Genomic DNA, 71,546 nt, shown 5'->3' with positions numbered 1-71,546 from the left:
TAGGATAATGATGAAACCCACACGAACCTGTTCCGTCTGGAAATCCTCAGCCCTAAGACACATGTACAGCTCTGATTGGGCCCTGAAAATCTGAAAAAGTCCTTTCTCACCAGAAAACTTCTCTGGCAAAGCCACCGGGCACTTGCAGCGGGGGGGAATCGAAGGTGGAGGGGGTTGAACCACAGCCTGTATATTCTGCACGGCAGCCATCAGTTGAGCCATCTGATCACAGAGTATCTGGTTCTCTTGCACTAGAGCTTGCACCGCTGGGTCCCCGGCACCTTTCTACACCCTCCATTTGGCGCTGCTCTCTGCATCGGCGTCGCGCGTCCATCAAGTCTGCTTCCCACGCTCTGTCACTCCCAGGACTGCTATCTAAGCTAGGAATGCTGGTGGGAGGAATCTCCGTCAGCTGTTGGCTCTGGGAAAGAGGAGTGCACTCCTCTCCCAGGAGCGACTCCTCTTCAGAACTACTCTGGGATTCTATGGGCTCAGTGTCCACCCTGACAGCAACATAAAGACTGATAAATTCATGCTCACCTAAGTTTTCTGGGCACAGTTCACTTCACCATATGCAATGGACCCCCTTTCATTCCTATTTTTGGTATATATATTTTTGGACAGGTCTGGGTCCAAAAGCACCCCCGACCAACAAACATGATCCTTTAGGGGGAGTGCAATCCCCTCCAGAATAGGTTGAACATCACCTAGCCTTGCAAATGAACCACCCACTAACAGTACCTCCATCGTGTCTGGACTGAGTTTCAGTTTATTGGCCCTCAGCCAGTCTATTACTATGCCTAGGCACTGATTCAGAACAGCCACTGCCTCACCTGGGTTTGATAAGAAAGAGAGGTAGAGCTGGGTGCCATCTTCATAGTGATGGCACCTCAGCCCACACCTCTGGAAAACCTCCCCCAGTGCTTTCACATAGATGTTGAACAGCATTTTGAAAAACATAGAGCCCTGTGGAACCCCATGGCAAAATTGCCATGGCACAGAGCAATAATCTCCCAGCACCACCTTCTGGAATTGGCCATCCAAGTAGGAGTGGAACCACTGCAGTGCAGTTTCTCCAACTCCTAACCCAGGCAACCTATCCAGAAGGATACCAGAAGGTTGATGGTATTGAAAGCCACTGAGAGGTCCAGGAGAATCAACAGGGATGCACTCCCCGTGTCCCTCTCCCATCTGAGGTCATCTCAAACAACGACTAAGGCACACATATACATAAACCTACCTTCCTCTGGTTTGTGGTATGAATTCAGTCAACTTGCCTCTCTCCACAACCCTCTCTCTCTCTCTCTCTCTCTCTCTCTGTATCTCTCGCATACACACATATGTGCACACGGACACACACAAACACACACAGCCAACATATTTGCACAGGACACTCATGCCTTAAAGCAAATTTTGGGCTTGGCACCTATACAGGAGACCCAAACATTGCCATACAATGCCATACATGATGGGAGGCAGGGGGGTGGATCCCTCCACTATCCAACTTCCCGCTCTCTTTGCTACCTTCTGTGAAATTTGTGTTTTGTGATGGCCATGCTCACCAGAGCAGCCATTTTGTGAAGGAGCACTCCCCATCATGGATGCCATTTAGTGACAGCACCCACAGTTTGGAACATTTCAAATATGCCCTGAAAGAGTGAGAGGAGCACTGGCCTGGCATACTTCAGAGCAGGACTTCTGAGCCGGACTTCAAAGGTTCCGTATCATCATGCTAAACCTTTTCTATCCATAGTCACTATGTTATTTCAGTATAAATTATTGGATTTGGAAATCACATTCCTAAAGTGTTGTGTACAATAGCTAACAAACTGATAGAACTTCAGGCAGCAATCCTATGCCCACTCACCTGGGAGTAAGCCCCACTGAACTTAATGACCAAGCTTTATTGAACTCAATGGGACATACTTTGCATTAGACATGTATAGGATTGCCTGGGAAGAGATATTAAAAGGCATCAGGGTTTTTCCCACCTGGTTCAACAGCTTGGGCCAGCCAATAGCCTTCTGATCAATGGTGAACTTGATCTCTGAGGAGGCCTGTCTCTCTATACTCCCAACTTCCACTCTGGCAGTGGACTTGTTTGGAAAAATCACCCAGTTCACGATATAAAAGTCAGATGCCAGTTCCCCGTTCTCATCCAAATATGCTCCATCCACGGAACTATTGTAAAGCTGGAAGTGTCTCAGGAAAGGGTGAAGCTAGAATGACATGGGAAAAACATCCATTTGGTAAAGAGGAAATTCTGTTGAACATCTTGGCTCTCCACATGTGGACCTCTAATCTGCAGAGTTGATGAGGCTGATGAGGTCTGTTCAGGAATTATGCCTCAACATGGTATCTTAGCCTGTCTGCTGAGTTCCCAATTGCCTGGAGAGTTCTACTTACATTTACGTGGATGTGCTTACATGGGGGGGGGGGTCTCCATGAGCGATTTACTCTGAGGTGGCTGGGCTTGGATGTTGATAGGCATGTGTGATGTCCTGGCCATCCTGCAGCCACCCCCGAGTTTATCATGGAAAAAAACAGTTCTTCTGAGACTACTTTTAGTCTAATTGTTTTCCTTAATTTGGCTTAGCTGCTCTGCTGCTGTGGCATGCACCCCCATTCCACGTTTACCCTGGCATGATAGCCCTGCTCAAGGTTGCATATTTCACCTGGCCATGAATTCTCTGACCCCAGGCAAGGGGTGTTTCCCCAACGTTTTCCCCACCTTTGTCTTCCCCATGTTTCTGCCATTTCACTGCTGGCCATCAGAGTCCTGAGCTACCTCATTGCATTTACTTCACCTTCCTACCACTAAACTCTTGTGGCTGTCCCCCCAAAAGTATAGGTGTGCTCTGGGCAGCCTGTAACTTCTTCTTTTACAAAGTAAAGCATTAAAGTGAAATGGCACTTTTGTCTGCAATATCTACACCCTTTGTGTCACTATCTCACTCTTGCACTGTTGTGTGATAGTGAGATAGGGGGCATAGGAATAGCTGGAAAATGGGAGATAGAGTGATGGGGTATAGGTATTGCTGGACAAATGCATCGTAGTGACACAGTGACATTCAAAACATCTTTGTAGTTGAGGTTTGTTTCACTACTTCCTTTCAGGATGGGTGATTTCTTCCATCTCACTATGCTTATCTCACGCAATCGCTCTTTCATGGAATTGCACAATTGCGTGATAGAGCAATTGGGTGATAACAGCATTGCAAGATGGGGGTGTAGGTGCTGCTGGACAAAGGCGAGCTAGTGACAAAGTGAGATGATGCTTTTAGAGGGGAAGGGGAAAAAAGTAATTGGTGGAATTGGGCATAGCTTGAGGAAACAGGTGCCTCCTCAGAAGGAACTTCCACTGTGGTCAATGAGCCTTTTTCCATAAATATTCATGCTTTGTGTCTTTACTTTTTGCTTTGTTGAAAGGAAGTAATTAATAGGTGGGGGAAAGAGAGAGAAAGAGACTGATTTTTGGCAAGACCATTTCATGGAAGGAGACCTCCCAGGATTTTATAGAGTAGCAAAGGATCTGCAACTGTGTTTCCTTAATGTTTACTTTGTTGGTATAAGGCAGTAAGTAGTGCTAAGCTTCCATCCATCGAATTATAGGAGTATCACTGGAAGGAGAAAGGCGAGTCTGGACGGTGAGGGGGGAGAGACTCTCTTAGGGGTTGCGCAGCCCCTGCCAGTCTGATGACGTTTACTCCCATCCCCCCACCCCGCCCAGAAGTATGTTCTGTGAAGCGACTTATACTAGTGCAGTGCACTCGCTCGTGGAGCCCTGCCTGGACCGAAGTGCACAAAAGCTGACCCATGAAAAAATCTGAATAATCCTCCATTCGCTTCTCCTTCTGTTCTCGTGGATAAACCCCCCTGGTTGTGATCTCTCAGTGACAAATAGACAATCTTTACCTCCATACCCAGATTGCCATCTTCCCATTATGCAACACTGAAAACGGTGGGCGATCATCTGATACAGCCAGGGGCGATGGGTCTTTAAGGGCAGGAGAGGCAGAGCCCACCCAGGAGTCATGAAAAATGAAAAAAAGAGGAGAAAGGGAAGACCCTTTCATACAGCCCTGCTAAATCGCCTGCCGTTATTTGAAAAACAAATCTTTGAGAGGAGCTTCCTTTTGCAGTGACTCTCAGCGGTGGCCGTGGCAAGTGCAGCTGTGCCTGCCCCATGCTGAGAGCCTCCTTTCCCAGTGAGGCAGCTTCCTTTCGTCAACTGAGGATGCTCACCCACTTAGAATCATAGAATCATAGAATAGTAGGGTTGGAAGGGGCCTACAAGGCCATCGAGTCCAACCCCCTGCTCAATGCAGGAATGCAAGTCAGAGCATCCCTGACAAATGGCTGTCCAGCCTCATCTTGAATGCCTCCAGTGTGGGAGAGCCCACTACCTCCCCAGGTCATTGGTTCCATTGTCGTATTGCTCTAACAGTCAGGACATTTCTCCTGATGTTCAGCTGGAAGCTGGCTTCCTGTAACTTGTGCCCATTATTCCGTTTCCTGCACTCTGGCATGATTGAGAAGACATCCTGGCCTTCCTCTCTGTGACACCCTTTCAAGTACTTGAAGAGCACTATCATATCTCCCCTTAGTCTTCTCTTCTCAAGGCTAAACAGGCCCAGTTCTTTCAGCCTCTCTTCATAGGGCTTTGTTTCCAGTCCCCTGATCATCTCTGTTGCCCTCCTCTGAACCCTCTCCAGTTTGTCTGCATCCTTCTTAAAGTGTGGTGCCCAGAAATGGACACAGTACTTCAGATGAGGCCTAACCAGTGCTGAGTAGAGGGGAACTAGTACTTCCCGGGATTTGGAAGCTATGCTTCTATTAATGCAGCCCAAAATACCATTTGCCTTTTTTGCAGCCACTTCACCACTCATCTTCAGCTTGTGATCGACAAGAATTCCAAGATCCTTCTCGCTTGTATTGTCGTTGAGCCAAGTATCCCCCATCTTGTAACTGTGCATTTAGTTTATTTTTCCTAGGTGCAGAACTTCACATTTATCCCTATTAAATGTCATTCTGTTGTTTTCTGCCCAGTGCTCCAGTCTATGAAGACCACTTTGAATTTTGTTTCTGTCTTCCAAAGTATTAGCTATCCCGCCCAATTTTGTGTCATCTGCAAATTTGATCAGCATTCCCTGCACCTCCTCCTCCAAGTCATTAATAAAAATGTGGAAGAGCACTGGGCCCAGGACTGAGCCCTGCGGTACCCCACTCATTACCTCTCCCCAGTTTGAGAAGGTCCCATTGATAAGCACTCTTTGAGTCCGATTCTGTAGCCAACTGTGGATCCACCAGATCGTTGTTTCATCTAGCCCACTTTGAGCTAGTTTGCTCATCAGGATATCATGGGGCACTTTGTTGAAAGCTTTGCTGAAGTCGAGGTATATTATGTCTACTCCATTCCCACGGTCCACAAGGGAGGTTACTTGATCAAAAAATAAGATCAGATTCGTCTGGCAGGATTTGTTCTTAACAAATCCATGTTGGCTTTGAGTAATCATTGCATTGTTTTCAAGGTCCTTCCAGATGGATTGCTTTATCATCTACTCCAGAATTTTCCCAGGGATTGATGTCAGACTGACTGGTCTGTAGTTCCCAGGTTCCTCCTTTTTACCCTTTTTGAAGATAGGGACAACATTAGCCCTCCTCCAGTCAACTGTCACTTCACCCGTCCTCCATGATTTCTCAAAGGGAATGGACAGCGGTTCTGAGAGTTCTTCTGCCAGTTCCTTTATTACTGTAGCATGAAGTTCATCTGGTCCTGGAGATCTGAACTCATTCAAAGTAATTAGGCATTCCTGGACCATAGGCCTATCGATCTCAAGCTGCAATCCTGCCCCTTCAGCCTGTACTTCGCCATTGCCAGGGGGGTCATAGACCCTCTCTTGGGAGAAGACTGAGCCAAAGTAGCAATTGAGCACCTCTGCCTTTTCTTTGTCATCTGTTCTCATTTTGCCATCCTTATTTAATAGCTGGACAACCATTTCTTTCCTGTGTCTTTTACTATGCACCTAGCTGAAGAAAGCCTTTTTGTTGCTTTTAGCATCCCTCAATAACCTCAGCTCGTTCTCAGCTTTGGCCTTCCTCACGCCATCCCCGCAGTTCTGTGCTACCCGCCTGTAGTCTTCCCTTTTTGCTTGGCCTTCTTTCCACTTCTTATATGTGTCGTTTTTGGTTTTCAGGTCATCTCTAAGCTTTTTGTGAAGCCACATTGGCTTCTTCTGTTGTCTTCCACCTTTTCCTCTTGTTGGAATTGTTTGTAATTGTGCCTTGAGAATTTCCTTTTTTAAAAACTCCCACCCATCTTGGACTCCTTTTCTCATTAGAATCGCTTGCCATGGGACCTTACTGATCATTGTTCTGAGTTTATTGAAATCAGCTTTCCTAAAATCCAGCGTACGCGTTTGACTACACTCGGCTTTTGTTTCTCTTAGAACCAAGAATTCAAGTACATCATGGTTGCTTTCCCCAAGACTTCCTGTAAATGCTACTTTATCCACTAAGTCATCTCTGTTGGTTAGGATCAAGTCAAGGATGGCTGATCCTCTAGTTCCTTCCTCTAAAGTTATCTGCCACACAAGTCAGGAATTTCCTGGAGGGGCCATGTTTTGCAGAACTTGTCTCCCAACAAATATCAGGGAAATTGAAGTCCCCCATTACTACTACATAATGCTTCCTTGAAACGTTGGCTATTTGTTTTTCAAAAGTTTCATCCTCGTCTTCTCCTTGATTGGGTGGCCGGTAGTAGACTCTGACCACCAGGTTCCTTTTATTCTTTGTTCCATTAATTTTGATCCAGTTGCTCTCGATGGGGCTACCAAACTCATCCTCCTGTATTTCTGTGCAGAGATATGTATTTTTCACATACAGTTAGGGATGGGGGAGAATTTCTCCCCGAAACTTTGGGGGGCCGAGCGCCAACGCATTTGGTCCTCCGAAGGTTGTTCGGGGAGAACTTCTCCACCCCCCCACCCCCCCCGGGATGGGACTTACCTTTCACGAATGTCCCTCCCGGCGGCGGGTCCTGGCGGCAGTTCGGCAGGTCTTCGTCAGGGACGGGGGCGGCAGCCGGTCTTTTGACCGGCTGCCGCCGCCACCATCACAAGTAAAGTAAAAAAAAACAAACGCCCCTGTGATAGGCTACGTAACGATGGGGGCCGCCATTAGCCGTACGCGCCTTTTTTTTTTTTAAAGTCACCTGTGATAGGCTACGTGACGATTAACGTAGCCTATCATGGCTAGATTTGCAAAGTCAGCCGTGATAAGCTACGTGAATGGTCACGTAGCCTATCACGGGTGACTTTAAAAAAAAAAAAAGCACGTACAGCTAATGGCGGCCCCCATAGGGAGCCACCATTCGCGTTCCTTATTTGGTCGCTGTAGTCTACGTAAAGATTTACGTAGACTACGGTGAAAATAAGGACAATGCAAATAGCATTGCCCTTATTTTCGCCGTAGTGTACGTAAATCTTTACGTAGACTACAGGGACCAAATAAGGAACGCGAATGGCGGTTCCCTATGGGGGCCACCATTTGTGTACACGTTTGTTTTTTTTTCAAAGTCACTCTTGATAGGCTACATGACAATTAACGTAGCCTATCATGGCTGACTTTGCAGATCTAGCCGTGATAGGCTACGTTAATCGTCACGTAGCCTATCACAGGTGACTTTAAAAAAAAAAAAAGGCGCGTACGGCTAATGGCGGCCCCCATAGGGAGCCGCCATTCGTATTCCTTATTTGGTCCCTGTAGTCTACGTAAAGATTTACGTAGACTACGGCGAAAATAAGGGCAACGCTACGTAATAATCGTTACGTGGCCTATCACAGGGGCGTTTTTTTCTTTTTTTTTCTTTTGAAGTTCACGGCCGGGGAGACGGGGCACTTCTCCCCGGCCTGAATTTCGGCCGGGCGAGGCGGGAAGCCTCCCCCCCAGCCTGAATTTCAGCCAGGCGAGGAGGGAAGCCTCCCCCCCCCCGGCCTGAACTTCGGGTGGAGCAGCGAAGTGCCTCTCCCCCACCGCGAAGAGAGCTGCGAGACAAGGTAAGTGACTTTCGTGCACCCCTACATACAGTGCAACCCCACCTCCCTTTCTCTTCCTCCTGTTCTTTTTGAACAAGTTATATCCTTCAACTGCTGTGTTCCAGTCATGAGAGTCATCCCACCACTTGCAGAGCCTTGAAATGTTCTAAGGCTGCCCAGCTTCTCTGGCTGAACCCACTGTCTTGAGGCATAATAATAACAACAACAACAACAACAACAATAATAATACTATAATACTATCAAATTTGCTCAGTGCCCTCAATTTGCCCTGTTACCATATACTCTGGTGAAGTTGGTGGTGTGTTTGTAAGAGGGAGGGGGTAGAGGTTAATGAGATACGTTGCAATTCTATAGGTCAACTAAGAAGTAAATCTCACTGAATTCAGTGGGACTTGCTCCCATGTAAGTATGCACAGGATTGATGGCTTAAGGAAAGGGGACAAATGTGTCTCTCTGTGTAAAGGCCTTGTTGTGTGAGGATGGGGTGGGGCATATGAAAGCAAGAGGTTTTACAGATTTCAAATGTTTCATGTGAGTTGCAAAAGTTGGTGTTGGACTTCAGGCTCCCTCTCCAGGCCTGTATAAAATAAATACACAAGCAGGGAGCAGGATGCTTCCCCTCTCTACAACTATTGCATGTAAATAACTGCACACAGTAATGCAATTCACAGAGGTCAATTTTCCATGCAAGGAGGCTGATGATGAACATAGTGTAAGACAATCATGTTTTTCTAGTATAAAATTACTTCATGTTATTACATTTATGCTTTGACATTCCTCCCCATTTTTACCCTCAAAATACTGTGAGGTAGGTTAGGCTGAGTGGTAGTGACAGGCCCAGATCAGCCCTTGGGAAATGGGCGTTATTTGCTGGTCCTCCTCAGGCAGCAAAATGTCCTGGGCCAGCAGTGGCTGTGTGTGTGTGTGTGTGTGTGTGTCTTGTTTGGCTGTTGCATCTGAATGATGCAGAGAGTCAGTTTATGTTTCTTTCTTATGTGCGTGTACGAGAGACGGCATCCATGTCTGTTTATGTGTTCTGTCCCTGTGTGCTGTTTGTTGCCAAAGGAAAAGCTTGTGTTCATATTTGAGTTTTCTACCATGGAAGAGATAGAAGTCTTTTGCTTCCACAAAAACATGGAAGGTGATTCCCACAAAAATGTGTAGTGAAAAATATTTATGCATTACTGTTGTACACTTTTGACTCTCTCGCGCTTTCTCTCTCTCTCTCTCCTCCCCCCTCCTGAATGTTGTGTGTGAGTTCAGTATTGGGCCAGAGGCTTCCTGCAGACGACAACCCTGAGGCTCATTTAAAAGCCCTTCCTGACACAGCACAGATGTTAGAAGTAAAAGCAGTACTGCCAGAGCACATATGCAGCGAAATAACACCTTTGATGACTCAAGGGAAATGCAGCTGTAATTTTTAACAACATTTTGTCACCTAGGGACAATGACAGTGTCAAGACACTTCCTGCATCATCTTAAAAACAGTGAAAATTGAATGCTTACTTGAAAGTTCAAATATTCGGATAGGTGCATGGAACGTGGCCATTTTTAGATTTATCTCCAAACTTTGATGTGAGCTTGCTTTCCCTCATTCAAAGTTTTAACATTATTTTCAGTTTTGCTTTTCACTGGAGTATTTGGCTTCCTTTTCCAATGTGGTTTAGGGATGATGGAATCAGCAGCACACCCTTCTCCCTTATTTAGTTCAATCAGTTGTTTATTGTTTCACTCTGAGGCAATAACTACCAGGGCATAAAAAGAACTCACAGAAAAAAATAATCTGCAAAACCTATTTAGATGCGAGATATTGCAATAAAGTGAACTGTTTGGTGTCAAAGTGAACGTACAAATGACAATGGCCTGATCTAAGAGCAAGCCAGAGGCTGGCTATGTCGAAGTATTTTGCATGTACAGTCTTAAAGTTTGTGCCCCTCTGTTCTTCCTTTTTGTGGTATAGGTTGCCAGCCGTTGGGGGTACAAACAGTGTCCCACCTCCTGTGAACCATTGGCACTACCTATGCTGACCTGTCCCCCCACCCCCATCGGCTAATCGGATTAGCCACCAGCCTCCACTGGAAATGGACATGAAGCACTAAGCCAGTCCCAACAGGGCAACCTCTGCATGAATGTTGAAGTGACCCAACACAAATACTTTAAGGGACTGCAACACTACATCGACACCACCCGGCTAGCCCAGGCTGGCAGATCATTCAGTAGCAGGTGGTGTGGTACAGCCATGGAATCCCCGTTTGCTCCTGGATGCCTTTCAAACTGAAAACTCAAAAAGGGAGGGGGTTTTGACTGAGGCACCCGATAAACCACAGCATGTCCACTGCCACATCCCTGCCCCCAGTTGGGTTCAAATCCCCACTATGGTACAGGACCATTGTGGGTTTCTTTGAAGAAAGTTGAGGGATACATGTAGGTGAAGGAATAGGAATACCTGCCACGAATGGAGCCTTTGAAGTGCCAGCTTCTCTCCACCCACCATCCTTCTCATATTCAATGGAGATGAGTTGGCAGCATGTAAGGTCTGTGCCACAGCCTGGATGGAAGTGTAAATACTGTAGGAGTCTTGAGACAGGATCATTTCAATCACATCCTGGGGCAATTTCTCCCAGTTCTCCTTTTCTGTACAACTTTTCCAGGCTTTCACAGACAACGGATTCCTTGAATATGAACAATGAAATACTGTCTCCCCAAACTGCTTCATAGCATTGAGAAATGAGTAAACATTGTCATATTGCATCCTTCTGTGTTTCTTGATTGAGAAGGACAAGGTAACTTGGTTGTGCTGGAGATGGACCGTGTCATACAACATCCTTATGCTAATGTCCTGCAGAGCCGTTGCAATCAAAACTTTCCCCACAGTTGATTTTGTGACCTGTTGAACTCTACCAATGATCATTATGAGAAATAGGATGATCCGAGAGTCCACTGGAAAAACAACTACATTGACCCGAGTGTCCATAAAATGTGCAACAATGTCGAACACCCTTGTCCCCCAAACCGCCACTGGAATGCTTCCTGAGAAGGCAATGCAAATTCCATTTTTTAGGAGCACAGGTGGAAAGCTTCTCATGAACCTTTCTCCATTGTCATTTTCTGGAGCCAGGAGACTGATCCAAGTCCATCTGAAATGCAGAAGCAGTTGGACAATCCCCACGTAAGGAGGTTCTGGTTTGGGGACCATCCGGTAAAAACAGGGGAACTCATGTATCTCCCTGGGAACTTGACTGACAAACCCATAACTGACCTAGGAAAGAGAGAAAGAGATGGGTGTACTCAAAAAAATAATACACGTTTTCTCACTTCAGTCTACTGGAGAAAAGTGACATTTTTTTCCGATACATAAGGATATATTCACTTTTCCCATTTCAGCAAGCTGAAAAACAGGTGGAAAGCAGAACAAGGTTTCAGGTGAATATAGGAGAATTTCAGCAAGTTTGAAAACTGCTGGCTCTCCCATCCCTATTCCCTTCCCATATCACAGAAGGTAAACTGATCCAGCTCAAAGCACACTAACTTGGCAAAGGAACATACAAGGCACAGATGGAGTCCGAGTACCAATCACATATTTTCCCCCAGAAAGCAAGCAAAGAAAATTGGCGATGCTTAGAGAAACACATACAGAGGGAAAACACCAACCTCCACGCCCTCCACTGCAGTATAGCCAAACAACACACACATATGCTGCTAGGATTTGGATCTGAGCTATGATTACTGGACAAAGAAGGAGATCTTGGGGCTGTGCGGTAAACAGTTCGATGAAAATGTTGACCCAGTGTGTGTCTTCTGTGAAAAAGGAATATTCTCTGCTGGCCATCATTACATATAAAACTTAATTGTAAATAAAACACTTAATATATTCCTACAAGCCTCAAAAGGGTTATTGTAGAATTGGAAGAAGTTCAGAAAAGGGCAACGAACATTTCTGGAGTAACTCCACTGTGAGGAACGATTATAACATCTGGGACAGTTTTGCTTAAAATAAAAGGTGTTTATGGGGAGCAACGTGAAAGATGTACAAAATTATGCATGATGTGGAAGAAATGGATAGGGAGAAAAACTGTCCCATATCACTGGAAATTCATGGCAGATAACCTATCAATGGCCACTAATCATGTGGCTATCTATGACCTCCTCTACTGAGGCAGGATGCCTATGTATACATGTTGCTTGGGAATATGAGCGGCAGGGTGTTCTTGTGCTCACATCCTTCTTGCAGGGTCCCCACAGGCAGTTGGTTGGGCTGGACAAGAAAGGCCTTTGCTGGACTAGATAGGCTTTTGGCCAGGTTCAGCAGGGCTCTTATGTTCCTATCATAGGTGGATATCATTGGGATGCCCTCAAAATGTCAAGGCTACTCTTGCACAAAGCCCAAACAGGTTCGATCCCCTTTGAAGCAGCCACTCTCCTGGCACATCTCATCCACATCTGCCAAGTAATAAACAAGTTCCTGGCAGTTCTCATTAGAAAGAAAGGAAGACCAAAAGTCACATGCAGACACACACACACAGAGCATGGAAAATCCTGGATGAAGTTTTCTGGAACTTGAAGGATACAAACATCCCCAATGGGGCAATTATGCCTACACATATCATCCATGTGAGTCAATGGGAGCAGGAAGCCTCAGATTTCCAAACCATGACTCAGGTTTGACAATGACTCAAAGCAGACTGGCTGGCGCCAAATCAGTCTGAGCAGAATGGGGCTGGTTTCCAAGCACTGAATCTGTGTCAGTGCACACTTACACTGGGGGTCAGTGCACACCTCTACTCTGCAGCAGTTCCCCATCTTTCCCCAGCAAGGGTTGTCAGTGATGCCTTGTTCTAGGAAGGGCTGGGGGGGGGGGATTTTCAACTGGGTCCATTCACTGGGGGAAAATTACATAAAAAAGAAATGTGGATTCTTGTCCACAAACCTATATGTCATAATAAATATGTAATTGTTTCAGATGCGCAAGACTCTTTATCCTTATTATAGAATGGAAGAGATTCAAAGGTAATTTAATTATGAGGAATATTTTATATATATTCTGGAGAGTCTGTTGGATGCAGGTTGAGAGAAGGCTCTCTCTCTGGATATGGAGTGTACACCCATTCCATGTTTGTTTTTACTTTTACAAAGAAAAAAAATGTTGGATCTAGCCTTAAGTAACCCGACTTACATCCCATTGAAATCAATGTGAAATTTAGCCCTGATTTAAGTCCCATTGATTGCAGTGGCATTTCAGTATGACTGACTTATGGTGCTTCCACAAGATGATTTTTATCGGAGGAGCAACTGCTGATGTCTTCATTTTGTAACCCTCCCATGTTTCACCAACTCCTGTTGTTGTGGCTGTTTTCATACCATATAGATGTACATTAAGTAAACAAACAAACAAACACCAGTCCATATAGCTGCAGAGTGACTTTGGAGTGCTAGTATTGGGAGTCCTCCACAGAAAAGCACCCCTAATCTAGATTCAAACCATTATCAAACACTGAAAACTCACTGCACCCTTTGTACTGTTTCAAACTCCCCTGTGCAGAGGTGACAGGAGGACCAAAGTAATAAGGGAAGTAAAACCTCTCTCAAACCATGTTCAGTTCTTTTGGAAGTACTGCCTGTCTCCAGCCTTACTTGGTGATGCCCAGCCCAATGCCACCTTCTGGGTTTCTCTGGCCAAGTGGAAGCAGACTCAGCCTACATCCCTCACCACCATTCATATATACCTGTGGGATCTTGTAGATGTCCAACATGGCTGAAATCTTGGTGGAGATTTCAGAGTCGGCCCCTTCAAGGACTGCCAGGAGGACACTCTGTCTTCCACAGCTGAAGTTTGGAACACTTTGCCCCCCAATAGACTGCAGATCTACCATGGCCTCATAAGTCATTTTTGCATTGAAATAGTTCTCATAGACATTGTAGCCCAGGGTGACATTGGGCAAGAGCCTCGGATTCTGGTTGATCTCACGAATGGCAAACAAGAAGGACAGGATGGACCAGTACCTCATTTCTTTTGCACTGTAACAAATACAGATGTCATCAGATTTTCATTCTCTAGTCCATGAAAGCGTATGACATTCTTGCATCATTTATTAACAGGGCCTTTCTAGGCAATAGAATTCCCTGCACTTTACTCTAAGAACTACACTCTCATTGACATAAATGGGAATTTTCTACCCAATTCAGAGGGCTGTATCCACACCGGGGGGGGGGATTTCTGTGAGGAGCATGACAGTGAGGGAAAGGTATACACTCCCACTCCCTCCCCCTTTGAAGTCATGTACCTAATAGTCATGCACCTAGTAGAGATTCACTGTGTCCCCTCTGCTAAAAAGGAAAATCTGGAGAATAGGAATTCAGAGTTGGGCACATCATCACTTACGAGGGAAATGGTGTAGAGGGAGGCTCTGAGAACACAAATGGATCAAATGCAGTGTTCGCAGTAGATGTGATCCCTCCGATCAGGTACTGTCCTGGCCTGTAAAAATTAAATGGCCTGTTTTCTTCATTTATCCCACTCAATGGGCATTTTGTCTTCAGCATCCTGCATGGAACATGGAGCAAGAGAAGAAGCAATAGCAGCAGCAGCATGCTGGGAAGTTCAGCTACAGTCCCCTTCTGCTTCCCCTGTGTCTGCACACAGAGACACAAAACCCTGGGACTGGTCTGAGGAACAACGAATGAGGAGCCAGCCTCTCTCCCCGCTTCAGTGCCTTGACTAATGAAGCTGTGGAGTGGCCTCGGCAAGGAAGGGGCCATAGGGGGCCTAGCTACAGATTGCCAAAAAAGAGGACAAAAACAGTTGCATATGCAATTTTATATGCCTAGGTGCAGATGCAGAAATAATAACTAATGTTTAAATGGAAATATAAGACATCTCACCACAGTGGAGAGACTGCCTAGGTGACCTGTGGACTTGCTCAGTTTGCTGTCAAGGTTCTATTGCTAGGGATCTTCAAGGCCCCTGTGTCTTCTTCATCCTTATGGTTCTTTATTTCTAAACCAGACATGGTGGAGAAAGCCAACATAAGAGGGAACACCTTCAAATGCAGGACTGTCCTCTGCTAGCTCTCCAAAATGGAAGATTGTCCTCTGTAATGTAGGACACTTGGCCACCCTAGATGGGGATGCTCATGCTATGAAACCTCACACTGGCCTAGAGCCTGCCTTCCCTGCATCTCTCCCCAGGCTCTGAGAGGCTCAGAAGCTATTTATGCACCAGTGTTTCAAGTTCAGATATGAAGAGTCACCAACGATTGCTCTTGATCCAAGGTTCCTTGCATCATTTTCAAAAGTGATCTTTGGACATCAAAATCCCTCAAGCTTTGGTGAGAAGTGGAATAAATAACCATGATTTGTATAATTATAAGAGAGCAGAAATCACTCCTGCAAAATTGTTGACTCTCTCTGGCTCCTTGGGCAGGTGCCCATCTGGAGAAAACGTGTTTGCACCATTCACTGGTGCAATTCTATTTCATGATTCAGCGAGGCAGCCACTCAACACACTTTGACTGGCATTAGCTAGTTAACTTCACATTTTATTTCATTTTTTTAAAGCAACTGACCATTTCTGAAGTTGTGTCTGCTTGGTTCATGAATCAATATACTTCAATATTTATACTGGACATTGCAGTGGATGTCATTGTTTGGCCCACCTTGGGGTGGTTTTACTCAGCCCTGGACCACTTGGTAGGTGCCATCCTGGTGTTCAAGGAGTTTAAAGAGATTACTGGGGAAAACGGCTTATCCTTCTCCATGAATACAACCCTTAACTCTGGCTTCCCATATATCCAGGAAACAGGATACAGGAGTTCCAAAGACAAGGGTCATGTCAAAATTCAACTGACCTTCAGGGAAACAAAACAAAACAAATTCTTTATGTATTTAGTGTTACAATATGTCAAAAAAATTAGTGAATGGATGAATTCATGTATTAATTAATTCATTCATGTATTTAAACTATTTCTTGGCCCCCTTTCAGGGTAGATTCCCCCCAGTGGCTAACAACAATAAAATACATGAAAACAATTAAAATATTAAAGGTGAAAAAATACAAAAACCATAAAACAACAGTAAAAGTCAACAATAAAAACAACAACAATGTATTATGGTCACAGATCATCAAAATCAATATGAAACCTATAAAACACAATTAAAACTAGTACAATGACAAAATACAATGTTCCTTCTTTCAAGAAAATAACATTTTTCCTCCTCTGCATTGAAATCATGGGAAACCCTTGCAACGACACAAGAAGTCGCATCCCTTCAACAAGCTGATACCAAAGTGGCAGAGCTGCTTCCTGGAAGGCTGTTAATCATGGGGAAATCAGCTCTTCTCTGCATTCCCTATAGATGTTACAATGTAAGAAAATGTGTTCAACTGATTCTGTTCCTCCAGCACCAGAGAAACATATTTGTTCACTAATCAGGATCTTACTAAATCATCCACTTAATAGTGCCGATGGCAGCCTAGTAAAACTGGCAAGAGCAAATGCACTTCTGTACTTTGGGACGGTTGATGTGTACAGATGTGGAGCTGCAGTGATCCCGTAATTTTTAGAATCATTATATTTAGTATAAAGTGATGGAGAACAAGCTTCATTTGCAGCAGTTCTCAGATGCTGTAGATCTACGTCGATTAGCCTTTGAACAACAAGAAATTGGGCCTTCTCAAGCCCATCATTGCCCTGGACTTCCACAGAGAAGCCTAGCCTATGTACTTCCTTCTCAGTTGCTCTCATCCAGCAGGCAACAGAGGAATCTGAAAGCAGTAAGGAGAGATGGTTGTCAGGAACTGCTAGGAAGAATAAACTTAACCACCATTTGGAGGCATCAATCCATACCTTGCATTCAACTGATTGGATACCCACTTCCAGATAGACTGCTGGGTTCCCCACACCAGAAGGAAGGCCCAATAGCTTCCTAATGAATATAGGCTGGACTCTTTCCCTTTGGGAATAGAATCCCGACATCCAAACAGGAATGCCATGAGTGAGCTGGCCAGTGTCTTAGCTTTGTAAATTTGTATTGCAGAGGGGATGAATTGACCACCTTGCAGAAAGAAAAATCTTGAGATCAGCTGCTGGCTAAGGTTTGCTGAATCAATCACCTGCCTATGTTGCTCAGACCAGAATCTGGTGCTCTGCATATGTATGCCTTGGTATTTTATGTGGGAGACTTGCTTGATGCTGTTACCATTTGAAGGAAGCCCATTTATATTGTTTACAGGCTTTTGAGAACACTAAAACTTTAGACTTGCTGTAATTGATGGTCAGGCTGTTCTCGGAGCAATAAATCACAAATGCAGACAAAAAGCGACTTAACCCAGTTCTGGAAAGTGACAGCAGTACAGCATCATCAGCATGGAAAATTAGAGGTATCTTAGTATTGGATAGCTTGAGAGCATGGGAGTCAAAATTGCAAAGATAAGAGGCCAAATACAAATAAATTGATAAATAAATAATAAATCAATAACGGCAGTGAAAAGCTGCCCACCAGGAACTGAGGGATGTTTCTCTGCCAAGTGAGCTAACACACAACAATGGTCTAAAGTTGAATGGCCAGCTTTACACTCAATCTGGTCCTCACCTATTATACTATTCAATTATCGAAACACCTGCCAGTTTAAAAGACCAGATGATAAGACTATCTCACGTTGGTCCAAACTCCACAAAGCCAGGAAACCGGAAGCTAAGGCTGATGCCTGAGCAGTACAGTTGCTTCATAAGGCAATGCAGGACCAGGACAACACGGAGCATCTTTGCTGGTCCCAGGCACTCCACCCTCCCCATGTGGATTTGGGACTGAAAGACCCAGGAAAAGTGTGGGTGCTTGGAGGGTAAGGTGTAAGCAAGCACAATTTGTGACAATGTACAACATCATGAGTGATCACGGGGCACGTCGGATAAGGCATCAGCCTTAGCTTCCAATTTCCTGGCTTTATGGAGTTTGGACCAACGTGAGATAGCCTTATCATCTGGTCTTTTAAACCAGCAGGTTTTTTGATGATTGAATTTCCTTGGTTTTTGAAAAAAAAGTCTCCCCAAGGTACACATACACACACACACACCACTCTGTCTGTCTGTCTGTCTGTCTGTCTGTCTGTCTGTCTGTCTGTCTTCCTCTCTCTGTGTCTTTGCAATGTTAAGAAGAACCATGCTGGATAAGACCAAGGGTCTAGCATTCTATACACACAGTGGCCAACCAGCTGACTGCCCACAAAGAATTCACAAGCAGGACATGAGTGCAACAGCTAGGGATGTTAGAGAATTCTGCCATGGATCTCAGGGGGGCTGAATTCCAGTGAATTTGGCCAGCCAGAATCTGTGGTGGAACGGAGCCCCCCGCCCCATCACCCCATGAAAGCCCCTCGAAACGGAGCCTACCTGGCTGCGGCTGTGGTTCCGGCAGCGGTTGCAGCTCCGGCCACTGCCAGGCTGCTGCAGCCGCAAATGGCAGCCATCATAGCAGCCGCCATTTCAGTCCCTAGGCCGGCCCGTGATAGGCTATGTATATATTTACATAGTCTATCACGGCTAAAGCAGGGATGCAAATGGCATCTCCTTCGCCATTTGCGTCCCTGCTTTATCCGTGATAGGCTACATAAATATTTACATAGGCTGTTACGGGCTTGCGTAGGGATGCAAATGGCATTCCCTATGCAGGACGCCATTTGCGTCCGCACCAGTCCAGCAGCCGCTGGAGGTCCCTTTGCGGGCTGTCCTGGCCGGCGGCTCCACGGCCTGGCCGTGGAGTGGAGCCGGTTGGGCAGGATTCCGAGGGAAAGAACGGATCGCCTCGCCCCACCTGCGGATCCCGGCGGAGCCAGCTAAGCGGAGTTTCGTACACCACTAGCAACAGCACCCTCCTGCCCATGTTCCCCAGGAACTGGTGTACCTAGGCATGCTGCTTCTGATACTGGACACAGCTATAGCCATTGTTACTAGCAGCCCTTGATACCCTCCTCCTCCATGAACCTGTCCAATGCCCCTTAAAGTCATCCAAATTAATGGCCATCACTACATCTTGTGGCAGCAAATTCCATGGTTTAAGTACACACTAGGGATGGGGGAGAAATCCTCCATGGACCCCAGTGAGGCCGGAGTCAAAACAACCCAGCCCGGTTGAACCGTAAAGGCCTTTGGTTAAGCTAAATGCAGCCATTTATGTAGGAGTGCACGAAAGCCACTTACCTGGTCTCGCAGCTTGCTTCGCGGTGGGGGGGAGGCGCTTCGCTGCCCCCCCGAAGTTCAGGCCGGGGGGGGAGGCTTCCCACCTCGCCCGGCCGAAGTTCAGGACAGGGGGAAGGCTTCCCGCCTCGCCCGGCCGAAATTCAGGACGGGGAGGAGGCGCCTCGCCTCGCCCGGCCGCGAAATAAAAAGTTAAAAAAAAAAAGCCCCCGTGATAGGCTACATAACGATTAACGTAGCCTATCACGGCTAGATCTGCAAAGTCAGCCATGATAGGCTACGTTTATCGTCACGTAGCCTATCACGGGTGACTTAAAAAAAAAAAAGCGCGTACGCAAATGGCGGCCCCCATAGAGAGCCGCCATTCGCGTTCCTTATTTGGTCGCTGTAGTCTACGGAAATCTTTACGTAGACTACGGAGAAAATAAGGGCAATGCAAATAGCGTTGCCCTTATTTTTGCCGTTGTCTACGTAATCTTTACGTAGACTACAGCGACCAAATAAGGAACGTGAATGGCAGCTCCCTATGGGGGCCGCCATTAGCTGTACGCGCTTTTTTTTTTAAAGTCACCCGTGATAGGCTACGTGACGATTAACGTAGCCTATCTTGGCTGACTTTGCAAATCTAGCCATGATAGGCTACGTTAATCGTCACGTAGCCTATCACGGGGGCGTTTTTTTTTTTTTTTTTACTTTTATTGGAATGGCGGCGGCGGCAGCCAGTCGAAAGACCGGCTGCCGCCTCTGCCCCTGTCGAAGTCCTGACAAACCGCCACCGGGACCCGCCGCCGGGAGGGACATTCGGGAAAGGTAAGTCCCGTCCCGGGGGGGGTGTGCGGGGGCAGGGGGGGTGAGGAGAATTTCTCCCCGAAACTACTTCAGGGGGCCGCACACGTTGGCACTCGGCCCCCCGAAGTTTTGGGGAGAAATTCTACCCCATCCCTACATTTATGGCTGTATTTAGCTTAAACTAAAACCTTTAGGGCTGCAAATGGCATAGTGGATGCCATTTGCATCCGCAGTCAATCCTCCCTGCCAGTGATAAGGCAATCAATGGCAGTCATATTGCTCGTGCTCCGGAGCCAGCCGGCTAGGATTCTGGGAGGGAGGGACGGATCGCCTCCCCACCCCCGCTGACAACCCCCCCCAGACCCAGAGATAAGCATCCCGCACATCCCTACTACACACTGTGTGAAGATGTCCTTCTTTTTACCTGTCCTGAACCTCCCACCAATCAGCTTCACGAGTTGACCCCAGGTTATCTTTACACGAGATGTGTAATCACCAAATATCCAACCCCTATAGCATGACATCACAGGACAAGGACAAATCTGTCACACTTATAGCCATACTCTACATCAGCCTTCCCCACAATGGGGCCATCCCAGATGTGCTGGACCAATCCCAGCATCAATCAACCGTCTGTTAGAACAGCACACAAAGGAAGACCATCATTGCCATGCTGGACAAAGTAGGTGTACTTCTGTCACAAGCAGTCTTTTGGTTTCAGAATTAGATGCTCCTTTTTATTCAGGTCCGGCCTCAATACAATAATTTAGCGCTTGGGGAGAAAGATGCAACCCAGCAATCCCAAACTGGAGGCCAAGATGGAGGAAACCTGCATAGCCACCATGTATTTCCCTTTGGTGCTCAGGTAGGTCGGCACAAATGACACCCAAACACTGCAAAAGACCAACATACTGAAGGTGATCAACTGGGCTTCATTGAATGCCCCAGGCAGCTTCCTGGCTAAGAAAGCCGCCATGAAGCAGATGGCAGCCAGGAAGCCCATGTAGCCAAGAGCACTATAAAGCATGATGGCAGATGCTTCATTGCATTGCAGGATGATCTGACCAGTCTGGGAATGCATGTTGGAGTCTGGGAATGGAGGATAGATCCCCAGCCAGAGGATACAGATGCCCATCTAGGGATGTACGAAAGACACTTACCATTTTGTGGATCTGCTTCGAGATGGGGCGCTCCATCCCTCCCCCTGGAGTCCTCCAACTCCAACCATGGAACTAATGTAAAGCTGGAAATGTCTCAGGAAAGGGTGAAGCTAGAATGTCATGGGAAAAACATCCATTTGGTAAAGAGGAAATTCTGTTGTACGTACATCTTGGCTCTCCACATGGGGACCTCTAATCTGCAGCAAGTCTTCCAGGACGATGAGCCCTGCTCAAGCATTGTGCCTCAACATGGTATCTTAGCCTGTCTGCAGAATTCCCAGTTGCCTGGAGAGTTCTACTCATGTTCAAGCGAATGTGCATACATGGTGCTTCCAGGCCTTGCAGCTCAAGGCAAAGTGGGGCAGTTCTGGTAAGTCTCTAAATCCAGCCAGGTTGTGATCTCTCCATGGCAAATACACAGTCTTTGCTTCCATACCCAGATCATCATCATCCCATTATACATAACCAAAAACCAGAGGGAGATCATCTGACACAGCCAGAGGCAGTGGGTCTTTCAGGGCGGGAGGGTCAGATACCACCCAGGAGTCATGTCATATGAAAAAAATAGAGCATAAAATGGAGATTGTTCTTCCAACCCCACCAAATCGCCTGCCTTTATTTGAAAAAGAAGCTTTGCTGAGGCACTTCCCTGTGCAGCAGTCTTTGGTGGCGGCCACGGCGGCGGCAGCAGCAGCTCTGGGCTGAGCGCATCCTTTCCCAGTGGGAGCATCCTTTCTAGGGGAGGACGGAAGTCCCTTACCTGTCCTCGAAGGACGTTGGCGGTGGGGGGGAGGCGCTTCGCTGGTCCCCCAGCGAAGTTCAGGCCGGGGGGGGAGGCTTCCCGCCTCGGCCCGGCTGAAATTCAGGCCGGGGGGGAGACTTCCCGCCTCGCCCTGGCCGAAATTCAGGCCGGGGAGGAGGCTTCCCTCCTCGCCCGGCCGCGAACGCGGAAGTTAAAAAAAAAAAAAAAAAGCGCCCCCTGATAGGCTACGTGACGATTCATGTAGCCTATCACGGCTAGATCTGCAAAGTCAGCCATGATAGGCTACGTCAATCATCACGTAGCCTATCACGGGTGACTTTAAAAAAAAAAAAAGAGCGCGTACGCTAATGGCGGCCCCCATAGGGAGCCGCCATTCGCGTTCCTTATTTAGTCGCCGTAGTCTACGTAAATGTTTACGTAGACTATGGCGAAAATAAGGGCAACGCAAATAGTGTTGCCCTTATTTTCACCGTAGTCTACGTAAACATTTACGTAGACTACAGCGACCAAATAAGGAATGGGAATGGCGGCTCCCTATGGGGGCCGCCATTATCCGTACACACTTTTTTTTTTTTTTAAAGTCACCCGTGATAGGCTACGTGATGATTGAGTAGCCTATCACGGCTGACTTTGCAAATCTAGCCGTGATAGGCTACGTTAATCGTCATGTAGCCTATCAGGGGGCGTTTTTTTTTTCTTTTATTGCAATGGCGGCGGCGGAAGCCGGTCAAAAGACCAGCTGCCGCTCCCGCCCCGCTCGAACACCCGCCGAACCGCTGGCCGGACCCGCCGCCGGGAGGGACATTCGGCGAAGGTAAGTCCCGTCCCGGGGGGGGTGCAGGGGGTGGGGGGTGCGGAGGATTTCTCCCAGAAACTTGTTCGGGGGGCCGAACACGTTGGCGCTCGGACCCCCGAAGTTTCGGGGAGAAATTCTCCGCCAACCCTATTCCTTTCCTCAACTGTGAATGCTCACGCAGGCGCAGAGCCCTGAAATGTTCTGAGGCTGCCCAGTTTCCTGGGCTGAGGCTGCTACCTTTAGGCACATGTATAATAATAATAATAATAATAATAATAATATTAATATTAGTAGTAATAGTAATAATACCCATACCACCACTACCACTACTACTAGTACTATCAAATTTGCTCACTGCAAGCACTGAGCGTGTACCACCTGGTTGGAGAAGACCCCTTCTGTCCGTCCGCAAGGGAGGGGATCTATTGGCCAATGGGGTTGTCTCCATTCAAGGCAGTCCTGGCCTGGTCACTGGCTGAGCAAAGCCAGCCAATAGCTATGCTTAAAAAGAGGTGCAAAAGGCAAGAAATGAGTGAGTGAGTGAGTGAGTGAGCGAGCGAGCGATCGAGCGAGCAAGTGTATGTGTGCGCTCATGCTTGCTTTCTTGCTTGCTCTTTCTCTGTGTACCAAGAGGAGCCAGCTCAGTGAAATCCTGGCATGTAAATAGGGTATGGTGGAGGTGGTGGAATATATAATTCATCCTCCTCATCATCATCATTGCTGTCTTAAATCTGGACTCAGCCACAAATTGCTTTCTGTCTGGTGCTCTGGAGAAATAGGTGTGTGTGTGGGGGGGGGGGGTTGTAAGAGAGAGGGAGTAGAGGTTAACAGGGGTTGTGGAGCAATCCTATAAGTCTACTAAGAAGTAAGTCTCTCTAAATTCAATGGGAGTTACTCCCATGTAAGTCTGCATACGTTTGAATCCTTAAGGAAAGAGGATAGATGTGTCTCTCTATGTGAATGCCTTGCTATGTGAGTAGGGCATATGAAAAGCAAGAGGTTTTCCCGATTTTGAATGGGTGATATGAGTTGTAAAAGTTGGTGTCCGACTTCAGGCTCCCTCCCCAGGGTCTGAGTAAGGTAAGTACTCAAGGGGAGTGCAGGATGCGTCTGCTCTGTAGTGCACATGCATGCTAATATGCGCGCGCAGTGGTGCGATTCACAGATGGCTATTTTACATAGCTTACAGGAGATGTATATGAACATGGTGTAAGACAATTACGTTTTCCTAGTTGGAATTATTTTCTTCATTGTATTACAATGGTTACGCTGAGATATCGCGATTGGCCCAGATCAGCCAGAGATCAATGGGCAGCATTTGCTAGTCCACCTCAGGAAGCAAAATCTCCTGGGCCAGCAAGTCTGTGAATCCTGTTCGGCTGTTGCATCCGAATGAGGCAGAGTCAGTTTATATCTCTTTCTTGAGTGTGTGTGTGTGTGTGTGTGTGTGTGTACGAGAGAGGGCATGGCTGTATGTTTCTGTGTTCTGTAGATGTGTGCTGCATCTTGTCAAAGGAAAAGCTTGTGTTTGTACCTCAGTTTTCAGTTTCTGCCATGGAAGAGATCGAAGTCCTTTGATGCTTCCAGGAAAGCATGGAAGATGATTTCCACAAAAATATGTAGTGAAAAAAGGTTTTGCATTAATATTGTACACTGTCAACCCTCTCTCTCCCTCTGTGTGTGCGTATGTGCGTATGTGACATGTGAGTTCAGTATTGCTGCAGCGTACAAGGCTCACTGGAGATGGCCACCCGTTTCCTCCACGTCATGCAGAATGCAAGCCTGGGTCCCATCCTGGCTTTCAGCTGGCCGAGGCTGTGCAGCCCTGAGAATATTGTTATTTGAAGTGGCAGCATCATGATTTTGTATGATTGTGGGTTGTTTCTGGAAGAAGAGAATGTGGATCCAAAGAGTGCTTTTCTGTGGCTGTGATTTCCCCAGCCCTTATTTTGCATGTACAATCGTACTTTGTATGTACAGTTCTTCCTTTCCGTGGTATGGGTTGCTGGCTGTTGGGGATACAAAGAATGTTCCACCTCCTGTAAACGGTTGGTTCCACCTCTGCTGGCCTAACACCCCCCCCCCCGCCTGCCCCATCATGATATTAGCCACTGGCCTCCTAGTGATACAGCCAGGAAGGTCTAAGCCAGTTGCAACAGAGCAGCCTGTGCATGAATATTGAACTGAGTCAACACAGTGACCTTAAGAGGCCCCGACATCCCACCTGAGACCACCCCGGCAAGCCCATGTTGGCAGATTGTTGAGTAGTGGGCTACGTGGTACAGGCACAGAATCCCCGTTTGTTCCTCAACACCTTTTCAAAATGAAAACTCAAAAATAAAAGGATTCCTGACAGAGGCACCCGACAGACCACAGTATGTCTGCTGCCACATCCCTGCCCCCAATTGGGTTCAAATCCCCACTGTGGTTTTACTAACAAGCGTGCTAGCTTAACCTAAAGTACAGGGCTGTTGTGAGGACAAAAACTGGGTCAGAGTTCCTCGGGGGAAAGTGGAGGGAAAAATGGAGGCAAAGGCAACGTTTGTGAGTGAAAAAGGAATACCTGCCATGAATGTATCCTTTGAAGTGCTGACTTCTGTCCACCCACCAACCTCATTCTGTTCAGTCGAGATGAGTATGCAGCATGGAAGGTCCATGCCACAGCCTGGATGAAACTGCAAATGCTGTCGGAGTCTTGAGACAGGATCTTTTCAATCACATCTTGGGGCAATTTCTCCCAGTTCTCCTTTTCTGTACATCTTTTCCAGGCTTTCACAGACAACATCTTCCCTACATATGAACAATGAAATACTGTCTCCGAAAAGTGATTGGCAGCAATGAAAAATGAGCCCACGTTGTCATATTGTGTCCTTATGTTTTTGTAGATTAAGAAGGACACAGCAACATGGGTGTGCTGGAGATCAACCATTTTGGACAAAAAGCTCACACTGAGATCCTGCAGAGCTGTTGCAATCAAAACTTTCCCCACAGTTGATTTTCTGATCTATTCAACTCTATGAGTGATTTATACTTGAGTGATTATGATCTGAGAATCCACTGGAAAAACAACTACATTGACATGAGTGTCCATAAAATATGAAATTATGTTGACCTTCCTTTTATTCCTATCCAGCACTGGGATGCTTCCTGCGGAGGAAATGCAAATTCCTTTTTTCATGAGCACGGGTGGATCCTTACTCCGTTGTCATTGTCTGGAGCGATGAGACCGACCCAAGTCCATCTGAAATGCAGGAGCAGTTGGACAATCCCAAGGTAAGGAGGTTCTGGTTTGGGGACCATCCGGAAAAAACAAAGGGAACTCATGTCTATCCCTGGGAACTTGACTGACAAACCTGTCACTGACCTAGGAACAGGGGAAAGAAATGGGTGGCCGGTTCCCAAAAATAAGATGTGTTTTCACACTTCAGTATAACGAAGTAAGGTGACTTTTTTTTGGCAAATACACACAGATATATTCAATTTTCTCATTTCAGCTACCTGAAAAACAGGTTGAATACAGAACAAGGTTTCAAGTGGATTCTGCCGAATTTCAGCAAGCTCAAGGACGGCTTGTTCTATCATCTCTTCCAGTTCCACAGAAGGCAAACTGATCAGGCTCAGTGAAAACCAACTTGCCAGACCACTGAGGCACCTGCTGCAATACCTTCTCCCATCTTCTGGAAAGGAGGAGTTCAAGGCAGCCAAAGTTAGCATCACTGTCATGTGGCTGGGCTGGCAGCTATTTTATGTATGTATGTATGTATTTCATTTCTATACCACCCAATAGCTGAAGCTCTCTGGGCAGTTCACAAAAATTAAAACCAAAGAGCACACAGTAAAACAATATAAAACATAACAAAGTTAAAACCACTATATAGCAATACAACCAAAATAAAACCAGAGTAAAACCCAGCTGGGCCTACTGCCACCTGCCTGTGTGTGGCAACGTACAACTGTGTCTATATATCAGTGGACAGTGTGCCTTGCTGCCCCTGTGCCAGCCTCATGCAGGGAGTGGAGGGTTTGAGGAACGCAGAGATTACTCTGCCTGCGTGGCTCTCCAGCACTGCTGCCCCTCCCTTCAAACAGGAGACCTGGAACTCAGAGCCACCTCTGAAATGCCCCACGGTGCCCTACAGAGGGTTGCCAGATCTCTACTTGTGGCCTGTTATTTCCGGGCCTGGCCCATTGTCTCCAGGCTGGAAGCAGGTGTGTGGGGGGGTTTTCTCCAGGCCAGAGCTTGGCGCCAGCTGCAGATTTTTCTCCCTGCCCTTCTTTTCTTTTTTACATGTTCTCTTGGTGGTCGGCACTCTGGCACCCCGCTGCCCCAGCTTTGGTGCCGCTAACTGCTCCTCCAGGAGGGAGGGGGGATCCAGAGGGGGTGTAAAGTGTAGCCCCAAGGCCTCTTCTCTCTGCTTGGACTGAGATGAGTCCCCAGGGTGCTAAAGCCCTGTTAGCCTTCCACTCCTCACCCTTCCCCTGGTGCTCTTTCACTGGATGGAGGGAGAGGCCAGTGCTGGGCCGAAAATTTCTCCTACATTTTTGTCAACTGCTCTCTTTCAATTTGATCGAAGAGAAATTGCTTTGGAAAGGAAATTCAATGGTGAAGAAATTTTGGTGAAATTCTCATGAGTTGGGGCTGGATTTCTTGGGATTATCTTAGTAAGTAGTGAGCACACGAGCCCTATTTTTCATTGTACGATCATCTCCCTGGCAGCTGGCAGCCTCTGCAGCTTCCCACACTTCAATTAAAGCCCAGTGGAAGATATCGTGAGGGAATTTCTGCCATGGGGCTTTTTCCAGTCAAGACATGCTGGCCATCTAGGAGGCCAGATGTGATTAGACAAGCTCAAAAATAAATTGCAAAATATCCAGAATGAAGTAGAACAATGGAAGCCTCTTTCACGGTGTGAGAAAACTTCTGGGAAATTGGAGCACAGATTTTGGGAGAGCAAATGTCCACCTCATCCCTGGAGCAAGACTTGAGCCCATTAATCTGTGTCCTGCATTCTGGGATGATTGAGAAGATATCTTGGCCTTCCTCTCTGTGATAGGGATGTACAAATCCCCTACCTGCCAGTTGGGGGGGGGGTTCACAGGGCGCGGGAGGCGATCCTCACCCGCTGGCTCCTCTCTGCAGCAATTCCCCAGAGCCGCCGGCCAGCTCCGAAGCACCAGCAATACGGCCGCCATGCCATATCGCAGGCCGAAGGGCACTTGACTAGAGATGGACGAAAGTCCCTTACCTCGTCCCGCAGCTTTTTTCAGGGTGGGGGGGAGGCGCTTTGGTTCTCCCCAAAAAATTCTTGGCGGGTGGGGAGGCGCCCCACCCCTCCCTGCCGAAATTCAGGCCGGGGGGGAGGCGCCCCATCTCTCCACGCCGAAGTTCTGGCCAGGGGGAAGCGCCCCGTCTCCCCGGCCGCAAAATAAAAAAATAAAGTGTAAAAAAAAAAAATGATAGGCTACGTAAAGATTTACGTAGCCTATCATGGCTAGATTTTCAAAGTCAGCCGTGATAGGCTATGTAAAGATTTACGTAGCCTATCACGGCTGACTTTGGGGGGAAAAAAAGCGAATATGCAAATAGCGGCGCCCATGGGCGCCGCCATTTGCATACACCCTTTTTTTTTTTTTCAAAGTCAGCCGTGATAGGCTACGTAAAGATTTATGTAGCCAATCACAGCTGACTTTGAAAATCTAGCCGTGATAGGCTATGGAAATCGTTACGTAGCCTATCACGTGGTTTTTTGTTTTGTTTTTTGTTTTATACTTTACGGGGAAATGGCGACGGTGGCAGCCGGTCAGAAGACTGGCTGCTGCCGCCGCTGAAACGCCCGCCGAAACGCCGCTGGGACCCGACGCCGAAAGGGACATTCGATAGAGGTAAGTCCCATCCCGGGGGGGGTGGGGGGAGGGCGGAGAATTTCACCACCAATTTCAGGGGGGCGAATGCGTTGGCATTCGGCCTCCCAGAGATTCGTGGAGAAATTCTCCGCCATCCCTACGACTTGACTGACTGCGGACACAAATGGCATCCAGGACAAGGTCAGTCAAGTCCCCTTCAGCCAGTCATACGGCATGGCGGCTGTATTGCTGGCAATCCGGAGCCGGAGGAGGCAGAGATAAGTCTGCGGGGAGGCAGAGATAAGTCTTCTGTTCTGCCACGGACTCCGGGGGGGGGGGCGATTCTTTAGAATCCGGCCTAACTGGAGTCCATGGCAGAACTCTCCACCATCCCTACCCTGTGAACCTTGACAGAAGGACCTCTCACTGCCCTCCTCCCATCTGTCTCAGGTAGCTGATGCAAGATGGGAAGGAGAGACAAGAAGGATGACTTCTCTCCTGAGATCCCAGCTCCCCAGCTCAGAAATGCCATGTGAGTAAGACATTTTGCCTTGAAGGGAATGCTCCTTACTAATTCTTAAAGACAATAAACTGTGTTCTGGTTGCAACTGCTATGTATTTTGTGTTTGTTCCATGCTCTTCTATCATAAAATGTAAATCAGGTAGAAACTGCTTGAGACTTTGAAGTAAAAGATGAAAAGCTATGCCTGATCTCTGAGTCCTGAATTTCTAAAACCTATGTCTGAATACCAGGAATACAAAAAACATAGGGTCCTAGGCGACACGTTTTACCTGGAATATGCATGGGATGGTTAACTGCTGATCTGTCATCAAGGAACACCGAATTCTGATGGCAGGATGTCACAGGACAAGGACAAATCTGTCACACTAATATAAACACTCTAAATCAGCCTTTCCCACAATGGTACAGTACCAGATGCTCTGGACAAATCCTAGCATCACCTACTGAACCATTTCTAAGAACATCACACAACAGAAGTTCACACCCAAGTAAAGAAAAGTATCACTGTACTGTACCGACGGAGTGTACTTCAATCATACACAGTCTTTTGTTTCATCATTAGATGCTCTTTCTTATTTAGATCTGGCCTCAGTACAATAACGTAGCATTTGGGGATGAAGATGCAACCCAGTAATCCCAAACTGGAGGCCAAGATGGAGAAGACCTGCACAGCCACCATGTATTTCCCCTTGGTGCTCAGGTAGGTGGGCACAAAGGACACCCAAACGCTGCAAAACACCAGCATGCTGAAGGTGATCAACTTGGCTTCATTGAATGCCCCGGGCAGCTTCCTGGCAAGAAAAGCCACCATGAAACAGATAGCAGCCAAAAAGCCCATGTAGCCAAGACTGATATAAAACATGATAACAGACCCTTCATTACATTGCAGGATGATCTGCCCAGTCTGGGAATGCATATCAGAATCTGGGAATGGGGGAGAGATTCCCAGCCAGAGAATGCAGATGCCCACTTGAACACTGCAGCAAAAAATCACAATGGAGTCTGCCACATTTTTCCCCAGCCATTTCCTCATTTTGTTTCCTGGCTTGGTGGCTAGAAATGCCATCACCACCATGATAGTTTTGGCCAACAAAGAAGAGACGGCGACTGAGAAGATGATGCTGAAGGTGGTTTGTCGGAGAAGACAGGTCACCTTCTGGGGCTGACCAATGAATAGGAAGGAGGACAAGAAGGAGAGCAGGAGGGAGATGAGGAGCATGTAGGTGAGGTCACGGTTGTTGGCTTTGACCACTGGAGTTTCTCGATATTGAATGAAGATTCCTAAAAGTAGACCAGTGGTCAGGGACAATACAAGGGAAGTGACAGCTAGGATAATCCCCAAAGTTCCTTTGTAGGAGAGGAAGTTGATAAGTTTAGGAACACATTGATCTCGGTCTTCATTTGGATGCTGATCATCTGGACACTTGTTGCAATGGTCTGCATCTGAAAAAAAGAGAGCAGCTGCAGCTTCACTAATCCAGCCTGATCCAAAGGCTCATGCCCTGAAAAACTCTTTGACCACAATTCCTAGCATTCCTGACCATTGGCCATGCTTGCTGGGGCTTCTGGAAATTGAAGTGCCAAACATCTGGAGATCTACTTTCTGCCCACCCCTGCTCAAAATCATATGTTCGTGGGTGAAAGTATAGATGCCAGAAGAGGAAGATGATACAAGGATGGGGGGGAGACCATTAACTAACCACAGGAATTAGGTATGAGAAGCAGCCAGATTTCAGAATTCAATGCCACAATATGGTGGCCTGTAGCTTTCAAGAAGGTTTAGATACATTCATGGAGATTTCGTCTATCTGTATCTTGCAATCATGATGGCTATATGTTTCTTCCCTATCCCTTTTTCTTTGCATGTCCTGTGTTTTTCAATTGCAAGCCTGTGATTCATTCACTGTAAGCTTCTCAGGCAGGGGTGTGTGTGTGTGTGTGTGCGCACGTGCCCATGTGTGCATGCTGATGAGCAGTATAAAATAATTTCAATAAATAATAAATAAAAATATACTTCGTACAGGTACACAGGCAGTCTGCCTCCGCATACCAGCTGCTGATAGTAACAAAAGGAGATGATTGTAGCCTTCATGTCTCTCAGGAGTGCCCCTGTTGCCTACTGAATCCTCCAAGAGCCGGAATCAACACTCAATCAAAAGGGCTGCTTTCCAAGGCTTTTATTCCATTCATCGTAATGAAGCATAGAGATGCTAATTGCCTGAGACTCAGAGGAACTACAAAAGATCAGCCAACTAGGGGTTTCTAAGTGTTAGGACATCAGTTGATGTACGTTTGGGAAAAACACGGCAACACTCTGAACTTAAGGAGTGGGAGGGGAAGATCTCCCCCTCTCCCGTGGGGCCTCGGGGCACAGCTGTTGACATCAAGCGAATCGGGCTGAGTGCCTAAGCTCGGCTCCTGAAATCTCTCACTTCTGCCTGTGCCTGCACCTCACATCCAAAAGCTTAAGTTGTCCCTCCCTTTCAATGCCTGGGTCACTGTCACTCCCAGGAATGTGAGCGGGGGGGGCTCCCCCTCCAGCTGCACCTCTGAAATCTGAGAGAGTTCCTGTCCCATGAATTTTATCTCCTCCTCAGAGAGCTGCCTTGGGACTCTATGATCTCAGATAGAACCCTGACAGTGTCCTTCTTATGAGGTTCAGGGAACAGGAGGCTGGACTAGATGGTCCATTAATGTCAACCAGCAGGGATCTCCTCATGTTCAGTGGCCAGGAAAATGTTTTGCATGGAGAAGATGTCAAGTTCCTTCCATTGCATCACCACCCCAAAAGGATCACAGAAAGAAGGGCCTTGGAATACCCTTGCCTGAGATGTTGGATTCTTTCCCAGTCCAAGTCACCCTGAGGGTGAGTGGCTCTAGTGTCCAGCAACTGGGTCAGCTGCCTGCTCTGGAAGGGGTTACTCTTACAGTAAAGGAGCAGGTGTGTAGTCAGAAGGTGCACATTGAACCAGCACTATCACTGGAGGTACAGTTGTACTAGGTGTGCTTAAAAGCAGCCCTGGCAGTTAAGCCAATTATGGTCACTCTTGGAGAGAGATAGCTTGACCACACTGTTCTATACTTTGGAAACCACAAAACTAGATCCCTGCAATGTGCTTTATGTGCACTTAACGTTTGTTTGGAGGCAGCAGCTGCAAAAACAAAATCTGCCAGTGCTGAACTGGAAATGTTCACCATTTCACTCCTCAAATGGAATTCCCATACAACCCTATCCTGAGCTCTTATGACACCACTCAGTTGCTGTGCTTATCAGGATATACTGTGGGGAACAAACTGTCCATAACATTGTCCGTAAATATTACCATTGATGTGTAAGCAGGCAGTAGATGGAAGACTGACAGTGTCACAGTTAGGGATGGGCGGATTCCCTACCTGCTGCTATGGGAGGGATTCCACCTGGGCAGGGGAGGCAATCCATCCCTTCCCCCAGAATACTCTTTGGCTGGCTCTGCTCAGCGGGGATCCGCAGAGCTGGCTGTCAGCTCCATATCATCAGCGATACGGCCGGCTGCCATTGCCATGCCATATCGCTAGGTTAAGGGCTGACTCCAGATGCAAATGGCGTCCACTGTGCCATTTGCAGCCATAAAGCTCTTAGATTAACCTAAATGCAGCTTTAAATACCTTTGGTGAATTGGTATTATCAGTTTCCCCCACCGCGGGAAATACCACAGATGTAAATGGCATAGTGGATGCCATTTGCATCCGTAAATCCATTTATGGCTGCATTTAGCTTAATATAAGAGCTTAACGGCTGCAAATGGTGTAGTGGACACTATTTGCATCCGGCCGGCAGTTACGCAGAGTCGCCCTGGGGAGGATCATGGTCTGGAGGATTCCTGAGGGAGGCAGAGGTGAGTGGTGCCATTTGAATCCGGCCTCATTGGGGTCCATGGAGGATTTCTCCTAGGGATGCACGAATCCCTTACCTTGTTCTGTTCCGGGGATCCGTGGTGGGGAGGGAGGCGATCCGTCCCTCCCCCCAGAATCCTCCCCAACCAGCTCTGCTCTGCGGCAAGACCGTGGAGCCACTGGCCAGGGCCGGCTCCTTCCTGACTTCCAGCCGCTGACGGGCTGCTCCAGCCACCGTTTGCATCCTTGCATTAGGACGTGATAGGCTACGTAAGTATTTACGTAGCCTATCATGGCAAAAGGCAGGGACACAAATGGCGGCCGCTACAAAGGCCGCCATTTGGGGCTGCAGCAGCCCGGCAATGGCCAGAAGACGAGCTGCAGCTGCTGCCGCAAAGCAATCGTCGCCACATTCGCCGCCGCATCTGCCGCCACATAGGTCTGTCCCGGGGAGATTTTGGGGGGTGGTGGTGGGGGGAAGGCCGTTCCAAAGGATTCCAAAGAATCTGGCCTCACTGCAGTCCATGGCGGATTGTGCCAACATCCCTAATTTCTCCACCTAGTCACAATAGCACACTAGAGGACCACGGATAGCTGCTTTCCCCCCTGTACTCCATTACTTCAGGTTATTTCTTTCAAGTCCATTTGTGAAATTAGTTAGTGAACATTAATATTTAACTATACACAAAACTAGAAAGGAACTGGTGCCTCAAACAACTCATCCTAAAAGGTATCAGTGTGTCTGTGTCCCACTGAGAGAGAGCAGCTCTTTGCTCCAGATTCTCTTACCATCCTGAGTGGAGATGGTCCCTTCTGCACATGGGGCACAGGCATAGCAGCAGATGGGCTCTCCTTCCTGAATCACCTTGGCAAATCCAGGCCGACAACTTTCAGCGCATCTAGAAAAAGGCACGGTCTATCCATGAAGATAAGAAACATCCAGGAAAAGGAGTTAGATTGGAAGTGATATTTAAATTGGTGGAAATTAGTTATAGAGTTGGAAACAGCATAACAAGGAAATGTAATTCCTTAGTTAAACATTTACTAGAATTAAGATGAGGCTTAAGGAGGTTGAATAGGTGATGATATTTAGAAAACTGAATATCATCCTTCCACCTGAGGAGGGAAAAAAAGAGAGGAGAGAGATCCTGGGGAGGAATTTGTTTCAGTGATTAGGAATGTACGAAAGTCACTTACCCTTTGCGGATTATGTAGATGGTGGTGGTGGGGAGGCGTTCCATCCCTCCCCCCGGAATCCTCGACGGGGGGGAGGCGCTCCGTTCCTCCCCCCCACAATCCTCCACGGCTGGCTGAGCTCCATGGCAGCTCCGCAGAGCAGCCGGCCAGGCCCAGCCAGGCCAGAGCCATCCGCAGCTGGATTTCCGGCCGCGGAGGACTCTGGGGGAAAAAAAAACAAAAAAAATGCGCACGCAAATGGCGACAGCTACGGCCGCCACCATTTGCGTTCCTTATTTTTGCCGTCTTAGTCTACGTAAATATTTACGTAGACTAAGATGGCGAAAATAAGTGGAACGCAAATAGCATAGCGGATGCAATTTGCATTCCTCTTATTTTCGCCGTCTTAGTCTACGTAAATATTTACATAGACTAAGACAGCCCAAAATAAGGAATGCAAATGGCGGCGATTTGCATACACCTTTTTTTCTTAATTTACTCAGACGTTTTAGGCTACGTAAAAACTTGCGTAGTCTATCATGTCTCTGTAAAAAAAACAAAAAACAAACAAACTGCAAATGGCAGCGGCGGCAGCCAGTCAGAAGACCAGCCGCTGCAGCCGCCACCGCCAAAGCCGCTGCCGGAGCCGCTGCCGCCCGGAAGATCCGCCCCAGGTAAGTCTCATCCCAGAGGGGATCCGCGGAGGGCTGGGGGGGCAGGCCGTTTCACCACAGATTTTGGGGGGCCGAATGCACTGGCATTCGGCCTCACCAAGATCCGTGGCGGAATTCTCTGCCATCCCTATCAGTGGTAAAGCCCATATCTACCATGCAGAAGGCCTCATACTCAATACCTCACATCTCCAGTCAAATGGATCAGGTAGCAGGTGATGTAAAAAATCTCTTCCTAAAGTCTGAGAACATCACGGCCAGTCAGAACAAACAATAATAGGATGGATTGACCAATAGTATGGCAGCTTGTTATGGTCCCGTAGAAAACCGAATGCTGAGAAGGAGCCAGAGCCAGTTTGGTTTCAGTCAGTTGAGGCTGGTGCCTCCCACAAACATTGGGGAGATGTGGGGAGCAGAGGCCACACAGAAGAGCCTTTTTTGCAATGCAACAACAAATTGTGACAGCACCCAAATTCCTCTGCTTTTAATGACAATATAGTGCCTTGTCGGTGGCAACATAAAGACTGATAAATTCATTCTCACCTAAATTTTCTGGGCAGCGTTCACTTCGCCACATGCAATGGACCCCCTTTCATTCCTATTTTTGGTATATATATTTTTGGACAGGTCTAGGTCCAAAAGCAACCCCGACCAATAAACATGATCATTTAGGGGGAGTGCAATCCCCTCCAGAATAGGTTGGACATCACCTAGCCTTGCAAACGAACCACCCACTAACAGTACCTCCATCTTGTCTGGACTGAGTTTCAGTTTATTGGCCCTCATCCAGTCCATTACTATGCCCAGGCACTCGTTCAGAACAGCCACTGCCTCACCTGGGTTTGATGAGAAAGAGAGGTAGAGCTGGGTGCCATCTGCATAGTAATGGCACCTCAGCCCACACCTCTGGAAAACCTCCCCCAGTGCTTTCACGTAGATGTTGAACAGCATTTTGAAAAACATTGAGCTCTGTGGAGCCCCATGGCAAAATTGCCATGGCACAGAGCAATAATCCCCCAGCACCACCTTCTGGAATTGGCCATCCAAGTAGGAGTGGAACCACTGCAGTGCAGTTCCTCCAACTCCGAACCCAGGCAACCTATCCAGAAGGATACCATGGTTGATGTTATTGAAAGCCGCTGAGAGGTCCCGGAGAATCAACAGGTTCGCACTCCCCGTGTCCCTCTCCCATCTGAGGTCATCACAATCAACGACTAAGGCACACATATACATAAACCTACCTTCCTCTAGTTTGTGGTATGAATTCAGTCAACTTGCCTCTCTCCACAACCCCACCCCTCTCTCTCTCTCTCTCTCTCTCTCTCACTTTCTCTCTGTATCTCTCGCATACACACATATGTGCACACGGACACACACAAACACACACAGCCAACATATTTGCACAGGACACTCATGCCTTAAAGCAAATTTTGGGCTTGGCACCTATACAGGAGACCCAAACATTGCCATACAATGCCAAACATGATGGGAGGCAGGGGGATGGATCCCTCCACTATCCAACTTCCCGCTCTCTTTGCTACCTTCTGTGAAATTTGTGTTTTGTGATGGCCATGCTCACCAGAGCAGCCATTTTGTGAAGGGGCACTCCCCATCATGGATACCATTTAGTGACAGCACCCACATTTTGGAACATTTCAAATATGCCCTGAAAGAGTGAAAGGAGCACTGGCCTGGCATACTTCTCAGCAGGACTTCGGAGTTCCCGTATAATCATGCTAAACCTTTTCTATCCATAGTCACTATGTGATTTCAGTATAAATTACTGGATTTGGGAATCACATTCCTAAAATGTTGTGTACAATAGCTAACAAACTGATAGAACTTCAGGCTGCAATCCCGTGCCCACTTACCTGGGAGTAAGCCCCACTGAACTTAATGACCAAGCCTTATTGAACTCAATGGGACATACTTTGCATTAGATATGTATAGGATTGCCTGGGAAGAGATATTAGAAGGCATAGAGTTTTTCCCACCTGGTTCAACAGCTTGGGCCAGCCAATGGCCTTCTGATCAATGGTGAACTTGATCTCTGAGGAGGCCTGTCTCTCTATACTCCCAACTTCCACTCTGGCAGTGGACTTGTTTGGAAAAATCACCCAGTTCACGATATAAAAGTCAGATGCCAGTTCCCCGTTCTCATCCAAATATGCTCCATCCACGGAACTATTGTAAAGCTGGAAATGTCTCAGGAAAGGGTGAAGCTAGAATGACATGGGAAAAACACCCATTTGGTAAAGAGGAAATTCTGTTGAACATCTTGGCTCTCCACATGTGGACTTCTAATCTGCAGAGCTGATGAGGCTGATGAGGCCTGTTCAGGAATTATGCCTCAACATGGTATCTTAGCCTGTCTGCTGAGTTCCCAATTGCCTGGAGAGTTCTACTTACAGTTACGTGGATGTGCTTACATGGGGGGGGGGGTCTCCACGAGCGATTTACTCTGAGGTGGCTGTGCTTGGATGTTGATAGGCATGTGTGATGTCCTGGCCATCCTGCAGCCACCCTGGAGCTTATCGTGGAAAAAACAGTTCTTCTGAGACTACTTTTAGTCCAATGGTTCTCCTTAATTTGGCTTGGCTGCTCTGCTGTTGTGGCGTGCACCCCCATTCCACGTTTACCCTGGCATGATAGCCCTGCCCAAGGGTGCATCTTTCACCTGGCCATGAATTCTCTGACCCCAGGCAAGGGGTGTTTCCCCAATGTTTTCCCCACCTGTGATAGTGAGATAGAGAGCATAGGAATAGCTGGAAAGCGGGAGATAGTGTGATGGGGTATAGGTATTGCTGGACAAATGCATCATAGTGACACAGTGACATTCAAAACATCTTTGTAGTTGAGGTTTGTTTCACTACTTCCTTTCAGGATGGGTGATTTCTTCCATCTCACTATGCTTCTCTCACGCAATCGCTCTTTCATGGAATTGCACAATTGCGTGATAGAGCAATTGGGTGATAACAGCATCACGAGAAGGGGGTGTAGGTGGTGCTGGACAAAGACGAGCTAGTGACAATGTGAGATGATGCTTTTAGAGGGGAAGGGGAAAAAATTAATTGGTGGAATTGGGCATAGCTTGAGGAAACAGGTGTCTCCTCAGAAGGAACTTCCACTGTGGTCAATGAGCCTTTTTTCCATAAATATCCATGTTTTGTGTCTTTGTTGAAAGGCAGTAATTAATAGGTGGGGGAAAGAGAGAGAAAGAGACTGATTTTTGGCAAGACCATTTCATGGAAGGAGACCTCCCAGGATTTTATACAGTAGCAAAGGATCTGCAGCTGTGTTTCTTTAATGTTTACTTTGTTGGTGTAAGGCAGTAATTGTTGGTGGTAGGCTTCGACTGATCACATTACAGGAGTATCAGAGGAAGGAGAAAGGAGAGCCTGGATGGTGCGGGGGGGGGGGAGAGACTCTTTTATGGGTTGCACAGCCCCGCCAGTCTGATGACGTTTACTCCCATCCCCCCACCCCACCTGGAAGTATGTTCTGTGAAGCAACGTGTACTGGTGCGGTGCCCTCGCTCGTGGAGCCCTACATGGACCAAAGTGCACAAAAGCAGACCCTTGAAAATATCTGAATAATCCTCCATTCGCTTCTCCTTCTGTTCTCATCGAGAAACCCCCCCTGGTTGTGATCTCTCAGTGACAAATAGACAATCTTTACCTCCATACCCAGATCACCTTCATCCCATTATGCAACACTGAAAACCGGTGGGCGATCATCTGATACAGCCAGGGGCGATGGGTCTTTAAGGGCAGGAGAGGCAGAGCCCACCCAGGAGTCATGAAAAATGAAAAAAGGAGGAGAAAGGGAAGACCCTTTCTTACAGCCCTGCCAAATCGCCTGCCATTATTTAAAAAGCAACTATTTACCGAGGGACTTCCTTTTGCAGTGACCCTCCGCAGTGGCCATTGCAACCACAGCTGTGCCTGGCCCACGCTGAGAGCCTCCTCCTTCCCTAGAGCAGCAGCTTTCCTTTTTTCAACTGAGGATGCTCATGCACTTGCAGAGCCTTGAAACATTCTAAGGCTGCCCAGCTTCTCTGGCTGAGCCGGCTTATTAATAATAATAATAATAATAATAATAATAATAATAATACTATCAAATCTGATCAGTGCAAGCATGTAGCCTGTACTTTCCAATTGGAGAAGACCCATTCCGTCCTCAAGAAGGGGTCTTTTGGCTGATGGGGTTCTCTCCCATCAGTGCAGAACTGGCTTGGTCATTGGCTTAATTGTCATTTAGCTAACAAAGAGGGGCAGGGAGGAGAGAGGTGAGTGAGTGCACACACGTGCACGTGATGTGCACTCGTGCTGGCCTGCTTACCTGGAGGAGCCAGCTCAGTGCAATCCTGGTATGTAAACTTCTTGAAATAGGGAGTGAGATGGGGGGGGGGAGTATTCAATTCATTATCATCACCATGATCATCATCAAAATCATTGCTCTCTCCATCCCTCGCCTTTCTTGAAATGTGGAGTCAGCAACAAATTGTTTTCTCCCTGTTGCTATATACTCTGGTGAAGTTGGTGGTGTGTTTGTAAGAGAGAGGGAGTGGAGGTTAATAAGATATGTAGCAATACTAAAGGTCAACTAAGAAGTAAATCTCACTGAATTCTATGGGACTTACTCCCATGTAAGTATGCACAGGATTGATGGCTTAAGGGAAGAAGACAGATGTGTCTCTCTTTGTAAAGGCCTTGTTGTGTGAGGATGGGTGGGGCATATGAAAGCAAGAGGTTTTACAGATTGTGAATGTTTCATGTGAGTTGTAAAAGTTGGTGTCCGACTTCAGGCTCCCTCCCCCGGTCTGTATACAACAAATACACAAGCAGAGAGCAGGACACTTCTCCTGTCTAGCACAAATGCATGTAAATACGTGCACACAGTAATGCAATTCACAGATGGCCATTTTACATGCTAGGAGGCTTATTAAGAACATAGCATCAGACAATATGAGCTAAACCATGAAGGGAAGGTCATGGCAGAGAGGTCAGACTAAATACAATCCCTGGGGAAGGTAACGGCAACCCACCCCAGTATTCTAGCCATGAAAACTAAATGGATAAGTACAACCAGAGATTTGTCGATATACCATCGGAAGATGGGACTCCCAGGTCGGAAGATGGCAAAAATGCTACTGGGGAGTAACAGAGGATAAGTTCAAATAGTAGCCCCAGATGTGATGATGCAGCTAGCTCAAAGCCAGAAGGACAGCTAGCGGCCAATGGTGCTGGTGGTGAAGGACGAATCTGAAGTTCTAAAGATCAACACACCATAGGAACCTGGAATGTAAGATCTATGAGCCAGGGCAAATTGGATGTGGTTATTGCGGAGATGTCAAGATGAAGTATAGACATTTTGGGTGCCAGTGAAATGAAATGGACTGGAATGAGCCACTTCACATCAGATGACCACCAGATCTACTACTGTGGACAAGAGGAACACAGAAGAAATGGAGTAGCCTTCATAATGAATAACAAAGTGGCTAAAGCAGTGCTTGGATACAATCCAGAAACTGATAGAATGATCTCAATTTGAATTCAGGGTAAGCCATTTAACATCACAGTGATCCAAATATATGCCGCAACCACAGATGCTGAAGAAGAAGTAGATCAGTTCTATGAGGATCTGCAGCACCTACTGGATAATACGCCAAAAAGAGATGCTATTTTCATTATAGGAGACTGGAATGCTAAGGTGGGTAGTCAAACGACACCTGGAATTACAGGCAAGCATGTTCTGGGAGAACAAAATGAAGTGGGACATAGGCTGATAGAATGTTGCCAAGACAACTCACTGTGCATAACAAACACTCTCTTCCAACAACCTAAGAGACGACTTTATACATGGACTTTACTAGATGGTCGACTCAACACTGAAATCAGATTGACTACATCCTTTGTAGCCAAATGTGGCAAACATTTATACAGTCGGTAAAAACAAGACCCAGAGCTGATTGTAGCTCAGATCACGAACTTCTGATTGCACAATTTAGAATCAGACTAAAGAGAATAGGGAAGACCCACAGAACAGTTAGATACGAGCTCACTAATATTCCTCATGAATATGCAGTGGATGTGCAGAATAGATTTAAGGGACTAGATCTAGTAGATAGGGTCCCGGAAGAACTATGGACAGAAATTCGCAACATTGTTGAGGAGGTGGCAACAAAAAATGTCCCAAAGAAAAAGAACACCAAGAAGGCAAGATGGCAAGATGGCTGTCTCCTGAGACACTGGAAGTGGCCCATGAAAGAAGGAAAGCAAAAGGCAACAGTGATCGGGGGAGATATGCCCAATTAAATGCAAAATTCCAGAGGTTAGCCAGAAGAGATCAGGAATTATTTGTAAACAAGCAATGTGCGGACGCAGAAGAAGATAATAGAATAGGAAGGGCAAGAGACCTCTTCCAGAAAATTAGAAACATCGGAGGCAAATTCCAGGCAAAAATGGGTATGATCAAAAACAAAGATGGCAAGGACCTAACAGAAGCAGAAGAGATCAAGAAAAGGTGACAAGAATACACAGAAGATCTGTATAGGAAGGATAATAATATCAGGAATAGGTTTGACAGTGTGGTCAGTGAGTTAGAGCCAGACATCCTGAAGAGTGAGGTTGAATGTGCCTTAAGAAGCATTGCTAATAACAAGGCAGCAGGAGATGACGGTATCCCAGCTGAACTGTTTAAAAATTTGCAAGATGATGCAGTCAAGGTGATGCATGCCATATGCCAGCATATTTGGAAAACACAAGAATGGCCATCAGATTGGAAAAAATCAATTTCTATCCCCATACCAAAAAAGGGAAACACTAAAAAATGTTCAAATCATTGAACAGTGGCACTTATTTCACATGCCAGTAAGGTAGTGCTCAAGATTTTGCAAGGTAGACTCCAGCAATTCATGGAATGAGAATTGCCAGATGTACAAGCTGGGTTTAGAAAAGGCAAAGGAACTAGAGACCAAATTGCCAATATCCGCTGGATAATGGAGAAAACCAGGGAGTTTCAGAAAAACATCTAGTTCTGTTGTATTGACTATTCTAAAGCCTTTGACTCCGTGGATCATAACAAATTGTGGCAAGTTCTTGGGATATGGGGATACCATGTCAACTTGTATGCCTCCTGAGGAATCTGTATAACGATCAAGTAGCAATGGTAAGAACAGATACGGAACAACTGACCGGTTTAAGATTGGGAAAGGAGTACGGCAGGGTTGTATACTCTCACCCTACCTATTCAGCCTGTATGCAGAACACATCATGCAACATGCTGGGCTTGATGAAGCCAAGGCTGGAGTTAAAATCACTGGAAGAAATATTAACAATCTCCAATGTGCAGAAGATACCACTTTGATGGCTGAAAGTGAGGAGGAGATGAGGAACCTTATGAAGAAGGTGAAAGAAGAAAGTGCAAAAGCTGAGTTACAGTTAAACCTCAAAAAAACCAAGATTATGGCAACCAGCTTGATTGATCACTGGCAAACAGAGGGAGAAAATGTGGAGGCAGTGACAGACTTTGTCTTTCTAGGCACAAAGATTACTGCAGACACTGACTGCAGCCAGGAAATCAGAAGACATTTACTTCTTGGGAGGAGAGCAATGACAAATCTTGATAAAATAGTGAAGAGCAGAGACATCACACTGACAAAAAAGGTCCGTATAGTTAAAGCAATAGTCTTCTCTGTAGTAACATATGGCTGCGAGAGCTGGACCATAAGGAAGGCTGAGCCTTATGGAAGATAGATGCTTTTGAACCCTAGAGAAGATGCTGATGCTAGGGAAAGTGGAAGGCAAAAGGAAGAGGAGCCGACCAAGGGCAAGATGGATGGATGATATTCTGGAGGTGACGGACTCGACCTTGGGGGAGCTGCGGGTGGCGATGGCCAACAGGAATCTCTGGCGTGGGCTGGACCATGAAGTCACGAAGAGTCGGAAGCGACTGAATGAATAAACAACAACAAGTATAAAATTACTTCATTTTATTACATTTATGTTCTGACTTTCCTCTCCATTTTTACCCTCAAAATACTGTAAAGTAGGTTAGGCTGAGTTGTAGTGACAGGCCCAGATCGGCCTTGAGAAATGGGCGGCATTTGCTGGTCCTCCTCAGGCAGCAAAATGTCCTGGTCCAGCAGTGGCTGTGTGTGTGTGTGTGCTCTGCTTGGCCGTTGCATCCGAACGAGGCAGAGAATCAGGTTATGTTTCTTCCTTGAGTATGAACATGTACAAGAGAGGGCATCGATGTCTGTTTATGTGTTCTGCCTAGGGATGTACGAAAGTCACTTACCTTTTCAAAGGGTGATATTCGCGGTGGGGGTGGAGGCGCTCCGTCCCTCCCCCCGAAATTCTCTCTGGCTGGCTCCGTTGGCTGGGGCCGCTCGCAGCCGAACATCTGGCCACTGCGCAGCCTGCAGGGACGCAAATGGTGGCTACCGTAGCCGCCGTGATTTGCATCCCTGTATTTTGCCACGATAGGCTCCGTAAATATTTACGTAGCCTATCATGGCAAAAACACACAAAAAAACAGTGGACGCAAATGGTGGCAGCTACAGCGGCCGCCATTTGCATTCCCCTTTTTTTTTGCTATAATAGCCTACGTAAATATTTACATAGGCTAAAACAGCAAAAAAAGGGAACGAAAATGGAGGCCGCTGTAGCCGCCACCATTTGTGTTCCCTTAGTTAAGCCTTAGAATACTTATGTAGACTACAACGGCCTCCTCAGGGACACAAATGGGCATCCCTGCATTAGCCGTGATAGGCTACGTAATTATTTACGTAGCCTATCATGGCTATAATGAATAAGCGAATGGCGGCCGCAGTTGCGGCCGCCATTAGCACGTCAGCGTGGATGGCAGCTGGTAAGTGCTCTGTTTCACATGCCTTTCGTGGGGTGGGAGGGCAGGGGGCTTCGTTCCGCCATGGATTTTGGGGGGGCGAATGCACCGGCATTCGGCCTCACCGAGATCCGTGGCAGAATTCTCTTACATCCCAAGATCTGCCTCTGTGTGCTGTTTGTTGCCAAAGGGAAAGCTTGTGTTTGTATTTGAGTCTTCTACCATGGAAGAGATATAACTCTTTTGCTTCCACGAAAGAATGGAAAGTAATTTCCACAAAAATGTGTAGTGAAAAATGTTTTTGCTTTACTGTTGTACATTCTTGACTCTCTCTCTCTCTCTCTCTCTCTCTCTCTGTCTGTGTATTTTGTGTGTGAGTTCAGTATTGGGCCAGAGGCTTACTGTGGATGACCACCCTGAGGCTTATCACTGCCTTGAGCTGCATGAGGCTGTCCAGCTCTGAAAATATCATCATCTGCAATGCCAGCATCATGATTTGGGGTGATTGTGTGAAACGCACACATACTTCATTAATGATTCCATGTAGACTGTGCATTGTTTCCGGAACAAGAGAATGTGGGTCCAAATGTGCTTTCGTGTGGCTGTGATTTCCTCACCCCTTATTTTGCATGTACAATCTTAAAGTTCAGGTGCATCTGTTCTTCCTTTTTGTGGTATAGCTTGCCAGCCGTTGGGGATACAAACACTGTTCCACCTCCTGTGACCCGTTGGCTCCACCTATGCTGACCTGTCCCCCCCATCCCTGTCGCCTAATCAGATTCGCCACCAGCCTCCACTGGAAACAGCCTTAATCCGATCCTACCAGGGCAGCCTCTGCTTGAATGCTGAGGCGACTCAGCACAAATATCTTAAGAGACCGCAACACCACATCGACACCACCCGGCTAGCCCAGGTTGGCAGATCATTCCGTAGCTGGTGGTGTGGTACAGCCATGGAATCCCCGTTTGCTCCTGGACACCTTTCCAAACTGAAAACTCAAAAATGGAAGGAGACTGAGGCACCCGTTAAACCACAGCATGTCCTCTGCCACATCCCTCCCCCAGTTGGGTTCAAATCCCCACTATGGTTTGATTATGAAGCTCAATAGCTTAACCTAATGTACAGGACCGTTGTGAGTTTCTTTGAAGAAAGTTGAGGGATAAATGTAGATGAAGGAATAGGAATACCTGCCATGAATGTACTCTTTGAAGTGCCAGCTTCTCTCCACCCACCATCCTTCTCATATTCAGTGGAGATGAGTTGGCAGCATGTAAGGTCTGTGCCACAGCCTGGATGGAAGTGTAAATACTGTAGGAATCTTGAGACAGGATCTTTTCAATCACATCCAGGGGCAGTTTCTCCCAGTTCTCGTTTTCTGTACAACTCTTCCAGGCTTTCACAGACAACGTATTCCTTGAATATGAACAATGAAATACTGTCTCCCCAAAGTGCTTGATAGCATTGAGAAATGAGTCAAAATTGTCATATTGCATCCTTCTGTTTTTCTTGATTGAGAAGGACAAGGAAACTTGGGTGCGCTGGAATTGGTCCATTTTGTACAACACGCTTATGCTGATGTCCTGCAGAGCTGTTGCAATCAAAACTTTCCCCACAGTTGATTTTGTGACCAGTTCAGCTCTATAAATGATCATTATGAGAATTAAGATTATCCGAGACTCCACTGGAAAAACAACTACATTGACACGAGTGTCCATAAAATGTGAAACTATGTCAAACGCCCTTGTCCCCCAATCTGCCACTGGAATGCTTCCTGAGAAGGCAAGGCAAATTCCATTTTTGAGGAGCACAGGTGGAAAGCTTCTCATGAACCTTTCTCCATTGTCATTGTCTGGAGCCAAGAGACTGATCCAAGTCCATCTGAAATGCAGGAGCAGTTGGACAATCCCCAGGTAAGGAGGTTCTGGTTTGGGGACCATCCTGTAAACACAGGGGAACTTATGTCTCTCCCTGGGAACTTGACTGACAAACCCATAACTGACCTAGGAAAGAGAGAAAGAGATGGGTGTAGGGATGTCAGAGAATTTCTCCACGAATCTCTGGGAGGCCGAATGCCAACGCATTCGGCCCCCAGAAATTGGCGGAGAAACGGTCCGCCCCCCTGCCCCCCCAGGATGGGACTTACCTTGTGCGAATGTCCCTTGCGGCGGCGGCTCCCGGCGGTGGTGCGGCGGCAGCCGGTCTTCCGACCAGCTGCCGCCACCGCCATTTCCAAGTAAACAAACAAACAACAACAACAAACGTGATAGGCTACATAAAGATTTACGTAGCCTAGCATGGCTAGATTTTCAAAAAACACCATGATAGGCTATGTAAATCTTTACGTAGCCTATCACAGCTGACTTTGAAAAGAAGAAAAAAAGCATGCACGCAAAGCGTGTATGTATTTGCATACACGCTTTTTATTTCTTTTCAAAGTCAGCCATGATAGGCTACATAAACATTTACGTAGCCTATCACGGCTGACTGCAGGCCAGGGACGCAAACGGCGGCGGCTACAGCCGCCGCCATTTGTGTCCCGGCAGGAGCAGAACTTTCGCAGCCGGAGAGGCGGGGCGCTCCCCACCAGCCAGAATTTCAGCGGGGGGGATGGGGTGCCTCCCCCCCACCCAGAATTTTGGCGGGGAGGGACAGAGCGCCTCCCCCCCACAGTGAAGCAAGCTTCGGGATCAGGTAAGTGACTTTCGTCCATCCCTAGATGGGTGTACTCAAAAAAATAATACGTGTTTTCTCACTTCAGTCTACTGGAGAAAAATGACATTTGCGGGTGGACAGGGGGGAGAAATGACGAGATGACACAAATAGATTTGGGATAAAATAGGGCCACATGTATTGATAGATCACAATATGCGAAGGAAGCACCAGCGGGCATGCAGCAAACAAAATTAACATGACAGGTGTAGAGTGAGGCAGTCGTCGTCTGGGGCGAGGTGTCCAGCATCACCCCCCGAATCGGACATACCCAGTTCTGGGCTGGGAGACCTTCCCCTGTCACCCCCCCTTGGGCCACAGAACCCGAGCGGGTGAGGAGGGTTAGCCTCAGAGGTAAGCCGTATCTCCCGACTGGGGTCACAAAATCCAGAGCCGGAATCCTCAGGCCTTACCAGTCACCTGAAACGGTGCCTATGAATGCCCATCTGTCCTCTCCCCCAGCGGAGTGCCTGCCCGGAGCTGCCACAGGAGGGTGACAAGCCTCTGCTTACTCACCCTCCCCCCACCTGAGCCATAAACACTCCCAAATGCCCCTTTGCAAATTGGCCAAAAAGACATCATTGCCTAGTTCGGTGAGATGAACACCATCCGCTCTGTAGAGCATCCCCCAGGCAGGAGAAATGGCAGGGTGGGTGATGGTCTGGTTGCCCTGTTTGATTAGAAAGTTTCCGATTTCCCTGTTGACCTTCTTACAGGCCCTATCCATGGCACGAGGATCCAAGCCATCCCTCCAAGCCATTCTGGGTAGCAGGTTGGACCAGATAATGGTGATTCCTGGCCAGTGACGCCAAGTCAGTCGCAAATCCTTCCAGGCTTAAAGAATGAGGACCTTGCCCTTCAGCAAGCCTAGATCATTCCCCCCTAAGTGCAGCACCAGAACCTGCGGGGGAACCTTCACCAGCCCTTGCTGGAATAACGTGGGCAGAAGGCGCTCCCAACGCATCCCACGTCTGCCCAACCACTGAACGGCGGCATAGCGGCTGAGCCCAAGCTGGGATCCGCAACTGGAGGAGGCCCTCCAACCGGCCCAAAAAACCATGCTGTTCCCGCAGATGACCACCTTCACTGGCTCACTCGCACTCCAGCCATCTAGAAGAACAAGCAACAAGGAATGAACACAACTGACCTCACAGCCTTAAAGGCCCAGCAGTGGCCTCACATAGGCCCGGTATGCCTTGGAGCGCCACCTGCCAATGGACTGCACTTTGTCTGCAGTGAACCCAAAAGATGTGGCAGTGGAGGCGGCCTTAATCTGAAAGGAATGTGTGCCGAAACGAAGTGCGCCCAGACCCAGCGCCTTTAAAGCTCGCTGCATGGTTACCTAAAACTGATATTTGGTTAAGGGAGAGGAGTCGCTATGGCAAAAAAGGGGGCTGGGCAGATTACCCTGAACTTTGAGAAAATCCCCTAAGGCAGTGACCTGACACCTCTCCCCGCCTGGTCGGTCTTAGACTTCCTAAGCTGAATAAGGGCAACCTGCTGAGAAAACTGTAAGTCGCTGAACTGCAAGGCTCATCCCGACAGGTAGGGATGTAAGAAAGTTCTGCCACGGATCTCGGGGAGGCTGAATGCCAGCGCATTTGGCCCCCCGAAATCAGTGGCAGAACGGCCTGCCCCCCCGCCCCCCCGGGATGAGACTTACCTTGGGCGGATCTTCCTGGTGGCGGCGGCTCCGGCGGCGGCTCCGGCGGTGGTTCGGCGGTGGCGGCTGCAGTGGCTGGTCTTCCGACCGGCTGCCGCACCACCATTTCCAGTTAAAACAAAAACAAAAACGTGATAGGCTATGTAAAGATTTACATAGCCTATCACGGCTAGTTTTTTTAAAAAAAACAAAAACGCTTGTACGCAAATGGCGGCGGCCATGGCCACCGCCATTTGCGTTCCTTATTTTGGCACGTCTTAGTCTACGTAAACATTTACGTAGACTAAGACGGTGAAAATAAGGGAAACGCAAATAGCGTAGACGCTACGTTATTTGCGTTCCCCTTATTTTCGCCATCTTAGTCTACGTAAATGTTTATGTAGTCTAAGACGTGCCAAAATAAGGAACAAAATAAGTACGCGCATTTTTTTTTAAGTCAGCCATGATAGGCTACGTAAACATTTACATAGCCTATCACGGCTGACTGCAGGGACGCAAACAGCGGCGGGTACAGCTGCCACCATTTGCGTCCCTCCTAGCCAGCGGCCAGATGTCCGGCTGCTGGGGGAGCCGGCCGGCGGCTCCGCAGAATTGCTGCGGAGCACAGCCGGCCAGCCAGGATTCCGGGGGGGGGAGGAACGGAGTGCCTCCCCCCCATCCAGGATTCCGGGGGGAAGGACGGAGTGCCTCCCCCCCACCATCAGCATAATCCGCGAAAGGTAAGTGATTTTTGTACATCCCTACCGACAGGTCACCCTTAGCAGACACAACCAACTCGGAAATCCTGAATGCCTTGAAGAATGCAGTGAGTGCTGCGGCATGAAACAAAGTGGCCTCGTGTGTTGAGTTGCACAACAAAGGCCACAGGCCCCGCAAACCCACCAATATATCTGGTGACATAGGGCATCTGGGGTCGGGTGGCACCAGGGACCCTTTGGACCAACACTGAAGCACCCGCCAGACCTGGAAGTTGCAGTGTTGTCCAGCACATCCTTCATTTTGGACCAGAAGGCAAGTGCAGCAAGCCTTCCACTGATGGTCCAGGCCGCTAGACCCCGCCTGTGGGCGTCAACACAAAACCGAAGCACGTGATCGACCGGAATTGACAACACTGTGGAAGATGTGCCGCCGTCCGGAAGGAAAAGAACTCCCTACCTGATCTGGTGTAAGCAGCTCTTGTGCTAGGGGCTAAGGACTGCAGGATAGTCTGTTCTGTCTCTTCCAGCCAACCTGCCAAAGGCGGCTGGCATGGCGTCCGGTATGGCACGTGCCCAGGGGGCCAGTTCTCGGAAACGCTGCACCTGGTTACGTGACAATGCATCAGCTAAGGCATTGTCCATGCCGGGAATGTGCCGTGTGTGGAATAAAATATTGCACTGAAGGCACTGCAATGTGAAAGCCCGGACCAAAGCCATGACCTGACCGTTGTGAGATGACAAGGAATTAATGACCTGGATGGTGGCTTGATTGTCACACCAGAAGTAACGGAATTAGAAAGCTGGGCCGCCCACAAATGCACAGCAACATATATTGGGAAGAGTTCTAAGAAGGTAAGGTCCTTTCCTACACCCAGATCTAGTCACTCCGCCGGCCATCGTGCGTGACACCATCTGTCCCGAAACACAGCCCCAAAGCCCTGTGCCCCAGATGCATCGGAGTGTATCTGCAGTTCTGCTTCTAAGAATAACTCGTGCTTCCAGAAGGAAATGCCACTGAACGTGTTGAGGAAATGCAGACACACAAAGAGATCATCCTTCATGGCAGACGATACCCAAATCCGATGGTGTGGTGAGCGCAGGCCTCGCATGGCGTTACAAAGGCGTCTAAGGAAAGCCCTACCGGGGCAATTACCGAGAAGCAAAGTTAAGGTGACCGACTACTTCCTGCAGGGCCAATAACGTGACCTTCTTAGACTGCAGCATGCGCAGAATCTTATCCTTTAGAGCCTGCAGTTCGTCAGCTGGCAGCCTACAAAGCTGCTTCACAGAGTCCAGTTCAATGCCCAGAAACCTAATAGAGGGGGAAGGGCCCTCAGTCCACCAAAGGTACACCCAGTGCCTCAGCAAGGGTGCAAAATTCCCGCATTAGCCGAGCGCACTGGGGGGTGTTGGGTGGGCCTGCAAATAGGAAGTCGTCAAGGTAGTGCACGATACTATGGGACCCGGTTTTATCAAACAAAGCCCATTCCAAGAAGGAACTGAACCTCTCAAACATAGCGCAGGATACCGAACATCCCATGGGTAGGGCCCTATCAACATAAAATGTACTGAAAAATGGAATCCCAGAAGGTCGAAGTCATCGGGGCAAATTGGCAAGAGGCGGAATGTGGATTTAATTAGGGATGGGGGAGAATTTCTCCCCGAAACTTCAGGGGGCCGAGCGCCAACGCATTCGGTCCTCCGAAGGTTGTTCGGGGAGAAATTCTCTGCCCCCCCGCCCCCCGTCCCCCCCGGGATGGGACTTACCTTTCACGAATGTCCCTCCCGGCGGCAGGTCCTGGTGGCGGTTTGGCAGGTCTTCATCAGGGGCGGGGGCGGCAGCCGGTCTTTCGACCGGCTGCCACTGCCGCCATTACAAGCAAAGTAAAAAAAACCCAAAACACCCCTGTGATAGGCTACGTAACGATTAACGTAGCCTATCATGGCTAGATTTGCAAAGTCAGCCATGATAGGCTACGTTAATTGTCACGTAGCCTATCACAGGTGACTTAAAAAAAAAAAAAAGCACGTACGGCTAATGGCGGCCCCCATAGGGAGCCGCCATTCGCGTTTCTTATTTGGTCCCTGTAGTCTACGTAAAGATTTACGTAGACTACGGCAAAAATAAGGACAACGCAAATAGCGTACGCGCATTGCGTACGGGCTTCTTTTTTTTTTCGAAGTCACCCGTGATAGGCTACGTGACGATTAACGTAGCCTATCATGGCTGACTTTGCAGATCTAGCCGTGATAGGCTACGTTAATCGTTACGTAGCCTATCACAGGGGCGTTTTTTTTTTTCTTTTGAAGTTCGTGGCCGGGGAGACGGGCGCTTCTCCCCGGCCTGAATTTCAGCCGGGCGAGGCGGAAAGCCTCCCTCCCGGCCTGAATTTCGGCCGGGCGAGGAGGGAAGCCTCCCCCCCTTGGCCTGAACTTCGGGGGGAGCAGCGAAGCGCCTCCCCCCCACCGTGAAGCAAGCTGCGAGACCAGGTAAGTGACTTTCGTGCACCCCTAGATTTAATATCGCATTTCCTCATGAGGGCACCGGGGCCCAGTGCCTTCACCATGGATACTGCCGTATCAAATGATGTGTAATGGACCGAGCATAGGTGCTCAGGGATGGCATCGTTCACTGATCCACCCTTGGGGAAGGACAGGTTGTGGATCAGCCAGTATTCACCCACAGCCTTCTTTGGCACAATGCCCAATGGAGAGACCCTGAGATCAGGGAAAGGTGGGGGAATCAAATGGGCCAATGACTCGCCCCGCGGCCACCTCCTTATTGATCTTATCCATGACCAACCGTTCGAAACCCGCGATAGATTTCTGATTCCGGGACATTTGGGCCTGGTGTTGGCCCAGAAACAGAATCCTGAAACCCAGTGAAACTCCCTCGTCCAAATAGCGGGTGTTATCCTGGCACAGGTATTGCTTCAAAAGGTGCTGTAGGGGCCCCAACTTAATTGGACTGGGCCCCTTTTGGCGGAGGTTGAGGGCTGCGGCCGGACTTCCTGCCACCCTGCCAATCCCGATTTCGGCCCCGCAAACCTTTGGCCTTTGGGAAGCCAATAGAGTCATGTTGTCCCCCACAAATGGAGCATGCACGGCGGAATCAGCATGGTTCTTGAAGCAGACGCCCTTGGAGCCAAACTCCCAGCAGAGCGTGTGGTGTTGAACTGCCTGTCCCGCCCCAGCCTTAGGGGCTGAGGCAGGCGTCAGCTTAGCTAAGATGTGCCCACTATCTGACCGATCACCAAAACCCAGCCTGGCAAGAGTCATAAACTGCAGCCAAGGATGCTGATTCTCGGCGTCCCAGTGCAGTGTGGAGTCAAATGCGGCCCACATACGAAGATTCGTCGTAGGCCAGCCAAGCTCCACCTTCGTATTCGGTATAGGCCCTATATATGATATCCAAATACTTAGTGAGGACCCAACCACGCTCTGGGTGCTTTTGCTGAATGACACCCATATAGATTAAGAAGCCGGCCAGCCAGTTGGCCCAAATGCAGGCCACCTTCTTACGCCTGACCCTCTCCTGGTCCCTGTTGCCAGATTTCTCCCCTCCTTTGTTTCTGACTCCCGGAATAGCAGGGAAAAGACGTCAACAAAGTCTCCCCGTAGAATTTTCTCCCTAGTGGCGGGCAATAGGTGGTATCCCAGGGGGGTAGGTATCCCCCCAGTTGGGATTGCCCCTTTATCTATGTGGCCTTAAGGGTCCTTATCACTCACCCCAGGCTCATCAGAGCCTTCTCCTACAGGGCCACGCCATACGGCAGCGCAAGCAGCCATGGCAGATGGGGCATGTTGAGGAGCCTCCCTGTTGCTAGCTGTGTGAGGCTCAGCAGCTGGGGGGGGCAGTGGATGTTTCCACCCCCTCGACCCCGCAAGCAGGGTTTGAAGCAGGGCCTAAGGCCCCGTGAGACACAGGGATGCCAGCTGTGGGCCGGGAGCATGTATCCTGGGCAGTGGGGCGGTAGATCCGGCGAAGGGAACCCTGAGATACCCCCTGCTGGGGTGTGAAACGGCCAACCCATCCCTGCTGCAAAGGGGAACCACCCGTATGGCGGGAGCTGGTTCCAACCGGTCGGTGGTGCTATCCCCCCGGGTCCCAGAACCTCACCTGAGCCAAGGTCGGTTGCAGCGTCGGGGGTCTGGCTGTGGTCCAGAACTGCTGGTGCTGGTGCAACGGGTGCCGGCGGCCCTTGCGCGAGAAGGGCCTGCTCCGCAAGAGAGCACACAGTTGCTGAGGCTGCTGCGGATGCAGCTTGCCCAGCAACGACCTGCTGCGAAGCCTCAATGGCTTCCAGCCTGACTGAAATAGAAAGCAATAGATCTTTGCAAGCTTGCCCTCTGGTTACCCATGAACCGGATGTCCAGAGAGCCCGCCTGGCAGGAGTGGTTAATGCAGGGATCACTAAGGATCGCAGAGGGGCAGGTGCGGGTCCAGAGGACCCCCCCACCAAGCAGGCAATGGCCTGTGAGCTGAGAAACCCTGGTGGATCAGGGACACGCGGAAGGAGGCGCAGGCGAAGCCTCGCGCTCGAGCTGCGGGGGGGCAAACTGCTGTTGCAGAGGTCCGCCTCAGAGGAGATGCCTTCTCCTCCCCAATGCCGCCTCCTCCCCGATGCCTTCTCCTCCCAGATGCATTCTTGGTGCCTCCGCCACCGTCGAGGACTGAGGATGCTGCCACCACCGGAGGTGCTGCTGCGCGCGCGCCGAGGAACTCGAAATCTCGCGCAGCAGGAATGAAGAGGAGGCTGGGGGCAACGCAGCCTAAATAGCGGCCGGCTCGACCCCACCCACTGCTGATGCAAGGAGCAAAGGTGAGTAGCCTTCGTCCTTGTCCTGTCTGCCCCCCCCACAACAGCCCCCCCCCCCCCGCAGCCAGGCAAGCCGGGCACGGGGTGAGGGCACTTTTTGTCGGACACACAAGGATATATTCATTTTTCTCATTTTAGCAAGCTGAAAAATAAGTGGAAAGCAGAACAAGGTTTCAGGTGAATTTAGGAGAATTTCAGCAAGTTTGAACTGCTGGCTCTCCCATCCCTTCCCATATTACAGACGGTAAACGGATCCAGCTCAAAGCACACTAACTTGGCCAAGGAACATACAAGGCACAGATGGAGTCTGAGTACCAATCACATATCTTCCCCCAGAAAGCAAGCAAAGAAAATTGGCGATGCTTAGAGAAACACTACAGAGGGGAAACACCAGCCTCCACACCCTCCACAGCAGTATAGCCAAACAAGACACACAGATGCTGCTGGGATCTGAGCTACGATTACTGGACAAAGAAGGAGATCTTGGGGCTGTGGTGAACAGCTCGATGGAAATGTTGACCCAGTGTGTGTCTGCTATGAAAAAGGAACATTCTCTGTTGGCCATAATTACGTGTAGAACTAACTGTAAATAAAACACTTAAGATACTCCTACAAGCCTGAAAAGGGTCATTGTAGAACTGGAAGAAGTTCAGAAAAGGGCAACCAAGCTGGCTGGAGTAACTCCACTGTGAGGAAAGATTATAACATGTGGGACAGTTTTGCTTAGAATAAAAGGTGTTTATGGGGGGCGATGTGAAAGGTGTACAAAATTATGCATGATGTGGAAGAAATGGATAGGGAGAAAAACTGTTCCATATCACTGGAAATTCATGGCAGATAACCTATCAATGGCCACTGATCATGTGGCTATCTAAGACCTCCTCTACTGAGACAGGATGCCCCTGTGTATGTGTTGCTTGCGAATATGAGCGGCAGGGTGTTCTTGCGCTCACATCCTTCTTGCAGGGTCCCCACTCCCCACACACAGATGGTTGGCCTGGACTGGAAAGGCCTTTGCTGGACTAGACAGGCTTTTGGCCTGGTTCAGCAGGGTTCTTATGTTCCTATAATAGGTGGGTATCATATGGATGCCCGCAAAATGTGAATGCCACTCTTGAACAAAGCCCAAACACGTTTGATCCCCTTTGAAGCAGCCACTGTCCTGGCAAATTTTATCTTGGCAAATAAATTTTTTATTTTATACACAGTGTATATTTATGCTACTCACTGGAAAAGACCCTGATGCTGGGAAAGATTGAAGGCAAAAGGAGAAGCGGACAGCAGAGGATGAGATGGCTAGATAGCATCACCGATGCAATGAATATGAACTTGAGCATGCTCTGGGAGAGAGCGGAGGACAGGAAGGCCTGGCGTGCTATGGTCCATGGGGTCATGAAGAGTCAGACACGACTGAGCGACTGAACAACAACAACCACCACAAGATAGTCACTACCACAAGATGGTCAGTAGCTTGGATGGCTTCAAAAGGGGATTAAACAAATTCATGGCAGATAAACTATCAATGGCAACTAATCATGTGGCTATCTATGACCTCCTCTATTGAGACAGGATGCCTCTGTATACGTGCTCACATCCTTCTTTGCAGGGTCCCCACAGGCAGATCGCTGGCCTGGACTCGAAAGGCTTTGCTGGACTAGATAGGCTTTTGGTCCAATTCAGCATGTCTCTTACATTCCTATCAGAAGTGGATATCATAGGGATAAGCCCAAACTCGTTCGATCCCCTCTGAAGCAGCCCCTACCTTGGCATATTGCATCCACATCTGCCAAGTAATAAACAAGTTCCTGGCCGTTCCCATTAGAAAGAAAGGAAGACCAAAGGTCACACGCAGACAAACACACAGGGCACGGAAAATCCTGGACGAAGTTTTCTGGCACTTGAAGGGCACAAACATATCCTAAGGGGCTGCTATGCCTACAGATATCATCCATGAGAGTCAATGGGAGCAGTAAGCCTCAGATCTCCAAACCATGACTCAGGTTTGACAATGACTCAAAGCAGACTGGTGCCAAATCAGTCCGAGCAGAATGGGGCCGGTTTCCCAGCACTGAATCAGCATCCGTTCAGCGCACACTCACACTGGGGTCAGTGCACACATCAACACTGCAGCAGTTTCCCCTCTTTCCCCAGCAAGGGTTGTCAGGGATGCTTCTTTCTAGGAAGGGATGGGAGGGAGGGGGATTTTCAACTGGGTCTATTCCCTGGGGGAAAATTACATAACAAAGAAATGTGGATTCTTGTCCACAAACCCATATGCCATAATAAATATGTAATTGTTTCAGATGCGCAAGACTCTTTATCCTTATTATAGAATGGAAGTGATTCAAAGGTAATTTAATTATAAGGAATATTTTATATATATTCTGGAGAGACTGTTGGATGCAGGACAATAGAGGGCTCTCTCTCTGTCCATGGGGCGTACATACATTCCATGTTTGTTTTTACTTATGCAATGAAAAAAAAAAGTTGGATCCAGCCTAAAGTAATCCAACTTACACCCCATTGAAACCAATGTGAAATTTCGCCCTGATTAAAGTCCCATTGATTGCAGCGGCATTTCAGTATTGCTGACTTATGGTGTTTCCAGATGCCGGTGATGTCTCCATTTTGTAACCCTCCGATGTTTCACCAACTCCTGTTATTGTTGCTGTTTTCATACCAAATAGATGTACATTAAGTAAACAAACAACCAAACACCAGTCCATATAGCTGCAGAATGTCTTTGGAGTGCTAGTATTGGGAGCTGTCCACCAAGAAGCACCCCTAAAATAGATTCAACCCAATATCAAACACTGAAAATTCACTGCACCCTTTGTACCGTTTCAAACTCCCCTGTGCAGAGGTGACAGCAAGACCAAAGTAGGGGTGTTTACCTGGCTCCGCTGGGGTCTGCAGGTGGGGGGAGGTGATCCGTTCCTCCCCCTGGAATCCTCAACGGGGGGGAGGCGATCTGTTCCTCACCACCGGAATCCTGCCCAGCTGGCTCCGCTCCATGGCCAGGGACATTTGAAGCTGCAGGAGCCCGGCAGCGGCCGGAGCCACCGCTGTCGCTGCCACCGGCACTTCATCCGCCGCTGGAGCCGCCGCCGCCACCACCGCCAGGGCCGCAGCCAGGTAGGCTCCGTTTCCGGGGTTTTCGCAGGGTGGTGGGGCGGGTTGCTCCGTTCCGCCACGGATTCCAGGGGGCCAAATTCACTGGAATTCAGCCTCCCTGGGATCCATGGTGGAATTCTCTAGCATCCCTAGACCAAAGTAATATGGAAAGTAAAACCTCTCTCAAACCATGTTCATTTCTTTTGAAAGTACTACCTGTCTCCAGCCTTACTTGGTGATGCCCAGTCCAATGCCACCTTCTGGGTTTCTCTGGCCAAGCGGAAGCAGCCTCAGCCTACATCCCTTGCCCCCATTCACATACCTGTGGGATCTTGTAGATGTCCAGCATGCCTGAAATCTTGGTGGAGATTTCGGAGTCGGCCCCTTCAAGGACTGCCAGGAGATTATTCTGTCTTCCACAGCTGAAGTTTGGAACACGTTGCTCCCCAATAGACTGCAGATCTACCATAGCCTTGTAAGTCAGTCCTGCATTGAAATAGTTCTCATAGATATTGTAGCCCAGGGTGACATTGGGCAAGAGCCTTGGATTCTGGTTGATCTCACGAATGGCAAACAAGAAGGGCAGGATGGACCAGTACCTCATTTCATTCACACTGTAACAAATACAGATGTCCTCAGATTTTCATTCTCTAGTCCATGAAAGCGTATCACATTCTTGCATCATTTATTAAAAGGGCCTTTCTAGGCAATAGAAATCTCTGCCCTTTAAGATATACACTCTCATTGACATCGGTGGGAACTTCCCTCAAAATTCAGAGGGCCGTATCCATGCAGCAGGGTGTGTGTGATTTCTGTGAGGAGCATGACAGAGAGGGAAAGGTTTACATTCCCCCTCCGTCTCCCTTTGTAGTCATGTACCTAATACTCATGTACCTAGCAGAGATTCACTGTGTCCCCTCTGCTAAAAAGGAAAATCTGGAGAATAGGAATTCAGACTTGAGCACATCATCACTTACAAGGGAAATTGTATAGAGGGAGGCTCTGAGAAAACGAATGGATCAAATGCAGTGTTTGCGGTAGCTGTGATCCCACCGATCAGGTACTCTCCTGGCCTGTAAAAATTAAATGGCCTGTTTTCTTCATTTATCCCACTCAATGGGCATTTTGTCTTCAGCATCCCACATGGAACATGGAGCAAGAGAAGAAGCAATAGCAGCAGCATCATGCTGGAAAGTTCAGCTACAGTCCCCTTCCGTTTCCCCTGTGTCTGCACACAGAGACACAAAACCCTGTGCTTGGTCTGAGGAACAATGAATGAGGAGCCAGTCTCTCTCCCCGCTTCAGTGCCTTGACTAATGAAGCTGTGGTCTGGAGTGGCCTCGGCAAGGAAGGGGCAATAGGGTGCCCAGCAACAGATTGCCAGAAAAAGAGGACAAAAACATTTGCACATGCAATTTTATATGCCTAGGTGCAGATGCAGAAATAATAACTAATGTTTAAATGGAAATATAAGACATCTCACCATAGTGGAGAGACTGCCTAGGTGACCTGTGTACCTGCTCAGTTTGCTGTCCAGGTTCTATTGCTAGGAACCTTCAAAGCTCCTGTGTCCTCTCCTTCCTTATGGTTCTTTATTTCTAAACCAGACATGGTCTAGAAGGCCAACCTAAGACAGAACACATTGAAATGCAGGACTGTCCTCTGCTGGCTCCCCAAAATGGAAGATTGTCCTCTGTAATGTATTGGCCACCCTAGAAGGGGATGATACAAAAACTCACACTAGCACAGTCCCTGCCTTCCCTACATCTCCTCCCAGGCTCTGAGAGGCTCAGGTGCTATTTATGCACCAGTGTTTCAAGTTCAGGTATGAAGAGTCACCAACTATTGCTCTTGATTCAAGGTTCCTTGCATCATTTTCAAAAGTGATATTTGGATTTCAAAATCCCTCAAGCTTTGGTGAGAAGTGGAATAAATAACCATGATTTGAATAATTATAAGAGAGCACAAATCACTTCTGCAAACTTGTTTACTCTCTGTCTCTCTCTGGCTCCATGAGCAGGCGCCCATCTGGAGAAAACATATTTGCACCATTCACCGGTGTAAATCTATTTCATGATTCAGTGAGCCAGCAGCTCAACAAGCTATGACTGGCATTAGCTCGTTAACTTCACATTTCATTTTATTTTTTTTTAAAGCAACTGACCATTTCTGAACTTATTTCTGGTTGGTTCATGAATAAATTAGGGGTGGACGAAAGTCACTTACCTGTCCTCGAAGGACGTTCGCGGTGGGGGGGAGGCACTTCGCTGCTCCCCCCGTGAAGTTCAGGCCAGGGGGGGAGGCTTCCCGCCTCGCCCCGGCCGAAATTCAGGCCGGGGAGGAGGCTTCCCTCCTCGCCCGGCCGCGAACACGAAAGTTAAGACGATTCACGTAGCCTATCATGGCTAGATCTGCAAAGTCAGCTGTGATAGGCTACGTCAATCGTCACGTAGCCTATCACGGGTGACTTAAAAAAAAAAAAAAAGCGCGTACGCTAATGGCGGCCCCCATAGGGAGCCGCCATTCGTGTTCCTTATTTAGTCGCTGTAGTCTACGTAAATGTTTACGTAGACTACGGCGACCAAATAAGGAATGGGAATGGCGGCTCCCTATGGGGGCCGCCATTAGCGTACGCGCTTTTTTTTTTTTTTAAGTCACCCGTGATAGGCTACGTGATGATTGACGTAGCCTATCACGGCTGACTTTGCAAATCTAGCCGTGATAGGCTACGTGAATCGTCATGTAGCCTATCAGGGGGCATTTTTTTTTCTTTTATTGGAATGGCGGCGGCGGCAGCTGGTCGAAAGACCAGCTGCCGCTCCCGCCCCGCTCGAACACCCGCCGAACCGCCGGCCGGACCCGCCGCCGGGAGGGACATTCGGTGAAGGTAAATCCCGTCCCGGGGGGGTGCGGGGTGTGGGGGGGTTCGGAGGAATTCTCCCCGAAACTTGTTCAGGGGGCCAAACACGTTGGCGCTCGGCCCCCCGAAGTTTCGGGGAGAAATTCTCCGCCAACCCTAGAATAAATATACTCCAACATTAATATTGGACATTGAAGTTGATGTAGTTCTTTGGCCCACCTTGGGGTGGTTTTACTCATGCCTGGACCACTTGGCAGGAGGCATCCTGGTGTTCAAGGAGTTTAAAGAAATTACTGGGAAAAACGACTTTTCCTTCTCCATGAATACAACCCTTAAGTCTGGATTCCCATATGTCCAGTATATAACAGTTACTGAAGACATGAGTCATGGCAAAATTCAACTGACCTTCAGGGGAAAAACGAAAACAAATTCTTGGTGTATTTAGTGTGACAATATGTCAGTAAAATTAGCGAATGGATGAATTCATGTTTTGTTTTTTTATTTATTTACACTATTCCTTGTCCCCTTTTCTGAGCAGACCCCCCCCCCCCCGGTGGCTTACAACAATAAAATACATAAAAACAATTAAAATATTAATGGTGAAAAAATACAAAAACAATAAAACGACAGTAAAAGTGAACAATCAAACCAACAACAATGTACTAGTGTCAAAGATCATCAAAATCAATTTGAAACATATAAAACACAATTAAAACTAGTACAATGACAAAATACTATGTTCTTTCTCTGAAGAAAATAACAACATTTTTTCCTGGTCTGCATTGAAATCATGAGAAACCCTTCCAATGACACAAGAAGTCGCATTCCTTGAACAAGCTGATACCAAAGTGGCGGAACTGCTTCCTGATGTTGTAGATCTTCGTCGATGTTGTAGATCTACGTCGATTAGTCTTTGAACAACAAGGATTTGGGCCTTCTCAAGCCCATCATTGCCCTGGACTTCCACAGAGAAGCCTAGCCTATGTACTTTCTTCTCAGTTGCTCTCACCCAGCGTCCAACATAGTAATCTGAAAGCAGTAAGGAGAGATGTTTGTCAGGAACTGCTAGAAAGCATAAACTTAACCACCACTTGAAGGCATCAATCCATACCTTGCATTCAACTGATTGGATCCCCACTTCCAGATAGATTGCTGGGTTCCCCACACCAGAAGGAAGGCCCAATAGGTGCCTAACAAATACAGATTGGACTCTTTCCCTTTGGGAATAGAATCCCGACATCCAAACAGGAATCCCATGAGTGAGCTGGGTCAGAGTCTTAGCTTTGTAAATTTGCATTGCAGTGGGGATGAATTGACCACCTTGCAGAAAGAAAAATCTTGAGATCAGCTGCTGGCTAAGGTTTGTTGCATCAATTGCCTCCCTATGTTGCTCAGACCAGAATCTGGTGCTCTGCATTTGTATGCCTCGGTATTTTATATGGGAGACTTGCTTGATGCTGTTACCATTTGAAGCCCATTTATATTGTTTATGGGCTTTTGAGAACACTAAAACTTTAGATTTGCTGTAATTCATGGTCAAGTTGTTCTTGGAGCAATACATCACAAATGCAGACAATAAGTGATTGAACCCAATTCTGGAAAGTGACAGCAGTACAGCATCATCAGCATGGAAAAGTAGCGGTATCTTAGCCTTGTACAGCTTGAGAGCATGGGAATTAACAATGCAAAGACAAGAGGCCAAATCATTTACAAATACATTGAAAAGAAAAGGGCCCAAAATTCAACCCTCTCTCACACCCCTTGTAACATGGATTCGATTAGAAACTTGTCCCTGCTGCCCACATCTAAGTTTACTAGCCATCTGATCATACAATGAGGAACAGTAGGTGCCTGTCCATAGAACCTGTATATAATTTAGATGATCTCAATTCCCTCAAGACCAAATCAAAGGCAGACTTAAGATCAATAATGACAGTGAAAAGCTTCCCACCAGGACATGAGGGATGTTTCTCTGCCAAGTGAGCTAACACACAACAATGGTCTAAAGTTGAATGGCCAGCTTTGCACCCAATATGGTCCTCACCTATTATACTATTCAGTCATCGAAACACCTCCTATTTGAAAAGACCGGACGATTACGCTATCTCACGTTGGTCCAAACTCCACAAAGCCAGGAAATGGGAAGCTAAGGCTGATGCCTTAGCAATACAGTAAGACTCAGATGCTTCATAAGGCAATGCAGGACCAGGACAACACAGAGCATCTTTGCTGGTCCCAGGCACTCCATCCTCCCCATGTGGATTTGAGACTGAAAGACCCAGGAAAAATGTGGGTGCATGGAGGTAACTTGTAAGTAGGGATGTGGAAATCCCTTACCTGGTTCCAGTCAGGGCATCCGCTGTGGGTGGGAGGTGATCCGGTCCTCCCTCGCGGAATCCTGCCTGGCCGGCTCCACTGTACCGCCCTGCCATGGAGCAGCCGGCCAGGCCAACCTGCAGCAGTGCCTCCAGCCCCTATCAGGCTCGTGAGGACACAAATGGAGTCCTGCGTAGGGGACGCCATTTGCATCCCTATGCTAGCCAGTGATAGGCTACGTAAATATTTACGTAGCCTATCACAACTAAAGCGGGGACGCAAATGGCATAGGGTACGCCATTTGCGTCCCTGCTTTAACTGTGATAGTCTACATATATATATATACATAGCATATCATGGCCTAGCATAGGGATGCAAATGATGGCCGCTGTGACAGCCACCATTTCCGGCCGCAGCAGCCTGGCAGTGGCTGGAGCCGCCGCCGCTTCATCCGCCGCTGGAGCCGCCACTGGAGCCACCGCCGCTGCATCTGCCACCAGGTAAGTCCATCCTGGGAGGATTCTCCGCCTAGCTCTAAGCAAGCACAATTTGTGACATTGCATGACATCATGACTGATCACGGGACATGTCAGATGATGCATCAGCCTTAACTTCCAATTTCCTGGCTTTATCGAGTTTGGACCAACATGAGATGGTCCAAACTGCGAGACCAGGTAAGTGACTTTCATACATCCCTAATATATTCCAGTCCAGCAGGCTGTGCTGAGGGAGATGAGAGCGGGAAGCAGCAGCATTCCTACCAAAAGGCTGGCAGGGAGTGCTGGGAGACGTAGAATTTCCTTCTGCCTGACGGTGCCTAGGATTGTATCCTATCCCCCCCATCCCTCCCCATTCTGTTCTTCCTTTTGTGTCATGTCTTTTTAGATTGTGAACCTGCAGGCAGGAATTGTCTTCACTTCTTGTTTGAGTTCAACGTACATATGGTTTGTTGGGTTGTAAACTTGACTTTCCAAAGCTTTTACGGCATGTTTGATTTGATGATCCTCCTTTCGCACTGTGTTCTGTCTTATTTCCTAACTTTGTAAGTCACCTTGGGAGACTTGAGCTAAAAGGCAGAATAAAATTAGAAAGAAATAGGCCTGCATACAATGTCAATCTATATCTCTCACACAAAAGTGGTTTTAAAAAAGCATGGAAGCTTCTGTGAATAAAGTAATAATAATAATGAAAATGAAAATTTCTGACTGAAAGAGACACAGCATACTTCTGATTCAGTTTTAAAAAAGAATTCTGTGTAACTGGGAAGTTTGCAGTTCTTATGCTCCAACTAGGTTATCACTTACATTTAAAATACCTCGCATATAGTTTCCCAGTAACTGAAAAAAGAGTGATGGGATGGTACTTAGCTTGATTCATGCTGTCATCCTTCTTAAAAATAGGAATATAATCTCTTTACTCCAAATATTGGGGAACTTTCCAGAGTTATGAATGAAAGTAAAGAAAACTGAAAGTAAAGGAGCTCTTTTCTTTTGATTGATAAGTGCATATGCAAATGGAGGCAGCTACAGCCGCTGCCATTTGCGTTCCTTATTTTTGGCCATCTTAGTCTACGTAAATATTTATGTAGACTATTACGGCGAAAATAAAGGGGACAGCAAATAGCATAGCGGGCGCTATTTGTGTTCCCCTTTATTTTTGCCATAATACTCTATGTAAATATTTACATAGACTAAGATGGCCAAAAATAAGGAACGCAAATGGCAGTGGCTGTAGCTGCCGCCATTTGCGTATGTGGTTTTTTTATTTTTTTACCCAGAGCCCTCCACGCCCAGAAATCCAGCTGCAGATGGCTCTGGCCTGGGCCTGACCAGCTGCTCTGCGGAGCCACCGTGGAGTACAGCCGGCCATTCGAGGATTCCGGGGGGAGGAACGGATCGCCTCCCCCCCCATCGAGGATTCCGGGGGGAGGGACGGAATGCCTCCTCCACCACCATAAACATAATCTGCAGAAAGGTAAGTGACTTTCGTACATCCCTAGTTTGAGGTAACGCAGAGTCCACTCTGCCCTCATGACTCTCCAGCACTGCTGCCCCTCCCTTGAAAAAAGAGATACGGCACTCAGAGCCCCTCTGAAATTTCCCACACAGCCCTAGACTAATGCTACATTTAGGGATGGCAGAGAATTTCTCCCCGAAACTTCAGGGGGGCCGAGCGCCAACGTGTTCGGCCCCCCAAACAATTTTCGGGGAGAAATCCTCCGAACCCCCCTGCCCCCCACCCCCCGCCCCCCGCACCCCGCACCCTCCCCGGGATGGGACTTACCTTCGCCGAATGTCCCTCCCGGCGGCGGGTCCGGCCGGCAGTTCGGTGGGTGTTCGAGCGGGGCGGGAGCGGCAGCCGGTCTTTTGACCGGCTGCCGCCGCCGCCATTGCAATAAAAGAAAAAAAAATGCCCCCTGATAGGCTACGTGATGATTAACATAGCCTATCACGGCTAGATTTGCAAAGTCAGCCGTGATAGGCTACGTCAATCGTCACGTAGCCTATCACGGGTGACTTTAAAAAAAGAAAAAAAAAGCGCGTATGGATAATGGCGGCCCCCATAGGGAGCCGCCATTCCCGTTCCTTATTTGGTCGCTGTAGTCTATGTAAACATTTACATAGACTACAGCGACGAAATAAGGAACGCGAATGGCGGCTCCCTATGGGGGCCGCCATTAGCGTACGCGCTTTTTTTTTTTTAAGTCACCCGTGATAGGCTACGTGATGATTGACGTAGCCTATCATGGCCGACTTTGCAGATCTAGCTGTGATAGGCTACGTTAATCGTCACGTAGCCTATCAGGGGGCTTTTTTTTTTTTTAAACTTTCGCGTTCGCGGCCGGGCGAGGCGGGAAGCCTCCCCCCCGGCCTGAATTTCGGCCGGGGCGAGGTGGGAAGCCTCCACCCCCGGCCTGAACTTCGCGGGGGGAGCAGCGAAGCGCCTCCCCCCCACCGCGAACGTCCTTCGACGACAGGTAAGGGACTTTCGTCCACCCCTAGCTACATTGGAGGCATTTGGGGAAATGGCAGCTCCCAGTCACGGCACCTGCTGATCCCGAGTACTGCCGATATCTGCTACTCCATCTTTCACTGCTGCCAGATAAGCTTGTCAGTCCCCTCCACCAGCACAGGAGAGCATCCAAGAGCAGGCATTTTGTCAAGGGAATACTCACCATTGGAACTGACCCAGTTTGCCAAGGAGGAATAGAAAGAGATAGAAGCATGAGAGTGAGCAAGAGGCTGAAGGTGAGTCACGCAGAGGCAATGAAACCCAGGCTTACAACAACAAGAAGAGAAGAGCAGTAGTAGTGGGGGACTCCTTGCTGTGTGGGATCAAAACCCAAGTATGTCGAGAAGACCCATGGACTTGTCAGGGATGTTGTCTCCCAGGAGGATGGATTAGGGATGTGACTGAAAGGTTGCCTGCACTCATCAAGCCCACTGACAGGTATCCCTTTCTTCTCATCCATGTGGGAACAAATGATACCCCCAAGCAAAGCTACGAAGAAATCACGTCAGACTTTGAAGCTTTGGGAAGGAAACTCAAGAGCCTTGGGGCCCAGATAGTTTTCTCATCCATCCTTCCAGTAGTTAGAAGAGGGACAGAAAATGAAAGAAAAATACTCTGGGTGAATGACTGGCTATGAAGGTGGTGCCAATGAGAGAGATTTGGATTCTGGGACCACGGCCTATACTTCCCGGAAGATGGATTGTTGGAATGGGACAAGTATTCTGTCAGGATTTATTCTGTATATTAAACACATTAGGAAGGCAGAAGGAAATGTAGATTAGGAAAGCAGACAAGTAATGAAATATATGGATTAATTTAAAAAAACCCTGAGAACTTGTTAAAATAAGAAAGAATTGTTAGAGCAATTCCTGTTTCATGAGAAACATATCTCACCAGTAAGGATATTGCAGAAATCCAGGAAGGGGATGGAGTCCAGAGGTCATCCTCCCACACAGCCCCTGGACACCAGTCCACAGCCCCACATCCTTGCCTGGCTTGGCAGGTGCTCAGTTTGGTAAGCTCAGGGATGCCCAATTAGCTTTGACCTGCCATTTAAATAAATGTACATAGCAGCACTTATGCAAAATTGCAGGAATCGACAAGATTGTACTTCGAACACCCATGGGATGGATACTTGTTGATCTGTAATCACCAAATACCCAACCCCTATAACATGACATCACAGGACAGGGACAAATCCATCACACTAATATACACACTCTACATCAGCCTTCCCACAATGGTGCAGTAGGGATGTACAAAACTCACTTACCTTTGCTCCATCCCTCCCCCAGGAATCCTCGATTGGGGGGAAGGTGATTGGGTCCTCCCCCCCGGAATCCTCGAGGGCCAGCTCCGCTCTGCAGCCAGGCTGCGGAGCAGCTGGCCAGGGCCATCCGCAGCCGGATTTCCGGCTGCGGATGGCCTGGTGCAGACGCAAATGGCGGCCACCATAGCGGCCGCCATTTGCATCCAGCCAGACAACTGTGATAGGCTACGTAAGAATTTACATAGCCTATCATGGCTAACCTCAAAAAAACACAAAACCATGCAGCGTGCGCAAATGGCGGCGTGTGCCCTATTTTTTGCTGATTGATCTTACATAAATATTTACGTAAGATAAAACGGTGAAAAAAAAGGGGAACGCAAATAGCGTAGTGGACACTATTTGCGTTCCCTTATTTTTCGCTGTTCTAGCCTACGTAAATATTTACTTATTTTACGGATAATAATTTACGGATTATGTAGCCTATCACGGTCCAAGGGTGGCAATGGCGGCGGCAGCAGCCCTGCCGCGGCTGGCCAGGAGACCAGCTGCCGCCACCACCGGAGCCGCCGCCACCAAATCCGCCGCTGAATCCGCCGCATCCGCCCCAGGTAAGTGCCGTCCTGGGGGGATTCCGCGGGGGGTGGGGGGCAGTAGGCCATTCCGCCACGGATTCCTGGGGGGGCAGATTCTAAACAATCCGACCTCACTGGATTCCATGGCGGAATTCTCCGCCATCCCTATGGTGCAGTCCCAGGTGTCCTGGACTAATCCCAGCATCACCCAACCAACCATCTGTTAGAGCAGCACTCAAAGGAAGAACATCATTGCCATGCTGGACAAAGTAGGTGTACTTCCGTCACAAGCAGTCTTTTGGTTTTATCATTAGGTGCTCCATCTTATTCAGATCCGGCCTCAATAGAGTAATGTAGCACGTGGGGATGAAGATGCAACCCAGCAATCCCAAACGGGAGGCCAAGATAGAGGAGACCTCCACAGCCACCATGTATTTCCCGTTGGTGCTCAGGTAGGTCGGCACTAGGGGTGCATGAAAGTCACTTACCTGGTCTCGCAGCTTTTCGCAGTGGGGGGAGGTGCTTTGCTGCTCCCCCCGTGAAGTTCAGGCCGGAGGGGAGGCTTCCCGCCTCGCCCGGCCGAAATTCAGGCTGGGGAGGAGGCGCCTCGCCCGGCCGCGAAATTAAAAGTTAAAAAAAAAATGCCCCCGTGATAGGCTACGTGACAATTAACGTAGCCTCTCACAGGTGACTTTAAAAAAAAAAGCGCATACGCAAATGGCGGGCCCCATAGGGAGCCGCCATTCGCGTTCCTTTTTTGGTCGCTGTAGTCTACGTAAATCTTTACGCAGACTACGGCGAAAATAAGGGCAACGCAAATAGCATTGCCCTTATTTTCGCCATAGTCTACGTAAAGATTTACGTAGACTACAGCGACCAAATAAGGAACGGGAATAGCAGCTCCCTATGGGGGCCGCCATTATCCATTAGGGATGGCAGAGAATTTCTCCCCGAAACTTCAGGGGGCCGAGCGCCAACATGTTCGGCCCCCCGAACAAGTTTCGGGGAGAAATCCTCCGAACCTCCCCCGCCCCCCGCACCCCCCCCGGGACGGGACTTACCTTCACCGAATGTCCCTCCCGGCGGCGGGTCCGGCCGGCGGTTTGGCGGGTGTTCGAGCGGGGCGGGAGCGGCAGCCGGTCTTTTGACCGGCTGCCACCGCCGCCATTGCAATCAAAGAAAAAAAAAACGCCCCCTGATAGGCTACGTGACGATTAAGGTAGCCTATCATGGCTAGATCTGCAAAGTCAGCCGTGATAGGCTACGTGAATCGTCACGTAGCCTATCACGGGTGACTTTAAAAAAAAAAGCACGTACGCTAATGGCGGCCCCCATAGGGAGCCGCCATTCGCGTTCCTTATTTGGTCGCTGTAGTCTACGTAAATGTTTACATAGACTATGGCGAAAATAAGGGCAACGCTATTTGCGTTGCCCTTATTTTCGCCGTAGTCTACATAAACATTTACGTAGACTACAGCGACGAAATAAGGAACGCGAATGGCGGCTCCCTATGGGGGCCGCCATTAGCGTACGTGCTTTTTTTTTTAAAGTCACCCGTGATAGGCTATGTGACGATTCACGTAGCCTATCATGGCTGACTTTGCAGATCTAGCCATGATAGGCTACGTGAATCGTCACGTAGCCTATCAGGGGGCGTTTTGTTTTTTTTTAAAAAAAACTTTCGCGTTCGCGGCCGGGCGAGGCGGGAAGCCTCCTCCCCGGCCTGAATTTCGGCTGGGGCGAGGCGGGAAGCCTCCCCCCCGGCCTGAAATTCGCGGGGGGAGCAGCGAAGCACCTCCCCCCCACCGCGAACGTCCTTCGATGACAGGTAAGGGACTTTCGTCCACCCCTATTATCCGTACGTGCTTTTTTTTTTTTAAAGTCACCCGTGATAGGCTACGTGACGATTTACGTAGCCTCTCATGGCTGACTTTTCAAATCTAGCCGTGATAGGCTACGTTAATCATCACGTAGCCTATCACGGGGGCGTTTTTTTTTCTTTTATTGGAATGGCGGCGGTGGCAGCCAGTTGAAAGACCGGCTGCCGCTCCCGCCCCAGACGAAGACCCGCCGAACCGCCGGCCGGACCCGCCGCCGGGAGGGACATTCGCCAAAGGTAAGTTCCGTCCTGGGGGGGGGGTGTGGGGTGCGGGGGGGGTGCGGAGAATTTCTCCTCGAAACTTGTTCAGGGGGCCGAACACGTTGGCGCTCGGCCCCCCGAAGTTTCGGGGAGAAATTCTCCGCCAACCCTAGTCGGCACAAACGACACCCAAACACTGCAAAAGACCAGCATGCTAATGCTGAAGGTGATCAGCTTGGCTTCATTGAATGCCCCAGGCAGCTTCCTGGCTGAGAAAGCCACCGTGAAGCAGATTGCAGCCAGGAAGGCCATGTTGCCAAGGGCAGTATAAAACATGATGGCAGACCCTTCATTGCATTGCAGGATGATCTTCCCAGTCTGGGAATGCATGCCAGAGTCTGGGAATGGAGGAGAGATTCCCAGCCAGATCATGCAGATGCCCACTTGAACAGCAGAGCAAGAGATCACAATGGAGACTGCCAAGCTCTTCCCCAGCCATTTCCTCATCCTGTTTCCTGGCTTTGTGGCTAGAAATGCCGCCACCACTGTGACCGTTTTTGCCAGCAAAGAAGGGACGGCGACTGAGAAGAAGATGCTGAAGGCAGTTAGTTGGAGAAGGCAGGTCGCCTTCTGGGGCCGACCTATGAAGAGAAAGGAGGACAGGAAGAAGAGCAGGAGGGAGACGAGGAGCATGTAGGTGAGGTCGCAGTTTTTGGCTTTGACTACTGGTGTTCCTCGATATTTAATGACGATTCCCAACAGAAGACCAGTGGTTAGGGACAAGAAAATGGAAAAGAGAGCAAGGATAATCCTCAAGGTTCCTCTGTAGGAGGGAAAATTTGTAAGTTGAGGAACACATTGATCTCGGTCTTCATTTGGATGCTGATCATCTGGACACTTGTTGCAATGGTCTGCATCTGAAAAACGACAACAGCAGCTGCAGCATCACTAATCCAGCCGTATCCAAAGTGTCATGTTCTGAAAATGTTTTGGACTACAATTCCCAGCATTCCTGACTATTTATCATGCTAGCTGAGTCTTCTGGAATTTGAAGTCGCAAACATCTGGAGATCTACTGTCTGCCCACCCCTGTTCTAAAAGTTATTTTTCGGGGTGAGAGCAGAGATGCCATGAGACAAGGATGGGGGAGAGAGCAAAAATTGTGGAATTCCCACCACCACCACCACCACCACCACCATTAACTTATGATTCTCCTTGGAACACTGTTTCTGGAACAAGAGAATGTGGGTCCAAAGGAGTACTTTTGTGTGGCTGTGATTTCCCCAGCCCTTATTTTGCATGTACAGTTCTTCCTTTCTGTGGGATGGGTTGGCAGCTGTTGGGGACACAATGATTGTTCCACCTTCTGTGACCTGTTGGTTCCACCTCTGCTGATCTGTCCTCCCCCCGGCCCCATCAAATTAGCCACCAGCCTCCACTGGATACAGCCATGAAGCCCTAAGCCAGTCCTAACAGGGCAGGCTCTTCATAAATGTTGAAGTGACTCAAGACAATTATCGTAAAAGACCCCCAAAACACGTCTGACACCACCCTGGCTACCCCAGGTTGGCAGATCGCTGAGTAACGGGCAGCGTGGTACGGCCATAAAATCCCTGTTTGCTCCTGGGCACCTTTTCAAAATAAAAACTGAAAAATAAAGGGATTTCTGACTGAGGTACCCATAGATGTCCGCAGCCACATCCTGGCCCCCAGTTGGGTTCAAATCCCCACTATAGTTTTAGTGTGAATCTGAATGGCTTAACGGAATGTACAGGACTGTTAAGATTACCCCCTCCCCCCAAAAAAAATGCTCTGAGTTTCTTGGAGGAAAGCTGAGGTATCGGTATCTGTGAAGGAAAAGGAATAGCTGCCACAAATGTACCCTTTGAAGTGCTGGCTTCTCTCCACCCACCATCCTCAACCCATTCAGCCGAGTTGAGTGCGCAGCATGTAAGGTCTGTGCCACAGCTAGGGATGTACGAAAGTCACTTACCTTTTCGCAGGGGTGCTTCGCAGTGGGGGGGAGGCGCTTCGCTTCTCTCCCCGAAGTTCAGGTGGGGGGGAGGCGTCCCGCCTCGCCCAGCCGAAATTCAGGCCCGGAGGGGAGGCTTCCTGCCTCGCCTGGCCAAAATTCAGGCTGGGGAGAAGCGCCCCTTCTCCCCGGCCGCGAAACAAAGTGTAAAAAAAAACAACAACCCCGTGATAGGCTACGTAATGATTAACGTAGCCTATCATGGCTAGATTTCCAAAGTCAGCTGTGATAGGCTACTTAAATCGCTACGTAGCCTATCACGGGTTTTTGTTTTGTTTTTTTATACTTTGTAATGGCGGCGGCGGATGATTTCGGGGGGCCGAATGCGTTGGCGCTCGGCCCCCTGAAGATTCGGGGAGAAATTCTCTGCCATCCCTAGCCACAGCCTGGATGGAAGTGTAAATGCTGGAGTCTTGAGACAGGATCTTCTCAGTCACATCCTGGGGCAATTTCTCCTAGTTCTTATTTTCGGTACATCTTTTCAAGGCTTTCATAGACAACATATTCCTTGAATATAAACAGTGAAATACTGACTCCCCAAACTGCTGGATAGCATTGAGAAATGAGTCCAAATTGTCATATTGTGTCCTTCTGTTTTTCTTGATAACAAAGGACAAGAAAACATGGGTGTTCTGGGGATCAACCATTTTGGACAACATGATTACACTGAAGTCCTGCAGAGCTGTTGAAATCAAAACTTTCCCCATAA

General features: G+C 48.3%; 2 protein-coding genes and 2 long non-coding RNA genes across 4 annotated transcripts in view; 1 reads left to right on the top strand and 3 right to left on the bottom strand.

Moving 5' to 3' along the window:
- LOC146355528 (vomeronasal type-2 receptor 26-like) overlaps nt 1-3,921 on the bottom strand; it is a 9,276-nt gene extending 5,355 nt beyond the window's left edge. The window contains exon 1 of the mRNA XM_084829926.1: nt 3,916-3,921. Within this exon, the coding sequence (XP_084686052.1) occupies nt 3,916-3,921 (6 nt within the window). The remainder of the gene's footprint in view (nt 1-3,915) is intronic.
- An 11,646-nt stretch (nt 3,922-15,567) lies between these two features.
- LOC146355527 (uncharacterized) lies at nt 15,568-22,143 on the bottom strand. The gene is made up of 3 exons (XR_014787452.1): nt 21,956-22,143; nt 21,196-21,305; nt 15,568-16,818 (listed from the first exon to the last, which is right to left on the bottom strand). It is a non-coding gene; the product is annotated as an uncharacterized LOC146355527 (long non-coding RNA).
- A 7,469-nt stretch (nt 22,144-29,612) lies between these two features.
- On the bottom strand, nt 29,613-49,870 carry LOC146355526 (vomeronasal type-2 receptor 26-like). The gene is made up of 7 exons (XM_084829925.1): nt 49,671-49,870; nt 49,219-49,364; nt 48,808-48,953; nt 47,581-47,673; nt 38,528-38,602; nt 33,784-33,910; nt 29,613-30,564 (listed from the first exon to the last, which is right to left on the bottom strand). The coding sequence occupies exons 1-7, from the start codon at nt 49,868-49,870 to the stop codon at nt 29,651-29,653; spliced, it is 1,701 nt and encodes a 566-aa protein (XP_084686051.1). The 3' UTR covers nt 29,613-29,650.
- Nucleotides 49,871-51,044: 1,174 nt separating this feature from the next.
- LOC146355525 (uncharacterized) lies at nt 51,045-56,157 on the top strand. The gene is made up of 3 exons (XR_014787451.1): nt 51,045-51,251; nt 53,403-53,584; nt 54,790-56,157. It is a non-coding gene; the product is annotated as an uncharacterized LOC146355525 (long non-coding RNA).
- The last annotated feature ends 15,389 nt before the right edge of the window (nt 56,158-71,546 follow it).

The sequence above is a fragment of the Heloderma suspectum genome, chromosome 2, assembly GCF_057233095.1.
Source record: "Heloderma suspectum isolate Gila_16-S chromosome 2, 16-S_ref, whole genome shotgun sequence".
Taxonomy (NCBI): Eukaryota; Metazoa; Chordata; class Lepidosauria; order Squamata; family Helodermatidae; genus Heloderma; species Heloderma suspectum.
This window is presented reverse-complemented; position numbering and strand designations above follow the sequence as displayed.

Coding starts and splice junctions, on each gene's coding strand:
- LOC146355526 (XM_084829925.1), bottom strand. CDS start 49,870: ATGCGAGGCCTGCGCTCACCACACCATCGGATTTGGGTATCGTCTGCC. Junction 47,674..48,807: donor CTGCTAAGGGTGACCTGTCG/GTAGGGATGTAC, acceptor CATTCCTTTCAG/ATTAAGGCCGCCTCCACTGC. Junction 30,565..33,783: donor GACCATCTCCACTCAGGATG/GTAAGAGAATCT, acceptor TCTTTTTTTCAG/ATGCAGACCATTGCAACAAG.